The sequence below is a fragment of the Erythrolamprus reginae genome, chromosome Z (assembly GCF_031021105.1).
Source record: "Erythrolamprus reginae isolate rEryReg1 chromosome Z, rEryReg1.hap1, whole genome shotgun sequence".
Lineage (NCBI taxonomy): Eukaryota > Metazoa > Chordata > Lepidosauria > Squamata > Dipsadidae > Erythrolamprus > Erythrolamprus reginae.
Window position 1 is genome coordinate 118,063,726 of NC_091963.1, and position 56,150 is coordinate 118,119,875.

A 56,150-nucleotide genomic window follows, 5' to 3' on the forward strand; every position below is an offset into this window, starting at 1 on the left:
CCCGTCAACTAAACAATGTTGTTTGGCGGGACCCAGGGGAAGAGCCTTCTCTGTGGCGGCCCCGGTCCTTTGGAACCAACTCCTCCCAGAGATTAGAATTGCCCCCACCCTCCTCGCCTTTCGTAAACTTCTTAAAACCCACCTCTGCTGTCAGGCATGGGGGAACTAAGATATTCTTTCCCCCTAGGCCTTTACAATTTACGCATGGTATGTCTGTATGTATGTTTGGTTTTTATAATAAGGTTTTTTTTAGTTATTTTAGTATTGGATTGGATTGTTACATGCTGTTTTTATCATTGTTAGCCGCTCCGAGTCTACGGAAAGGGGTGGCATACAAATCCAATAAATGAATGAATGAATGAATGAATGAATGAATGCAAGAGACAGGGAAATGTATCAGTTGGGAGGCACAATAATTGCCACATACTCAGATCATCTGGCCAATATCATTGCCAAAACAGAAGAAAGTGATGTAATCAAACAGTAGTTTGTTATATCAGCTTCATTTCCATCTGGTTTGGATACATGAGATAAACATCTTAAGACTCCCACAAAGAAGTCTTTCATCTTCATATATGCATGTTTCATGGGAAATAATATTAACTTTTTCAAAATTACTTCCATTTTGTAATTAAAATTTTCATTTTGGTGGGAAGGTCAACTCCTAGTTTTGACAAAGATACACAGTGCCCCCTAAAGGATCTGATAAACCAATTCATGCTATGAGGTGTGAATAGATGAACGTTAGCTTTTGTGTCCCTTTTCTGTCTAAAGGGAAATCAGATTGTGTTTTACAATTGCATGAAGTCTTTTGAAAGTGGCTTTAGTCTTTAGATGACTTTTGATTTGCTGGTTGGATCCAGAGCATTTTCTTGATTGGGCAAAGTAACAGATACTCTAGAGACCGGCTTTTGTCCTCACTCACCAGTCACCACCCTTTTGTAAAATCAATGTTCAGGAGAAACTCCTGTGTAAACAAAAAGGGCCATTGATTTTATAGTATTCTTTTAGGTAATAGTTATTTTCTCTCTATTTGTTTCCTCCCCCCCCCCCCCCAAAAAAAATCCTTTTTATACCCAAAGATCTGCCTTCATGCACTTTACAAGGGAATGTCATACTAAAATATTTCCTATGCTACTCCATTTCTTTCAGAATAGCTACAAGGTTTGTCCAGTTTTGTATTTCTCAGTTATTTAGAATGGTAGATCAAAAACATCAGACCTGGGCTCAGGGAGTTAGTTCTGGTAGAAGAACTTAATAATTGAGTAATTGGAATGATTAATCAATATTACTCCAATTGTAGAATGCTTTCTGCTAAAGTACACTTGGAATGTTTTCTGCCAGATTTTAAGATTCTCTCTCTCCGATTTGATAAGAGGTGGTGATTTCTGTAAGGTTTTTGGTGGACTGCAAATCCTGATAAAGAGAGCGGTACAGGTAGTTCTTAATTTACATTCATTTTGTGACCATTCAAAATTACAATAGTACTGAAAAAAGTGAGCTACGATTGTTTTTCACACTTACGACCACTGGAGCATCCCCATGGTCATGTGATCAAAATTCAGCTACTTAGCAACTGGCATATATTTATTATGTTTCAGTGTCAGAGGATCATATGATTTACCTTTTATGATGTTCTGACAAGCAAAGTCAATGGTGAACCCATATTCACTTAACAGTGTTACTAACAACTGCAATGACTTACTTAACATCTGTGGCAAGAAGGTCATACAATGGGGCAAAACTGACTTAAGAACTGTCTTGCTTAGCAATGGAAATTTTGGGCTCAATTGTGGTTGTAAATTGAGGAGTACCTGCATATCCCTGATATAGATAATAACACAATTGCATTTCCCACTTTTATTTTAAAGCACTTAGAAAAGACTGACAATGCAAGAATCACCTCCCCCCACCTGATTTCCTCCATATGCAAACTGCAAAATCCACAACTTTCAATTAGATTGGAGAAAGTGACTTGGAAATAGCAAGCTTAGGTAAATCAACCTTTTAAGAGATGGAAAGATTTAGTACATTCTAGTAGTTTAATACATAGTACATTCTGCATTATGTACATTATGAGTAGTTTAGAAAATAGTTTCCATCAGTCCTAGCCATCAGGACTGATCCTCAAAATATTTGTATTACAGAAGTTGCTAACTCTGCTCCAAGTATCTTTTGGAATAGAAGTATGAAATATACTCTTATAGCTAAGTAACTCCAACTATACTTCACCAGAAGAGCCCTTCACTCCTCCACTCAAAACAGAATACTCTACGAAACTAAACTCACTATCCTGGGTCTAGCTTAGAACTACGACGCCTAAAACATGATCTAAGTATTGCCCACAAGATCAGATGCTGCAACGTTCTACCTGTCAATGACTACTTCAGCTTCAATCGCAACAACATAAGAGCACACAACAGATTCAAACTTATTAACCACTCCAAACTTGACTGTAAAAAATATGACTTCAGCAATCAAGTTGTCGAAGCGTGGAACTCATTACCTGACTCAGTAGTGTCAACCCCTAATCCCCAACATTTTCCCCTTAGACTATCCACAATTGACTTCTCCAGGTTCCTAAGAGGTCAGTAAGGGGCATGCATAAGTGCACTAGTGTGCCTTCCATCCCCTGTCCCATTGTCTCTCCTTTATCTCCTTTATCTTTTCTTCCTTTCATATATCTTTTCTCCTATCCTTTTCTTTATATATATTACTACTTGTCTATTCTCTTCAATGTGTATTGTGTATTGGACAAAATAAATAAATAATAAATAATAAATAATAGCTGATCCACAGAAACAGCAATTGCAAAAATAGTCTCATAATTTTGGAGACATTTTAAGAGGAAAAATCTCTTTGTTGTCGTCCCCCCCCCCCCGCCCCCAGTCTCTCTCCCCACATCTGCAAAGAAAATTTGGTAAAAAGTACTTTGGGGCCTTAAAAAAAGAAAAAGCCACAACAGACAGAGACAAAAGCCACAGGTCTGAACGCTTCCTTAACGTCAGAAACCTTTAAGGCCCTCTTTCCCTTGTTCGCCGGACGCTTTATCTAATACACATCCGGGGGAGGGATACCTTTCTTTGGAGCCCTTCCGGGCTCATAGATTTCCGGCTTCCGGTTTTGGGGGGAAGAAAATTCCCAGGAGGGGCGAGCAGTCGTTTTCTTGAGCGTTTCTTAAACGGAAAGAAGAGCGGCAGAGAGAGAGAGAAAATTACGGTATAAGTGCCTAGAGAGGCCAGGAATGGTTGTTAAGGTGCCCAATCTTTCATCTGGCTCCTTTTGAGGTATTTTGATCTGCAACCCCAACCAGGCATCTGCCAAAAGTTTCACTTGCTGGCTGTCCTCCATTCGGTACAGCAGGTCGCTTTGGACTGCGGAAAAGGGAAGGCTGCTGTCGCTGTTCCTGTTGGCACCCGCAGCCGGAAGGTCCTCCCGAAAAAGAGTCAGAAAGAGAGGCTGGTGGTGGTCAAAGTGTGGCTTGTGAGTTGTTTGGCATCCTCTGCCTGACTAATTTGTGTCTTAGTGTCTTATATAACTTTTAAAGCTTTAAAGATCTTTAATCCGTAATATATACTTAGCCTATGTTAACCTATTTAATCATCCTATATATATGCTCTATTCCCTTTTTCTTTATTTTGTTTATTTTAATTGTTTGGGCTTATAAGCCACCCAACTCCCAAAGGACTCTCGGTGGCTCACCACCAAATACACATAAGAACATAAGAAGAGCCATGCTGAATCAGGCCAAAGCCCATCAAGGCCAACATTCTGTGTCACAGAATGACCCACCAATTGTACACGGGGATCTTGAGCCGAAAGAGAAGGCAAAACCCTCCCTTTCCCTTGAACCCCCAACAAATGGTACCCAAGGGAATCCTGCCTGTCTCAACCAACATAGGGAATCCTGCCTGTCTCAACCAACATAGAGGCAGCACTTGAACATCTGTTTCAATAACCACAGATACACTTGGCAGGTTTGAGGTCTACACATAAAATACAACAAAAAACTCACCTAAAACAATTCAAAACAATGTAAAACCAACAATTAGAAAACCATGCATGTCCTTAATGGACGGATCCCGATGGTATGCCATCTGATCAATGATCCCAAGCCTGCTGGAAAAGCCAGGTCTTTAAGGCTTTTCAAAAGGCCAGTAGGGTGGGGGTAGTCTGGATGTCAGGAGGTAGCTGGTTCCAAAGAGTCGGAGCAGCCACATTAATTCTCCATTTCTAACCATAAGGTTTATTTTAATCTGTTTCCCATGTAAAAGTATCAGTTTCTTTGTATCTGCCTTTGTATTTCATTAGCGAGTGTTAATTTGTAATATCTTCTTGTCAGAAAAGAGTTGGCTTTTCCCTGGATTGTCCATCTACATCAACATGACGCGGCATGGCAAGAATTGTACAGCGGGAGCTGTCTACACCTACCATGAAAAGAAAAAAGACACAGGTAAGGAGGCCACAGAGTAAAGTGTATATGCAGTGCTTCCTTAGTTGAGCGTTTGCCTGTCATTGCAATAATACAATTGCATGTGGAAATGCAAAGCAATTTTTCTTAGCCTGTTTCAGCTATGTGTGTTGAACAGCAATTTTCATTCTGTGCTGCTAGCATATCAATTGGCATGCTGGCTAGAGCTGGCAGGAAATCATATTGAGGTAAAGCAATCCACAGTGCCAGAGATTATGTGAAGAGGATGTCTTAAGTAGGATAGGAGAAATATATTGGTAAAATAAGAATAGTTAAAACATTTTCTTTCCATTTATTCAGTGGAAAGAAAAGGTTTTCATGAAGTCCCTAGATCTTGTTAACTGACATCCTCAAGGTGTAGTTTATATTGCTTTTATAGAAAAAAATTCAGAGGATTATCATAAGGTTTGGGAGTAATTTTCCCCCACTCCTCTGCTTGCTCAGACATAATATAGTGAAATAATGAAGGCCAGAACTGGAAGGCAGTTACCTTTGAGCTGTTTATGAGTAGCTGGTTATTGGAACACTTTCTAGGTTAGTTCAGAGTTTTGGTCACACCCCTAAAGTGTGATTAATATGCTTTAGTATTTAATTGAAACTCAGACTTAAACTAATTTACACTACAAGTTTTGGAACAACCTGAGCCTTCTTGGTAAACTCTATCACTCTATCAAACTTTATATTTTTCCAGTTCTAAGCAGCAATCCAGAGCAGCCATTTGAACAGATTTTTTTCAATACTGTTCTCTTCCCTCTGTTTTTTTCAGCTGCCTCTGGTTATGGGACACAGAACATCCGTTTGAGCAAAGATGCTGTCAAGGACTTTGACTGTTGTTGTCTCTCCCTGCAGCCTTGCAAAGACCCCGTTGTAACGTAATTATCAGTTGGGATCCATTCCAAAATATTTCAAAATCTTACGCTGAAGTTCTGCCCTGTTTGTCAACGTTGTCAAGAATGTAATCTCTAAAGACAAAAGATAATTGCCCGCCCAGTATCATTAATTTATTTGTTCCTTTGCTAGATGTGCCTGTTGATTAAAAAAAAAACCATGTAGAAGCCTTTTTAGTATGTAAGTACAGATAAAGTGATTGCACCTTTTCCCACTTGACAGTATTTTATTGTTTGCATGATACATTTAAAGCTGGCCCAAGCCTTGTTTTGAAAAGAAATTTGAGAGTGAAATAGATGCACTTTGCCTTTTAAATCATCCCAGGTATTAAAAAAAAAATACTACATTTTTATTTTTTACAAGGACAGGGGAGAGGGAAGAACCCACAAGAACCGACTTTTTCTCTTTTATGCCCTTCCTGCAAAATCTTAATTCTTTTGGTGCCATCCTTCTTCCTTTGTTTGGAAAATAATTACCTTCTGTTTCATGGAGGAATTGAGGTTAAAATTGAGGTTTCATCTCTCTCCTCCTTGACCCTGAAACTTGTGTTTCCTGAGCCACTTTTTTGAAGCCCATAAAGCTTCCTCTAATTGTAATGGCATGGTTTCTTGACAGTTTGTCACACAAGCTGAAACGTACCTCTAATATAGGCTTAGCATAATTAATTTTTTTTTAAAGAACCTGCCAACTTCCTGCCCCAAACTCAGAAAAACAAACTGTAGCCCTAACCATTTGCTTCTTCTCTGTTACTGTCTCAAAAGGTTTAAGGGTCATTCTGGACATTAAAAAAACATGCCCCATCTTGCCATTCAGTTACATATGTTATGACTTTTCAGATTTATCCTAGAATACAGGAGCCGATAACTGAATATGATTATGCTCTGAAATTCTCACTATAGTCAATAGGCATGGGGGCTTGAGTTATGGTGAGTTTACAAGTGATACTTATTGCTCCTCCTTTCCAGCCCTGATGGATACCTCTATGAAAAAGAAGCTATCCTGGAGTATATCCTACATCAGAAAAAGGAAATTGCCCGGCAAATGAAGGTATGCCAATACACAGAGCTACAAGAATGTGTTATAAAGAATTAAAATTGTCAATTTTAATAGATATATTGGAAGACAGTGCCTAAAAATGCTAGCAAATGAAAGAAGATGCAGAAAAGAAGTGAATCTTTTGTGAACATAAAATATCTATGCTATATAACATGAAAATTAATCCAGTAAACATGACTTAGCTAAGTGAGTTTGGTATGGTTTCTTTACTGGGTCTTCTGCATTTTTATAAGGACTTAAGATGATTCTTTATCTTTATAACAATTCACATTAATTATTTTAGTCTCCTTTTCATAGGCCTGATATTCAGTAGCATTTATCCAGATCAAAAGCCTTTATCCTCTGATTCACTGTAGGCTCCATTTGAAGCAGAAAGATGTCCAAAACCTCTGACAATCATTGTCTAATGGCCAGGAGGGGCTGATACCATCTGACCAATGAGGCTGCAACAGTCTGTTCAAAACTGTAGTGTAGGGTCTTCTGCCCAAGCACGGGGTTGGACTAGAAGACCTCAAAGGTCCCTTCCAACTCTGTTATTATTATTATTAAGAAAGGATATGGAAGTAGGTGTAGAAACAAGAAAGATTTTTAGTGGTCGTTCAGTTTTGATCTATAAACATCTCTGAGATATTTCTTCCAAAATAAATATATAAACATTTAAAACAATACATTTAGGATTTGACTGAAAACTGCAGATGAACTCCATAGCTGTGGCCATATTTGGTCCCTCTTGCTTTGGTCTCCCAGGCTAGAAAGCAGGAGTTCAAATTCCACCTTAGCCATGGAAACCAGCTCAATGATTTGGGCCAATAGCTCTCTCAGCCCATTTCTCCTCAGATGTGGTTGTTGTGGGGAAAAAATGATTAAAGTGTTCTGGATATTCTTGCTGCCTTGAGCTATTTATAAAAACAATACATGTGAGATACAAATACAGTGCTACCTCTACTTACGAACTTAATTTGTTCCGTGACCAGGTTCTTAAGTAGAAAAGTTTTTAAGAAGAAGCAATTTTTCCCATAGGAATCAATGTAAAAACAAATAATGCATGCAATTGGGGAGGGAGGGCGGAGGCCCTGTTTCCCCCTTGGAGATTCCGAGAGAGGCCCCACGGAGGCTTCTCCCCACCTTTTCTGGCCCTGTTTCCTCCCAGGAGATTCCTAGAGAGGCATCACAGAGGCTTCTCCACACCTTTTCTGGTCTGTTTCCTCCCAGGAGATTCAAAGAGAGGCCCCACAGAGGCTTCTCCCCGCCTTTTCCGGCCCTGTTTCCTCCCAGGAGATTCCTAGAGAGGCCCCACAGAGGCTTCTCCCTGCCTTTTCCGGTTACAGTTTTGGAGGCTCGGGTTTGTAAGTGGAAAAGGGTTCTTGAGAAGAGGCAAAAAAATCTTGAATACCGGTTTCTTATCTAGAAAAGTTCGTAAGTAGAGACATTCTTAGGTAGAAGTACCACTGTACATAAAATTCCTAGAAATGGAAGATAAATTTATGGAAGAGGGAGTTTCTTTAGTAAAAGTTGATACGGACCTTATTGGCCATCGATTCCTGACTTAAAAAGAGATTTAACTGTTAAAAGAGACATATCCTGTCTTTTGGTCAGTCTTGGATTTAGAGTATCAAAAATAAAAAGGAATTTGTATATTCGGTTGGTATATCTTCAAATCCCATTCTGGAAGCTATTCAAGGGAAAAAGAATGGCTCTTCTTTTTCCCTTTTCAGGTGATAATTCTTTCGCAAGACTACATCTCTACTAGAAGCCAAATTTTGGTTTATGTTTATGTCTCAGTTACTTGTCTGGGTATCTAGTATCTTAACTCCTTGGTAGCACTGTTATAAGGTTGTGATACTGGGATCCATCAAATGTATTTTACTCTGGTAGTGCCGCTGTTGGTTGGGCATTCCACATCTGCATCTAGTTTCTTCATCTAATTGCCATCAAGTTTTTCATTTTTTGCTCAAACTCTTCTCATTTAATTATAAAGCCAGCAGCATTTTTTAAAACTTTACTTTTGCTTTTAATGAGCACAGTTATCCCCACTGCATGTTTGCCCTACATCTCTTATATAGAACAGGAGCATTTGATTTTACAGTTGGCATGCTGAAAAGTAGAGCAGCAGTGACTGGTCCCTTAGTGAATGCCTCTTCTTTGGCATCTGCAGGCCTACGAAAAACAGAAGAATGAAAAGAAGGCAGAAATGGCAGAGTTGAGCAAGGCTGCCAAAGAGTCCCAGGTCAAGAGTTTCCTTGACAAAGAGCTGAGCATTGTGAGCAAACCCCTCAATCCCTTTGATCGTCAGTCAGGTAAATCAGGAATGCAAGCAATATCTAAGCAACTGGTGATGGAAGAGGGAAATATTATATTTGTCTTCTGTGTACAGGTATTACAAGAATGGATTCTTTCTACTGCCGTGCCTGGTCTGGTGTAAATGTAAAAGATGCTGCCAGACTTGATAAGAATTGCTCCCTTTCCCCCCATTCGGATGGTGCTTGCCTTGCAGAAGCAGACTGTTCATGAAGCTATTCATTTTTCTCTTGCCTTTTGGCAATGTCTGTAACTCATGGTGCATTGGCTTGAGCAACCTTAGAAAGCAGGGTTGTGGGGCATGGGGAGTACAGTCTCTTCTTACAAGGGTTGAATAAAAAATGAGGCTACAGATAAGCCTTGAGAGGGGCCATGTGTGTGTATGTGTGTGCAACATTTAATTGCAACAGTCAACAAATGATTAAGTGAGTTTGAAAGAAGAAGAGGGGTGAGTCGTCCTCTCCCCCAATTCGGACTGGATCACCTGAACCAGCAGTGACCTGCTGGTGATGTCATGATGGCGTCACAGATCTGGTTTGGTCGGTGCTGATCCATGGGTGTCCCCATCTATTTTTTGTTTCCCCCCCCTGAATTTTTTACTGTTTGGAAATTTTTTCCTCTGCTACTGCTTAAAAAAGAGCCCTCCTGCCCATCCCCAGGTTTATACATACCTTTATTCCTTTGCCCAAAGCACAGCTGATCAGCTCCTCAGCTGTGTTTCGGGCTGATTATAGCTACTGAGCATGTGCACGTCGCGATGTGAACCTATCCCTGAAGCACTAGCAGGATATTTGCTGCAACATGACGAATCTGGGCCTCACATCTTGTGAGCCACTCAGGAGGTTGTGAAGTTAAAGAGATAAATGTGGAGCTCTTTCATGACAGCTTTAAGAAGCTTATCCGTTGTTGGAAGAAATGTGTTTCAGATGTAAATTATGTGGAGAACTAAATACAAGTAGTAAAAGGGATGATTTCAAGGACTATTTTCTGGGTTTTTAAAATTAAAACATTATTGTCCCATATACAATAACTCTGTTCTTCTTTGCCTTGTAGGAGATCCTCAAGCTGGGTCCAGCAGTGGAGAAAAGGCCAAACAGCTACCAAGTTTTTGGATCCCTTCGCTGACGCCTGAAGCCAAGACCAAAGTTGTTCCAAAACCAGTGAGCTATTTTTGTCATTCTCAAGACCTTTCCGTTTGACTACATTACAAAGCTAAACCCGCTTAACTGCCATAATTTCTATAAAGAACAACAAAAACTCTTAAGGTTGAATTAATATGGTTCTTATTTTGTCATTCTTTTTCAAAATTCTCCTAATGCAGGGATGTCAAACTTGATTTCACTGAGGGCTGCATCAGGGCTGTGTTTGACCTCAGCAAGGGCTAGGGTGAGCATGACCAGCTCAATGGCACTCGGGGGAAACTGCGGCAGCCCCAGTGCTCTGCCAAAGAAAACAGGCTCCCGAGCTGTTTGTGATACCTTCCTCCCCCTGGCAGAGGCACCATGACGGACCAGATCTAAGCACCCCACAGGCCAGATCCAGCCTCCCTCCAGGTCTTGAGTTTGACACTCCTGTCCTAATACCTCCTGTTAGGATATGTACATCTTGCAGTTTGTGCACACCACAAAACAGAACCAGCTTAATTGCCATGTCTATAAAGAACCTTTAAATCTTGGGTTAATGTGGTGCTGTATTCACAAAGTTTTTGTGGAACTAAAAAAGTTAAGTTTTTTTAGTTTCAGAGTTCTAAGCAGGAAAACTCCTACATTTTATTTCATGCATTTACTTAATAGCTCTATTGGATCTAGAATTTTTCCTCCCCAGATCATAAGCCCTTCTGTTAGTCTTGTTTTTCCTTATTCATGGATGTTGGTTGAAAAGTATCAAAGGTTTATGCTGCCTTTTCCAAACTGGTGCAGTCCAGATCTGTTGAACCATAAATCCCATAACTAGTCGTAATAGTTGCTCACCTCTAATATTTTAAAATTTCCCCCCATGTTTAAATGATCTGGTTATATGAAGGAACTATTTTTAAAATATTTAATTTCCTTATTTGATGATTAAATATTATCTATTGGTTGGGGAAAATAATGTCAGGTTGCCTGGAAGATACTATTAAAATGTATTTATAATGTATGGTGTACAGTGATCCCTCGAGTTTCGCGATCTCGATCTTAGCGAAACGCTATATCGCGATTTAAAAAAAAAAATTAATTAAAAAAAAAACCATTTCCGGGTTTGGCTTCGGGAGTCAGCTGGGAAGCGGCGCGACTGTTTTAAAAGGTCGCAGCCGGCCTGGGGGGCTTCCCAGCACCCCCCCGAACCCCCAACCTGGGTCTTCCCGGCCGCCCACGCAAAGGGGAAACCCCGGCTCCTCGCTGATGCCCGCCGCTCGCCCGCCCGCCAGCAAGAGGGAAGACCCAGGGAAGGTTCCTTCGGCTGCCCAGCAGCTGATCTGCTCGGTAGCGCAGCAGCAGCGAGGAGCCGAATCGGGGTTTCCCCTTTGCGTGGGCGGCGGGGAACGCAAACTCCACCATCTACGCATGCGCGGCCATAGAAAAAAGGGCGCGCATGCGCAGATGGTGTTTTTACTTCCGCAACCCTACATCGCGAAAAATCGATTATCGCGAGGGGTCTTGGAACGGAACCCTCGCGATAATAGAGGGATCACTGTATTATTATTATTTTAAAAATGCATTTTCTGAGCCGCTCAGAATTGAACACCTGGGGTGAGGTGTGAGTTAGCCCTGCATTCTAACCTCTCTGTCACCATGGCTTAAAAACAGGTTTAGAATACAGGTTTCTATATTCCAATCTAACCTATGTGTGTGGTGGTGCATATCTTTGGGTAGTGTTTCACTCCTGGTGACTGCCTGGAGAAATCTCTGCAGTTTTCTTAGCGGGATTTCAGAAATGGTTTACCACTGCCTCCTTTTCAAGGATGAGAGTGTGGCCCAGCTTGACATTGTGCCTAAGATAGGACTAGAAACCCCAGCCACCACTTTCTAGGGTCATTTTATCTAATCCCAGTTTATCTTATTCATGTCATTTCTTCTAGGACAAGTGCGTGTACTGCCCCATGAGTAGGAAACCACTGAAGCTGAAAGACTTGATCCCAGTGCACTTCACCCCTGTAGATGCTAATGTGGATCGCGTTGGGCTAATCAACCGGCAGGACCGCTATGTGTGTGCTGTCACACGAGATATGCTTGGAAACTCTGTCCCTTGTGCTGTGCTCCGTCCATCGTGAGTAATGAGAGGGGGCTTTTCTGAGAGGGAAGGTTGCATACGAGATGGAATCTCTAATTGGATCCAAGCATGGGAATCTGTCTGACAAGGTTCTTTCTTTTTCCCTCCCAAGAGGCTCAGTTGTGACTCTGGAATGTGTCGAAAAACTTATCAAGAAGGATATGGTTGATCCAATGAATGGAGAGAAGTTGACTGACAGAGACATCATAGTTTTACAACGGGTGAGATTGCACATTAATGCACATGTCCTGTGGCTTCCAGAATAGGCAATTTTAATAGTACAATTCCAATACATTTGAAGGGTGGAAAGAGAGTTGGTCTGAAATCAATCTTAGCATCTTTGTGCTGAAGTTTTATTGAAGTTCCTCGATAAGATGGCTTTCCTTTAGCCTTCTAAGCCAGGGGTCCCCAACCTTGGCAACTTTTAAGACTTGTAGACTTCAACTCCCAGAATTCCTCATCCAGCTTTGAAGTTGGTGTTGAAGTCCACAAATCTTAATGTTGCCACGGTTGGGGATCCCTATTCTAAGCAAGGGCTACTTTCTTTAAAAAAAAAAAAAAAAGAAAAAGATAACCATCATGTATCTCTCCAGCTATGCTTTGAAATAATTTCTGTATTGTGCGATATATTGGAAACATTCTACTGCTTCAAAGATCTGTACAGATACGAATAGAAATAATTTATCTGGGATTATATGGATTGTGAATGTTACCCTTGGGCACCTACAGACGTTTGTGGTTTAGCATGTTGTAGAAAACTATTAGCATATTTTATAAAGCATTTCATGTACACTATGATATGGCAGGTTTTAAAATAGCAAGTCTCACAATCTCATTAGTTTTTTTGTTAACCCAGGTTTAGAGCAAAGTATGATATGAAAATTAGAGAATAGGGAACTACATACTGACTCCAAATGCTTCTGAATATTTGCAGAGAATTTCCTCCTCTCAGGGCAATCACATGCCCCAAGATTAGCTGTCAATCAAAGCAGTTTGGGCTTCAGTTGTAATGTTGCCCAGGCCAAGCACTGAGCAGAACTTAAACTCCGTTACCATCAAGGACAGGATAAGGGTGGGCCTTCATTTCATCATGCCAGTCCTCTTTCCTTACGAGTTTTCTCTTTTTCCAGGGTGGCACAGGATTTGCAGGGTCAGGCGTGGAGCTGGAAGCCAAGAAATCTCGGCCTGTGATGCAAGCTTAATATATTCGGACGGGGGAAAAAAGGATGATTCTCCATCTGATGCTGGCTGGCATCTGCTAGCTAAAAAGAGCTAATATTGCATAGAAACCAAATAAATAAATAAAAATTGCATATAAAGAAACACAAAGTATCCTGTAATTTGAAAGCCAGACTTTCTTAAAAGTTTTTAACAGAAAGAACTGTTAATTTGGGAAATGTGTAATCAAGAGCTTCTTTTTAAGACTCATAATTTCATTGACAAGTTTTTCTATCTTGGAAAAGAAAATAGAGGGTGCAATTCATATAAGCAAAGATCATCTAAATTGATACCATTAAAAAAAGTGACATACTCTTCTATTGGATCAACTTTTTTTGCCCTAAAATTTTGCTGCTTCTATTGTCTAATCTATGGCACAATATCTTGATAGGTTGGGAAATGGTTTTATTAGTAATCCAAAATTTTACAAGTTAAGAGGTCACAATTCTTGGCGGCTCCCCAGATAATCAGCTGTATTTTTATACTCTTTGGCGCTTTGAATGCTTTGTTTCATCAATTCCATGACTTCATCCCGGGAAAGCCTGTTATCCTGGAGAAGGAAGGGGTACAGAGAGAGAACTACAAGCCTAGATAAGCAGTATTTATCCAAGGTATTGGCTATCACTAAGATGCTTAAAAATACATTCAACCTGCATTCAACTTTTTTTTACCTACAAAAACGGACATAGGAGGTAATTTTGAACCCAAGTGGTCATTTCATTATTCCCAACAGATCCCAGACAAGTGTTTGAAAAGAGCCATGTTTTATCTTCTTAAAAGAAGGGAAGCCTTTGAGAGTGCTAATCTTTGGTTTCCCTTAGATGGAGTGTGGATTGCAAGGGAAGAACTGAGGTGCATTAAGAACATTACAGAAGAGATTAAATGCACTGATGAAAGAAAGTGTAGGTGTATTTAATCTCCTTCTCAAACGTCTCTGGAACATGGAGATCTTTATAACGTGACAAGGGGCCTCAGTGCTTTGGGGGAGATAGAGGCTGCAGAAGAACAGGAATGGCTCCTAGGGAAAACCGCCCAAGTATGTCAGCTATACTACTTTTTGAAGAAAGTTTAAGCAGACCCTTTCAACAATAAATAGTCAGCAATTCCTTCTGGAGTGCGTTTCTCCCACTCCCACATAAGGGAGAACCCGCTGTTGTATGTGCCCTACCCAGGCCAATTACAGTTCATCATGCTTCTTTGTCAAATCTTCACCATAGTTGGTAGCCTGGCTCCCCACAAACATGTTCCAATTGTCCAAAATCTCTTGCTTGGTTATTTTATCATCCTGCGATGTGGGGGGAGGGAGGGGGGAGGAAGCGAAGCAGTGAGAGAAGAGAAATAGAAAGGCAAGGAGAGAAGGGCACAATTAAAACCCAATTACATCCCAATCATTTATTTTTTTAAACATTCTTATATTTATGCTATTAGTAAATTATACATAAAACCTTAGTTTAAGAGCCACTCGTGTTAATTTTTTAGTGGGAAAGAACACCGTTTTAAAATATGAATGCTTCCAGTCTCTTAGAACATGTGATGACAGATCATTAGAGGAGGCAGTTAGTTTAAATATTATGCTTTTTTTCTCATTTAGAAGGCTAAAGTTGTTAGTGGCACTACGGAGACTACTGTGTTTTACCCCCCCATCCGGAACGACTTAAAAAGAAAAAAGATCTGCAACAGTAAATTCCCAGTTTCTCACTTTCTATTCCATTTCAAAACATAAAGCTATACCACTGGAGCCAAGTAGTGGGAGATGCGTATCTTAGGAATTGGCAGTGTATGACATGAAGCTACCCACAGGTCACAATTAGGAACAAAATATCCATGGGATCTGGACACTGTACATGTTACACCTTTTATGTGACAGAGTGTTTTGCTTTAATTCCTAAAAGAAGTCTGCTTTCTTTTAAGAGATTCAGCATAACAAAACATGCCTTGGAAACTCAGCTTTCTATTCTTGTGGACACCAGAGAAAGTTTTTCAGTAAAGGACAGACATTATTTTTTTCCTTAGTGTATGGTTAATCCTTAAGACTAATGTTCTCATTAATGACCAATATTTTAAAGAGGTTTCCCTGAGGATGAAATTTGGGTCTTGAGCTGAAAATACATTTGGTGTCCTAGAAGCTGGATGTGTTCTTAGCCTTGTGCCGCTTAATTAAGATGAGACAGTCAAGGGCAAGCTTTCAAGTATTCATTTGAGATTGTGTTAAAATTGCATTTGTGGATAGATTTCAGTTGCATTGAGAGATGCAACTAGCATCAGAATCACTGAGACTGAGATATAGGCTGCATATAAATTTAATAAAAAGATAGATGAACAAATGAATAAATAACGAACAGCTTCAAGAATTAAATTTTAGGACGACTATGCTAGTACTGGTCAGATCTTGCCCAATGTTAGCAGGCAAACCTACAATGAAAGCCTGATGAGCTGCTATATGCTTTTGTTTCCTTCCCTTTGTAGGTTAAATAAAATAACTTATGCCAAGATTTGACCTAGTTGCACCATGTCTCCGAAAGTAGAGTACAAGCCCAATTTTCTGAATCAGATAAAGCGAGGAAAAAGTAAGGAAAGAATGGACTCTTAAATTCTATTTTCCCAAAAATAGTTTTCTTTCATAATTTAAAAAAAATGACATTTCTTCATGAATTTGCATTGGACTCAGTAATCCCAATTGCAAGCAAACTAGGACAGAAGTCTTTAAGGAATGCGTTGATACCCAGCATGATTTGAGGGAGGATCAAAACCTACTTCCATATCCAGGTCAAGAGATCTGGAGCTAAAATTGCCCTAAAGTAAACTCTTCAGTTTAATTCTTGGAGACTCAAGAATTTGAGACTTAGATGCCCAACTTAGGTATTTTAAAAAATTCTAGTGGGTCACACACCATCCACATATCTCAACTCCTATATTAACCTGAGCATTGCATTGTATTTCCCATGCATGGATTATTCTTACCAGATCTTTGTCCGACTGTACAAGAAGATGCTTGGATTCTACTTCAGCATGATCATAGTCTGGGGGCAGGATCCAGTGCCCAATTTCCTCCCGATCCATCTTTCCATCTTTGTTGAGATCTCGGTGTTCCAGGAATTGTTGACGTTCATTTGTCACCCAGCTAGGTTCTGCCTCCCCAGTTTCCGGGGAGTATATGTCACCTGATCAGTTAGGAATAAGTGAGATACCAAAAATCTGTTAACCCGCCCCTCCTGCTGCTGGACCTATACAACCTTTCTTCTAATCAAGGCAAGTCAATGAAGGAATAGGATAGGAGAGATATTGAGTCTCGGTATTTCCTCCATCTGGGCTCAAAAAAACCTTAATAGCTTTGCCCCAAACCACCCTACTTCTTAACAGGCAGTACAGTGTTCCCTCACTTTTCGCGGGGGATGCGTTCTGAGACCGCCCGCGAAAGTCGAATTTCCGCGAAGTAGAGATGCGGAAGTAAATACACTATTTTTGGCTATGAACAGTATCACAAGCCTTCCCTTAACACTTTAAACCCCTAAATTGCGATTTCCCATTCCCTTAGCAACCATTTAGATTATTACTCACCATGTTTATTTATTAAAGTTTATTAAAAAAAATATTTATTAAAGGTGGACGAATGTTTGGTGATGACATATGACATCATCGGGCAGAAAATACCGTGGTATAGGGGGAAAAACCGCAAAGTATTTTTTAATTAATATTTTTGAAAAACCGTGGTATAGACTTTTCGTGAAGTTTGAACCCGCGAAAATAAAGGGAACACTGTAATACATTACTATTCAGGCAGAATTCTTAATTCTTACCAAGATATTCATCAACTTCTACGAAGCCATCACCATTCTTATCTATGTCCTCCAGGGTTTCCTGAAAAATCAGAAAGGTAACTCTTAATGGTACAGTTAGATCTTTCCATAGAGAATTGTGCCAAAAAGATACCAAAACCTCAAGAAATAGTGCCTGTAGTAAAAGGCATTTTTAGTTCCTAGATGCTTGGTAGTATATTTTTGTTGCAGAACAAGGAAAATCATGGGAAATGTGAGCAAGTCATAATTTCTTTCTAAGTTTGGGCCATGGTTACTCAAAAGAGGACCTACACTCTAATAAAGAATTGTTCTACAGGGTCTCAGATGGGATTTTCCCCATATTTATCTAGATTGAGTATGATCCCTTCTACATTCTACAAAGCAGCCACTCTAACACAAAATTACAGCTGTATCCATGTGTACCATGATCTTGGAAGAAATTGGGAAGAACTTATCTAAGATTAAAGTCAACTTTGTACCTGGGAGAGAGGAGATGCTGAATGAAACTGAATACTGGACTCTAGCATTAAGGAGAAAAAACTCATAAACAGACAGAATATTACAGGCTTTGGATATTTTCCCCTTTTAAAAAAACACAAACTGATTTTAAATCAGCATCTCACTTCAGTTCCTGAATAGCAGTAGCCACATTTCATTCTTGCTTATCATATTGCAAGCATATAGAAAACCATTGCTATCTTTTACCATATAAAAATGAGCTCTGGATTCTTCAGGAGGATTCTAAAATAGGATGCTAGAATAGTGCTACATCTTAATCTGATAATTACAAAATCCTTTAGAAAGAGATCCTTCACATCATTTGAAATATTTTGTAAAGACAAAATCTAACATTTCACAAGAGAGGTAAGGTACAATTAAAAAGTGGGGAAGAGAGAAAGAATATACTTTAAGTAGAAACTGCAAAGCAGGAATAAAAGGTTTAAAAAAATAAAAATTGAACAGCTCTGGGGCTGGGGCTCCATTCTTTTATGAATCACCCTAGTGACAGCTATCTTCTAAGATAGATGTAATAAACTTGTTTTATATGTATGTATACCATCCATCACAGAAAACAGGATTTCTTAATGGCAAAGTGTTTTAAGAAAGGCTGCCCCAAATATATGTCACTAGCTAGGAAGATCAAAACAGTGCTCTTCTGCAGCATGCAATCAGATTATTCTGATTCAGATAATTCTTGGTCTTTGATCTTTGTTTTAACTGGATAAACTCCAGCCCTGCCTTTGCTGGATGGGGAATTCTGGGAGTTGAAGTCCACAACTCTAAAACCCAAAAAAGTTTGGAGATTCCTGGTCTATGTGCTATTTGAAAGTCCTGGTATAATTATCTACCTAATATTTTTGAGAGGTTTTGAAGCAAAGCTGCTCTGATCCCTTGCTACTTACTAGTCGGGTTGACAAGAATCCAGACTAGTGTTTCTCAAACATAATAATTTGAAGATTTAAAGATTTCAATTCCTAGAATTCTCCAACCAGCTTGCTGACTAGGAAACTTTGGGAACTGAAGTCTACACATCTTCTAGTTTCTATGATTGAGAAAAAACCTCACCTGATTAAGCATTGTTTTTAATATGGTATTTGGATTTATATGTTAAATTGAAGATTAATCCATAATACTAGCAGAGGTAGACACTGAATGTATGAAAAAAATAAGATAAAGCATCTCACAAGATCTATGCATGCTCACATTGTAGGTATTTTTAATTCTTTAAAGATACATGCATTACTTTTATATAAAAAATATTTTTGCCCACCTGATACTGTATAAAAGCGTTAAAAGCTGTAATTTGTTTTGGTTTTGGCTTAGCTTGTGGAGAGTTCAAAAATTATGGTTTATGATTGAGACTTCATGTGAATGAGAACACTGGTCAAACTATTAAAATCAGCTAGGGCAAAACAGAGAATGGGGATCCAGATATAAATTCAGTAAGCAACCATTTAATGTTACTTTTCTTCCATGTATAGGTTCTCTGTTTTCAATAGTTTTTTCCAGTTTCCCCTCATTGTTAAGGGTAAATAACCCATGAATGTTAGTATTTGCACTTGTATTGATTTTTATAATCATTGTTTTTTGGGGGTTTTTGCAGCCATATAAATATGATAAATAAAGAAATTGAGATGATTCTATCGGAATTTGAAAATCCAATTATATGCAAACACAGAGAATGAAACCATAGAATGGTTGCTTGGAAACAAATTTGGGTAAGAAGTAGAAATGTCCCTTGACTGGACAGGGTTCACATAATGTGCTCTATGACATAGTATCGTGAACTCTTATTGTTCATTAAGCCGCAATGATTAGATTCATATAGCCAGATAAACCAGAGTAATTTTGCACTGATTAGTATTAGCATGCCCAGCCTCACCATCACTATAACGTCCTTCATGTGGTCAAACTCTTCAGGATGAAGGAAGGCTGTGAATTCTTCTTTCGTCACACTCATGTCTCCATTTTTGTCAGCAGCTTTGAATCGCCGCTCATCCCTGGCCAACATCCTCCGATATGAATTCTTGTCCTCAAGGTCACCAAACTCTTCTCCTGAAGAAAGGAGGGGCATGAGCATCAGTGAAACCATCCCCCAGGTAAACCTGAGCACATAATTAACACTTATTTTCCTACAGGTTTGGTTGAGCATAATCGCTCACAGACAAAAGATGATACCCAAAATTCCAAAGTTCATCAGAATGAGCCTATAATTCTGAGTGATAATCAAACCTCTCTCCGTATTAAGTGCAGTGGGTGAGGTTTTTGTAATGAACCATGTGGTCATTAGGAAATTAAAATATGTGTTGCAAATGCTGATTTTTGGGTCCTTTCTGGAATAACTGCTCTAATAGAGGAAACTATTTTTTAAAGCAATTATTGATGCGATATAGCATTAATAATGCGAGAAGACAAATTTTATCAATTACAGTGTTCCCTCGATTTTCGCGGGGGATGCGTTCCGAGAATGCCCGCGAAAATCGAATTTCCGCGAAGTAGAGATGCGGAAGTAAACACACCATTTTTGGCTATGAATAGTATCACAAGCCATCTCTTAACACTTTAAACCCCTAAATTACCATTTCCCATTCCCTTAACAACCATTTACTCATCATTATTACTGGTACTCACCGTTGAATAAGACACTTAGTGATCCTGGTATTTATAAACATAATTATTTATTAACAATAATTTTTTTTTTTTGCAAAAATTATTAGTTTGGCGATGACGTATGATGTCATCGGGCAGGAAAAACCGTGGTATAGAGAAAAACCCGCGAAGTATTTTTTAATTAATATTTTTTGAAAAACCATAGTATAGGCTATTCGCGAAGTTCGAACCCGCGAAAATCGAGGGAACACTGTACTCTTATTAACCTAACTTCTCAAGATACTGTCTATCTTTTCAATCTGCTTTTTTTCAGGCTAGGTGAGCACAGTACTTCCTGGCCTCCTCTGTTCATTAAGCAGAGGAGGTACTGTACAGTACCTGCTTAATGTTTCTTCTCTCTCCCCTCCCACATAAACATATGATTATCCCAACTCTTTTTCTCCCACCTTCATAGTGCCCATAAGTAGTCTTTTTGAACTCATTCCAAGTGATTTGGCCATCGTTATCCTTGTCATAGTCCTTCCAGTTCTTGTTCACACTCTCGTAGATATAGCGGTTCTGAGTGTGCTTGATCCAATCCTTCAATTCAGGCTGAGTCACGAAACCATCGCCATCTCGGTCAATTCGGTCCACAATCTTCCTACAAAAATAAGCATGAAAACTCAGTTGTGGCTTGCAAAAACTCCCTGGACTGCCCAACTCTAATCTGATATTTTACAATATACATTGATATGCCCAGGGCTGTTCCGCTTTTTGTTTGATTTGTTTGGATTGTGTGATTGTTTCTTAATAAGTGTTTTAAATATTGTTTTTAGTATTGGATTTGCATTTTGTATTGTCTGTTGCGAGCCGCTCCGAGTCCTCGGAGAGGGGGGGCATACAAATCTAATAAATTATTATTAAATTATTATTATTATAAAGAATCTCATGAACCACCTGTAACACATTTATGGAACACATTGGGCAGGGAAGCTAGGTTTTCTGAGAAAGTGAAGGGCTTATACTTCTCAAGGACACCACTGGGAGAGAATGATCTACAGCACATTTTTAGGGCCATTATTAAGATCCAATAGACCCGTGATGGTGAACCTATGGCACGCATGCCACAGGTGGCACGTGGAGCCATATTTGAAGGCATGCGAGCTGTTGCCCTATGTCAGCTCCATGCGGATGTATGCACTTGCCAGCTGATTTTTGACCTTCTGGGGGGTGGAGGAAAACATTTTCATCCTCTCCAGGCTTCAGGAGAGCATGTGGATGTCACAAAATGGACCCAATGTCCCAAATGAAAGTTCAGAAATGAACTTCCAGTGTAGGCCCATTGGGCCTGTTTTTTGCCATCCACAGACTCTGGAAGCTTTCCCGAAGCCAGGAGAGGGCAAAAAATGGGCCTACCAGAAGTCCCAAGCCATGCACGGGTGCGAGGGGGCAGTACAGGGGAATGTGATTGCATACATAGGGGAGAGGAAATTGTATTATGAGGGTGGGCTCTTTTGTCACCCGAGCAAAAAAAGGGTCACCATCACTGCAATAGACCAAGGGAGTCAAAGACCAGTTTAGAGCCCTATCTTAATTATGTATGTGCTTGATTTAACATGTATTTAAAAAAATTGAAAATCACAGGCATGTTTCCTTAGTAAAGATGATGAATTTAGATGAGAAAGCCAATTTCCTTGAAGTAATAGGAGAATCAGGATCTCTCACCCTCTCACTAGAAATCGTTATGAAAAGATCACTATGAAATATGCCTTATTTCTCAATATCACTTAGGCCAGGGGTCCCCAAACCCCAGTCCGTGGACCCAGCACTGGCATGCCATTAACCAAGCTGGGCAAACAAGCGAAGCCCCATCCATAGGATGCAGGAAGCATGCGAAACCATGGGCCCACTGGTCTGTGGAAAAAAACTCTTTCCATAGAACTGGTCCCTGGTCCCCAAAGGATTGGGGTCTACTGCTCTAGGCAACCACCTTTTTATAAAGGGTGACTTGAGGCAGAAAGTAGAAAGCTGGAAATTGAACATCTTACAAGGGCTGAGAAATATCACTTTGGAGAAAGGATTGTCAAATGGCTGGATGGAACTATTTTTAAAAGATTCTGGATTCATAGCACTCTTTCTTTGCATATGTCCAAGAGAAGAGCTTCCCGAAGAAAAAAAGGCTATATGATGAGACTTGTTTGTTAATCACATTATTATTTTGGTTGAGTTTTCTTTTGGTTAAAATGGGCTAAATGGGTATAAAGCTTAGGTGACAGGGAATTCATAAACTATCTGTTTCAAATATGCTTGTAACCAGTTTGACCCACCCTTAACCCAATTTACATACAACAAGCCATCATATTTACAATCCCCTCCTAGAGAAACAACTTATAATTCTTATATTTAATCTGCCACCATTCACAGTTGGTTTCACCAGCCAGTGGCAAGAACTAAACCAATCAGTAAAACATATTTCTTGATATCTTTAGCTCTGCAAATTAGGCAATTTGTTTATTTGTTCATTGGTGTGATGTTCAGTTAACTGACTCTAAGTAAAAACTGATTTCTGCAATCTGCTTATGCTCAAAACCACTGAACAGATTTACAGTACAGTGTTCCCTCGATTTTCGCTGGGGATGCGTTCTGAGACTGCCCGCGAAAGTCGAATTTCCGCGAAGTAGAGATGCGGAAGTAAATACACTATTTTTGGCTATGAACAGTATCACAAGCCTTCCCTTAACACTTTAAATCCCTAAATTACAATTTCCCATTCCCTTAGCAACCATTTAGATCATTACTAACCATGTTTATTAAAGTTTATTAAAATTTTTTTTATTAAAGTTGGATGAAAGTTTGGCGATGACATATGACATCATCGGGCGGGAAAAACCATGGTATAGGGGAAAAACCCGCAAAGTATTTTTTAATTAATATTTTTGAAAAACCGTGGTATAGACTTTTCGCGAAGTTCGAACCCGCGAAAATCGAGGGAACACTGTATATATTGTTGTTGTTATTGGGGGTTTTTTTGACAAAAATTTATAGTTTGTCTATGAGTTGTAGGGAAAGGCAAATCCCTACATTCCATCCTTTTGGTCTTCTAAAAAACCTGCACCCCACAGGACTAAACATTTGATCTTCCTCCCCCAGTTTTGGAATGCAAAATTCTTTGTTCAGTTTCACCAATGCTAAATCTTTACCCCAGTCTCTCTTTGCTCTCTTCAGGAGTTAGTTGGTCAAATGTCTTGGCATCTTCTTTGCCTAAGAAGGCTTCATGATCGTAATGGAAATCTTGGTTGTCATCGTGTGGGTGATCACTGAGGTCGTGGCCATGATGGACACGATCCTTCTTGTCAGGGGGTGGCTTGGCCTGGGCCCAGACGAGGCATACGGTCAACAGGTAATAGTAGCAAAGCGTGTTCTGCCAAGCCATTGTATACCTCTTGGAAAAATAAAAATGATGAATAAGAAAAACACACGTTAATGCATACGTTATATACATATCCTGATACATCAGGGTTTGGAAATTTTGTTCCTTGTATCCATCCAACTTTACTGTTTCCTGCTTCCTAAAAATATGACATTCATTCTCTTATGGCTGTCCAGAGTTTGGAGATTACCACCATCTCTCCAATTTCCTTCAAATCCTTCGTCTAAGGCAAGGGTCCCCAAACTTTTTACACAGGGGGCCAGTTCACTGTCCCTTGGACTGTTGGAGGGCCGGACTATAAAAAAAAACTATGAACAAATCCCTATGCACACTGCACATACTTTGTTTTAAAGTAAAAAACAAAATGGGAACGTACTATTTAGAGGGGGGAGAAGATCTGAAATTCATATATGTTTATGTTTTGTTTTTAATTTTCTTTTGTTAAAATCTGATTGGCTATACAAGGTTTTTTTGGCTTATGAAAAATGTACAAAGAAAGAAGGAAGCACTTTGGCATAATGGTTAATATGTTAGAAATATAATTGGTGTTGCACTTTTGAAGGAACATTAAGGAGGGAATTTAATTAAAAGAAAATGAATGTAACTGGATGACAAAATTAGAAAAAAAAACCTTTTGCAACTTTTTTGATGATTGATATTAGTTACTAACAAAATACCACATTTTATTCATGGAAAATTAGATGGTACACTGTGTTGTTTGAATGTATGTTGAGAAAAAAGTTTAAAAAAATTACACCCCCCCCAAACAGTCCTTCCTTCCTCTGTCCCTCCATTCCATTCATTCATTCTTCCTTTCTTCCTTCCTTATTCCCTCCATTTCTCCTTCTTTCTTTCCTTCCTTCCCTCCTTCATTCCTCTCCACTTCTCCTTCCCTCCCTCTCTTTCCCTTTTCTTTCTTTCTCTTTTTTCCCTGTGCTCTTGTCACTCACTGGCGGGCCGGATAAATGGCCTCAGTGGGCCACATGTGGCCCGCGGGCCGTAGTTTGGGGACCACTGCTCTAAGGCTACCCCTGTAGCATTCTGTGGATTACACTCCATTGAAGTCATATCAAAACTGGCACCCTTTAGATGTTTTAGGTAATAATAATATTTACTATGATTTGAAATTATGAATCTCTAAGACATAGAGAACTGGTCTGCTATTACTCAGTCCATATCACCATGCTCTGCTTATTATTTTTTTGCCTAACCCTCCTTCCCCCATCTTCTTTTTTTTTAAAAAAATCACATTTTACATTATAAGATCCTTGGAGTTGGGCTTGTTCTTTTGTGCCTGGTAAAGTTCTACAAATTCTAATGATGCTACTAACATTGGTAATGTTGTTCTTCTCTTTGCTAAGATACCAAAGCCCAATATCTTGCTTCCATATTTCTATTTGCTTTATTCCCCCTTTCTAACAATTGCATATTTATGCTTATGTTTTATCTAATAATCAATGCACCTTTCTGTAAAACGGCTAAGATTGGCCCAGTTATCAAATTAACTCCATGTCTGAGCAAGAGATTAGATGCAGAATCTCCCACTCTCATAAAATCCAGCAACGTGTTACTTGTTTTCTGCACTGATTTTAGATTTGAAACAATGCCTTTCAGTCATAATGAATATAGAATTGAGATCAGATGCCAATCACCTGGTTTTATCCTGAGGCCTCTCTCCACACCAAAGACCATCAAGTCCCCATTCCCAGCTATATTCTCTACTTAGTCGTTCTACTTTCTTTCATCCTAGTGCATTCATCCAGACACAAAGCTCTATCATTCTCAAAGACTCTGCTGGAGGTATGGGATCAGTAATAAGGGCTTCACCTTCCAAGGGGGGAAAACATCAGCAGATCACAGCAGCAGAAGCAAATTAGGCCAGTTCTCAGTTTGCTGCCCAGAATACAGAACGTTTCAATTCCTGAAGTAGCTCAATGTATACTGTTCCCGCTCTGTCCAGAACAAAGCCATTGAAGAACAAAGTGACACAGAAAGGGAACACAGCTTTTACAAAAAAGGACACTGCTATTGCCAAATTCCTTGGACTGTGGCAGATCCTGTACCGAATGAAACCCAACAAAGCCTCCAGCCCCTGCACAAAGCCAGATTAATAAGTAATTCCACTACAATAAAAATTGAAAAAAAATCAACTAGGCATTTTGAAGAGTGCCAACAGAAGATAATTTGTATAGCCAAGACTGAAATATGGAGTTCTTGGTGTTCTCTGAGTTTATGTTTCAGTACCCAATTAAGATAACATCACTGCGTTTTTCGTTTCGGCTGGGTACTTATACTGATGGTATCACCTATTTGGGTAATGAAATGTCTGCATGCAAACAATCAAGATCTGAGATTAAGAATTCTACCTCTTAAAGAATAGCAAATCTATTATGGTGAAAACCTTTCTGCTCAGTCATAGCAAGTGGCATAGCTTAATTGGTGGCTAATTTTAAAAAGGTTAGGCAGGGCCATGCTTGGTTAACCTGTTGGAACTTTTGATAAAGAAAGACCAGAATTTCTAGCTAGAGGCATAGACAAGACCTCAGGGTTCTTTTAAAAAAAAAAAATTATGGAAGAAACAATGTCAGTTCACTTTCATTGTTGCCTATCCCTGCCCCCAAAATGCGTCTTCATTTACTAACCTTTTCATTAGAAAGCTGTAGAGGCAAAGGGGTTGAGAAGAAACAGTAGCGACAGTGATAATGACCCAATTAACACTGGGTATTCACTACCCACCCAACCATTGTTTTGTGAATGATCAGTGTAATTCAGATAATTGTTATTCAGGCACTTTCTGCATTTGCATTTTCTGCATTACATTTTCCTTTAATCCCTTTCTTCAACACCCCACTCAGAATAATATTGTTACACTGATAGTAGAAACCAGAGGCTTTGCCATATAGATACATTTACTGACTTTATACTGGATTGTGGTGAAACAATATAATATAGCTACTTGCAGAGGAGGAATGCATATATAATAGTAATAATAATAATAATAATAATAATAATAATAATTTATTAGATTTGTATGCCGCCCCTCTCCGAGGACTTGGAGCGGCTCTGTCCCTTCTTCTCATATGATGCCAAGACAAATTAAGTAGTTCAAGCTTTAAGATGGAACCACAGGAATCTCTGCTCCAGGGATTCCACAATCTGTGGAATTCAACGCTACTTTATCTCTATAATTGCTTTTGGTAGAAAATACATATTTCAATCAAGGAGCAAAGGAAAAAAAAGAGATGATAACCCATATCAGAAAATATCTTGGAGGAAATCTAACTACAGGTCCATAGGTAGTAGTAAAAAATAGATGATACAAATTAAATTTAAAAAACGGGGCAAGATGGAGAACTCTGGTATGAATAACTAACTTTCTCAGTCAGAGGTGGCAAAGAGGGTTTTAGCGTCCCCTGGGAGTTTTGCCCCTAAAATCCCACACGTGGCCACACGTTGCTCCGTTTGCTAGAGCCACCAGACTGTCTCCTCCCAATTGTAAACCACAAACACTCTTGCTCCAATAGCCTCTAGCAAAGCGCCAGATACTTCCAACACCCCCTTGGATGCTTCGATCTTCTCTGTGGCTCCCGGACAATCGGGTCCTCTCACCCACCCGTATTTCATTCATAAGTCAAATCAAGAGCATCCCAACCTGGTCCCAATTCCAATGCTGCCCGTCCTTAACAAAGGAAAAAAAGATTGCCTTTCCCCGATGCCCGCCAAAGACCTGATCTCTGTTCTGCCCATCCAACAACCCCTTTGCATTGGTCATCCCTAGGCCAGACATCGATTCTTCCTGCCCGCCTCCCCAAGTCTTTTACCTCCTCCGCAAAGAAGATGCAGCGTCCAGGCACCCCAATCTCCGAATGGTTCTCATCTCTTCGCTCCGCTGATGTCTCCCCGGGGCACGCCCCTCATCTCTGCAATATCCAATCCGGGGCCGCGGTGGGATGATGGGCGTGGCCGAGCGCTCGGGGGACTGGTTCGCCTGCGCCACGTTGACACAAAATTCCCTACTTCCCTGCTTCCCACGTTTTCCCGCAGCGCCTTGAAGGCGAGGCTAGAGGGGCGGGGTTTTTTGGGGATGGGTGGGGTGGGGGGTCTTCCCTGTTCCCCTCTTCGCATCGGCCAACTACAGAACGACACCTCTCTCTGGCGTGCATCAATAGCCTACCGCCACCCTTTTTTTTTTGGCACTCATACCAAAATTAAATGAAACGCACTATTAAAACCCACGTGGCTTCCCAGGATTGGGAACAGGGAAAGTGGGTAGCGGACCCCGATACTGTGTGAAGTATTTATCAATTTTGATTCGGGATCTTAAGACACGGGAATTTATTTATTTCTTTATTTTGTCAAGTACATAATGGTAGTATACAAAGATATAACAATGTTTATAAACATGATACTCGTAAGAGAGAAACTTTAGAACGGGACGGTAGGCACGCTGGTGCACTTATGCACGCCCATCTTTCCAATTTCGGTGTGTTTAATCCAAAGGTGCTTTCCCCCTCCAAGAGGCTCGAGTAATGTTGCAATTTAAAGGAAAGGAGATGGGAACATCGTTCTCTCATATTCACACTCAAGTAAGCTTAAGGGATTCAGGAGAGGTCGAGTCGCTGAATTTATTTTTCGTGTTTTTGATGAGTTTTAATCTCATCTTGCCATTCTGCCTCTGTCTCTCTCTCAATCTCTCTCCTGTCCATCTATCCATCCATCTATCTGTAAATCATGGCTAAATTATCTACCAGTGAGCTGGTATCTTATCTTTATCTTATCTTTAGCAATTGGGAGGACTTTGATTTCTAGAGTTATAACAGCAAAAATAAAATTTATCTTTATCACTGTACTGTTTCCTGCTAGTGAGTTGAAATACTTGTTCAATTTTCTCCCTTAGATGTCCATGTGTGATATGCTTGATCCAAAAACACATTGTTTGAAACTTATTTCTCAATTATTGCTCCATCTGAGGCAACAAAAAGGTCCTGGGTCAGCTTACCCTGGTATAATCCAAAATATGGGAGTGAAATTCAGTGCTGAGAGAATAAGTCCATGCTGGATTTAAGAAAAGACGATTTAGAAGCTGTCCAACAGACCATCATGCCCTGAAAATAGAATTTTTCCTCCCAGCCTGCCTTCATTTCGTTCAGCCTGTGAGTGAAACAGTGATTTATTTATATGCTATTAAAACCTGTTTAACTTTCAATTGGACAAAATATTTCTTAAGTTTATTTGCTGCCTATCTTGCCATATGGAAGCAATTTTTGAATCAATGTACAGAAAGTTCTGAACTTACAATCACAATTAAGCCTAAAATTTCTGTTGCTAAGTGAATTTGCTGCATTTTAAGACTTACCTTGCCACAGTTGTTAGGTGAATCGTTGCGGTTGTTAAGTTAGTAACATGGCTGTTAAGTGAATATGGCTTATCCATTGGTTTTGCTTGTCAGAACCTTGCAAAAGGCGTTCACATGAACCTGGGACACTGCAGTCATCATAAACATGTTAGTTGTCAAGAGACTGAATTTGGACCGCATGACAATGGGAATGGTATAATGGACATAAGTCATTTCTTCGTTGCCATTGTAACTTTGAACAGCCACTAAATAAACTGTTGTAAGTGAAGGACTACAGTAACTGTACCTTGAAAAGGCTAACTTACAGAATGTATCCAAAGTTCAGAACATAGAAACATAGAAGATTGACGGTCCATCTAGTCTGCCCTTATAATATTTCTTGTATTTTATCTTAGGATGGATATATGTTTATCCCAGTCATGTTTAAATTCAGTTACTGTGGATTTACCAACCACATCTGCTGGTAGTTTGTTCCAAAGATCTACTATTTCAGTAAAATAATATTTTTTCATGTTGCTTCTGATCTTTCCCCCAACTAATCTCAGATCAAACAGGAAAAAATTCAAATTTTTTCTACCGGTTCTGCATACCTGACCATACCCTTAGGATCCCATCATTGGGGGTGTCCCTCTGATTTTCCTGCCAATCAGCTTATAACTCTGTTGGGAGAATTGGCAGTAGATTTATGGTTGGGTATCACCACAACATAAGAAACTGTATTAAGGGGTCGTGGCATTAGTAAGGTTAAGAACCACTGTATTAGATAGAAGAATATAGAACAGAAATGTTTAGCATTTATATTTTATAGAATAAAGATATAGACGCAGTTTGAACTAGTGCTTAAGGCACTGGGCTAGAAACCAAAAAGCTGAATTCTAGTTCTAAAAGAAATAAATTCTGCCTTTCATTCCAGAATTGAAGGTGGCCTTCCATAGCTCTCGCCAATGTTTTGCTAAAACCATAACTCCATGAAGAAGGTTGGGGGAAGCTCACTGGTCTAAAGTCAACCAGAGAGCTTTCGTGATTGACAATGTGCTTGAACCTGGTACCACTACAATACTTGAGAAAGGCAGCCATTTTGTTCTTGCTTTTAGCAGCTTTTTTGATCAGCCTGCAAATTCTGTCAGATATTTGTCTCATACTAACTCTAGTTTTAGATGTCAACCCCTAACCCCCAACACTTCTCCCTTAGACTCTCCACGATTGACCTCTCCAGGTTCCTAAGAGGCCAGTAAGGGGCGTACATAAGTGCACTGGTGTGCCTTTCGTCCCCTGTCCAATCGTCTTTCCTTTCTTTCACCTATCTTATATATTCTCTCCCTTTCATATATCCTCTCCTCTAAGTTCACTTTCACCCTCATTTATATTACCACATGTCTATTTTTCTTCCTATGTATTTGTGTATTGGACAAATGAATAAATAAAAATAAATAAACATATTTGGAGAAGGCTAGACTCACAATGGAGGTGGAAAAACACATGTTTTCCTTTTTTTAGTATAGGTATATAAACCACATGGGGATTTTTTTGGGGGGAGGACTTAAATTAGAAGAATAAGATTAGAAATAAATTAATCCTAAATTGATATTTTGACAAATAACCCACAGATGCTTCTTCAAAATTGCACGCTATTTTGGACCTTTAAAAGAATAGATTCCACAGCTCAGGGTGTACATTAGCTTTGTTTGCAAAAGAGACATAATTGGGTCAAATATTTAGACCAGGGCTGTCAAACTCGCTCTCTGCAGGCCAGAATATATCAGGCGCTGTCCACGCCCACAACCGATTTAGTGAAGGGGGGAAAAGTCTTGGTACATTGTGACACCACCATGACGATGCAAGTGTGACACCCCGATTTAGATTAACTTTTGTTGCTACCTAGGGGCATTTCACTTTTTTGGCTTTGTGGTATAACATATTATGTGATCCTGATCATATAGTCAGTTTATAACTGTGCAAACTCCAAAAATGTCTTAATTAAGGAACTAACGTATATGCCTATGAATCTGGTCATACTAGGCAAGGTTCCGAAACTCTTGGTGTGTTTTGTGTCTACCTGCATGTGCAGCAAGGAGCAAATACAACTGGATTGTGAACAGAACACTCTGATTTTTGAAATATAATTTAAACTTTTTTGAATTAGAAATGAATTTCTGGAGGCTATGAATCTTTAACATTATTGCTTGCTTGTATGCCTTATCTTATGATTTCTTCACAAGCATTCTGTTACGTATGAACATACAATGTGACTATTTGCATAGCTGCTACTGATTGGCCAATCCAGTGGCGGGAGAAATAAACTCCTGTCAGTGGCTAGCAGGCTTCAGGGAAGCATTAAAAGCGGCTTCCCGGCAGCCTGCTTGCAATCTGTATTAGTTCTATCTAATAGACAATAAAGGCGCTGAACTGTGACTCACCTCTTCTATTATGGGTGAATCTAACATATTCAGCTTGGCTTTACAAATGCAGCAGTTCACCTTTTACTTGGCATTAACATACCACATACTATATTAATATCAACATACTAAAGCCCACTGCAACAATATTGCCAAAAAAGCTTCTAGAGTTGTTAACCTGATCCTACGCAGCTTCTGCTCAGGCAACCTCACACTACTCACAAGAGCCTACAAAACTTTTGCCAGACCCATCCTAGACTACTGCTCATCTGTCTGGAACCCATACCACATCTCAGACATCAGCACCCTTGAAAATGTCCAAAGATATTTCACCAGAAGAGCCCTTCACTCCTCCACTCGAAACAGAATACCCTACGAAAATAGACTAACAATCCTGGGCCTAGAAAGCCTAGAACTATGGCGCCTAAAACACGATTTGAGTATTTCCCACAAGATCATATGCTGCAACATCCTACTAGTCAATGACTACTTCAGCTTCAACCGCAACAACACAAGAGCACGCAACAGATTCAAACCTAATACGAACCGCTCCAAACTTGACTGTAAAAAATATGATTTCAACAATTGAGTTATCGAAGCATGGAACTCATTACCGGACTCAATTGTGTCAACCCCAAACCCCCAACATTTCTCCCTTAGACTCTCCACGATTGACCTCTCCAGGTTCCTAAGAGGCCAGTAAGGGGCGTACATAAGTGCACTGGTGTGCCTTTCGTCCCCTGTCCAATTGTCCTTCCTTTCTCTCACTTACATTTCAACATTCCCAAGATTCCATGCTTTCCTCAAGACGATAGAAGCACCATTGCATGGGTGTAACTTCCACCCCTTTTGTGTCCATGTATGACATCATGCCAGTGTGTTTTTTGAGATTTTCCTGTTGTCTACCCAAATAAGGACATGACTACTACTGTCTGCCGAGCAATAAAGGTACCACAATTAGCTGACTTCCCATAACCTGCTAGCATACAGTTCAAATCTGTTGTCTGTGTTTTCATTTCATTCTAGGGGGCATGGGGCACATTTGGTGACATCATTTGGTGTGTGGGGCTAAGGTTTTTTAATACTGGAGGTTAAAAGGCACTTAGAAATTAGGAGTGCAATCACAGAGGCCTTTATGCAGGCATCATGTTTAGCAATAAATTTTTGCCCTGTTTACATTTTCAAATACTTCAATGCCCTCTTTCCAAAATTAAGGTGCAGAAACAGAGGAAGAGGCCAGGGACCGCCTTCTGCTGCACAAATCCCAACGACCTGTTAGGTCCCACAGAGTGGGTCTTCTCCGGGTCCCGTCAACTAAACAATGCTGCTTGGTGGGACCCAGGGGAAGAGCCTTCTCTGTGGCGGCCCCGGCCCTCTGGAACCAACTCCCCCCAGAGATTAGAATTGCCCCCACCCTCCTTGCCTTTCGTAAGCTACTTAAAACCCACCTCTGCCACCAGGCATGGGGGAATTGAGATTCCCTTTCCCCCTAGGCCTTTACAATTTTATGCATGGTATGTCTGTACGTATGTATGTTTGGTTTTTTTATTATAATGGGGTTTAATTGTTTTTAGTATTGGATTATTGTTATACACTGTCTTATTATTGCTGTTAGCCGCCCCAAGTCTCCGGAGAGGGGCGGCATACAAATCCAATAAATAGATAGATAGATAGATAGATAGATAGATAGATAGATAGATAGATAGATAGATAGATTGATTCTAAATGAAACATTCCCTATGCCAAGATGTTTTTTTAAAAGCAATGGTATGATGGATAAGATTGATAGCATCAGACTTGATCTCTAAGGTCTTTTGGTCCTATTCTTACTCTATTTTTTAAAAAAATTGGCCAATGCCTCTGAGCCTTTTGAGAAGTTGGAAGACTTAAATTTGAGCCAAAAACCTCAAATAATGACCATCTTTGAGCTCGGTGCTAAAGCAGATTTTATAAATTGCAATGTTTAATGAAAATGTACGATCCAAACCATAACTTGATTCACCCAGTATGGTAGGCTAGGCAAAATAAGGTGAGTAAGTTAAGGTTCAGCATATTATTGGAAACCCAAGCTTCATATCACCTGAATCAATCCATAAGATTAAGCCATCATACCGTTTATTTTTGGGAGTATAGCATGTTTGTTTGTTTGTTTGTTTGTTTGTTTATTTTATTTGGACTTATATGCCATCCTACTTCCGAAAGACTCTGGTTATAGTATGTAACCACCATGTTAACCCAATTGTCCTGAGAATACTCTTGGATTTGCTAATACAGTACTGTACCTCTTTTCCTGTTAATCTCTGTAGTAACACTTTTTTCCCAGAAGAGGTCAGACTAACATTATCTTCTTAAACCTGTCTGTAGTTCATTCTGCCATATCCTAGCATTTAGTTCAGGGAAACACCAAGCTAGGTTCAGATAGCAATCTTTCCAACTATTTCTAAAAATGTAGGAGATTGAATTTGCGACAAGACTGAACTCTGAGATTTAGCCTGCACAAATACAGAGTATGGCTATATGACAGCAAAAAGTTGGGAGTTTATAGATTTTTTGCTGGTCTCAAGAAACTAAGCAAAACCCCAGAGTTGTAGAGTATTTGAGGGGTCATTTATTTTATTTATTTATTTATTCGATTTTTATGCCGCCCTTGTCCTTAGACTCAGGGCGGCTTACAACATGTTAGCAATAGCACTTTTTTTTTTTTAAACAGAGCTAGGCTATTGCCCCCACAATCCGGGTCTCCTCATTTTACCCACCTCGGAAGGATGGAAGGCTGAGTCAACCTTGAGCCGGTGATGAGATTTGAACCGCTGACCTTCAGATCTACAAGTCAGCTTCAGTGGCCTGCAGTACAGCACTCTACCTGCTGCGCCACCCCGGCTCTATATTTTTTGCACCTTGGTAAAGCGGATGGTACTTTGGGGGTTACTTTCCAAAGAGAGACATTTTTGAAAATGTCAGTAATCAATTGCTACCTTGTGCTAAGCATGAAAAATCAAAATGTATTTTCCTTGGGAAGGATGAGTGAAAATGCATTGTGATCAATTCACAGGAAATTGACTCTTTCATATGACTTCAGTCTTCATAGATAAAAAGGATTCCCTCCACCAGCCAACCTTCAAATAAGCAGGGATTGGATCAACATCAGACAGACAATCAAGCAGAAAATAATATTTACATCAAGGAGCTTCCAAGGAGAAAACCCACACCTCCATCAACGCTGGTGGGCAAGCTACTGAATATTAACAGGCAGTGAACTGCATATACACTCACATTGATGACGTTACCTAATTGGGTAATGAAGCATCTGCAAGCAGACCGCCAAACTCCAAGAGTACCAAAAACTCTGTAGGGGGCTTGCTTACAAGCCATGCCAAGTACATGGGAAGCTTCATCCAAGCTTGAAGAGTGGAAACCTGACACATCACCCAGGATTGTTCTACTAATTACTAATTATTAGATTTGTATGCCGCCCCTCTCGAAGACTCGGGGCAGCTCACAACAGTAATAAAAACAATATAGTAGTGGAACAAATCTAATACAGTAATACCTCTAGATACGAGTTTAATTCGTTCCAGACGGGAGCTTGTATGTCGAACAACTCGTATCTGGAACAAATGGCTTTAGATTTTGTTTTTCCCTTCCGAGATAACCAAAAGCAAGGATTCTTGCGCCACCTAGTGGACGCTCGGCTCGTATCCCGAATTTGAGCTCGGGTCTGGAACAGAAATTTCTCTCCCCTCGTGGCTCGTATCTTGGAATACTCGCATGTGGAGCAGCTCGTATCTAGAGGTACTACTGTATTAAAAAAAAACCAGCCACACAAGATTGCAATGTGGTCCTTTCAGGAATTTTGGATTTTAGAACTCGTTTTGTCCATTGCGTCCCACTTTTCTTTCTCTGATGGTAGTTCTGCCTAAAAACGTGATGATGTTCCAAAGCTATCTGGGCAACATTTGCTAATTCCACAAGATTTCAAACTGTACAGGTAGTCCTTGGTTAACAACCATTTGTTTAGAGACCTTTCAAAGTTACAACAATGCTGAAAAAAGTTTCGGAGTATAAGACGCACTAGAGTATAAGACACAACTTAGTTTTTGGGGACGAAAATAGGGAAAAATATCTGCTTACCAGATATTCATCTGACTAGCATCCTTAGGCTGGGCCACTTCAGCGCATTATTTTATTCCCTGGCTAGGGCTTTAAAAAAAACCTTATTCAGAGACAGTAACAATGAAAGAGCTTGCAAACTAGTAGGAGCTGGGAAAATCATCAACATGTTTAGGGCTGGAAAGAAACATTCAGAGCAAGTAGAAAAAAAACATTCGGAACAAGCAATGAAAAAAACTTGCAAACACTTAGGGCTTGGAAAACATTATTTGCAGAGAGTAACAATGAAAGGGCTTGCAAGCGTGTAAGAGCTGAGAACATGGTTAGCACTTGGTTAGGGCTGGAAAGAAACATTTGGAGCAAGTTAGAGCAATGAAAAATACCCTGCAAAGACTTAGGGTTGGAAAACATTCTTTGCAAAGAGTAACTATGAAAGATTCTACAAGGTAAAAGCTGGGAAGATTGTTAGCATCTAGTTAGGGTTGGGGGGGAAAAGCTTCAAAAAAAGCTACATTCAGAGTATAAGATACACCTGAATTTTCAGCCTGTTTTAGGGAGGAAAAGGGTCCCTCTTATACTCTGAAAAATACCGTACTTACAACTAATCCTCGCACTTAACAACCATTGTAGCATCCCCATTATCATCTGATCAGAATTTGGGTGCTTGGCAATCAGCCTGTATTTACAAAGGTTGTTGAGTCCCAGATCATGTGATCACTTCTCTGAAATCTTAGCTGATTTCTGAGAAGCAAAATCAATGGGTAATCTGATTTGCTTAATAACTTAACTGCAGTGATCTGCTTAACAAACTTGGTGGGGGGATTGTTATAAAATTGGGCACCACTAACTTAACAATTGTTTTGCTTTGCAACAGAAATTCTGATCTCAATTGGGGTTGTATATTGAGGACTAAGAAAATATTATTGTACTGTTTGCATCTCAGCCAGAACAGGTATCCTGCTAATTCTACCCCTTACTAGTAATCTGACGTCACCTCTGTTATGATGGGTGAAAATTAGAACAGCTTCTGTAGCTATATCATGTAGCTCTTAACTTTGGGAAGGGAGGTGAGAAAGCATCTTGAATAGTGAAACAGCTAAGGATGACTTGAGCCAGTGTGACCTGTGGGTTAAAACAAGCTAAAGGAAATGTCATTGGTGACAAACAATTTCCCCAAGGTTCAGTGGAAATGGGAAAAGGACCCAATATATTGGGAAAACCCAGCCAGGCTACTCAGTATATGGTTCAAGGTGTTTTCCAAATCCAGACAATTGGGCATGCTATCTTGTCAGCCAAATATTCTATATTCCTGTCTCTGCTGGCTTCTCTACCTACTTCAGCTTGCATCTCTCTCCATCTGTACCGTGTTTCCCCGAAAATAAGACACTGTTCTTATATTAATTTTTGCTCCAAAAGTTGTGCTCTCTCTTATTTTCGGGGGGGGGGGGGGGTGCCTTACATTTCTCAAAAAAGACGACAATGTGAAAAATAAATTCCAATCACTTTTTGTATGTAAAGAAATGCAAACTGGAGCTAAGGAAGAAATTGAAATTTATTGCAAATAATTTAACCCCCTAAATGGTGGTGGGGTTTTATTGGTGTTGGGCACTTTTTCTTTAAGTATTTTTTTGTTTTTTGTAATAAAATTTATATATATATATATATATATATATATATGTATATAAAGTCAACAAAAAAGATAAGCCAAAAAAACATATTTCTCAAAAAAGACAAATTCACAGGCAGAAAAGCTGACACCCCCAAAGAAAGTGTACCGTATGGTACACTGATTACGGTACGGTACCTGTCAGTATGGCACACACACACACAAACGACGGCACTTATATGGTACAACAGTATACTCCCGCTATTGCAGCTTCCGGCCACCAGAGGAACTACAGTCTACGCACTGTAGTGGAGACTGTAATGGTGGTGAGACAGCAGCAGACTGTGTCTGCTGTACTGGATGGTACAAAGCGATGGAAGGGGACAGCAGGGGACGCCACATTATTACGGTACCGCTATGAACAGCTTTGAATGGTACCGTATGTTTTTCCACCGTACCGTATGTAAACCTGACTACGCCTTATTTTCGGGGGGTGCCTTATATTAGCAAATTCTGCAAAACCTCTGACATGCCTTACTTTCAGGGTATGTCTTATTTTCGGGGAAACAGGGTAGCATATCACCCAGACCTGTCTTATCTCCTAATCAGTCTAGTTTCTTATCTTAGTTTAAACATCTTCCCTACTCCCAGCCTCTCTTTTCCACCTGGCCCTGGAGCCTTATTCCATCCCCACGAAGAATCAAATATACCATCTGGCAGCTCTTGGCAAGCTTTACCAACGGCCCTTAGAAGTGGCTGTTGAGATTCATCCTAAGCAACGAAAATAGAGTTTATGTTCCACTGAATGTGTTTATCAAAACAACGCTATAGAGCAGTGCACAGCAAAACAACTAGACACAAGAACAGTTTTTCCCGAACGCCATCACTCTGCTAAACAAATAACTGTGGGTCTGAGAGAGGTCCTATAAGCAGGTGATTCTGCAAATTACCTGGTCCTATGCCATGTTCAGGGATATTCTTTTCTTAGCTGTACAGTATTTGTTATAATTTATTATTTTATTTATTTATTTTTACTTATTTATTTTGTCCAATACACAATGAGGGTTTTAGTGGGTATAGATCTATATACACATAGTAAATACATGATGAAGGTTATAGAGGAGATACTCATAGTAAAATATATTTAAGAAATAATAGAAAAGAAGATATAGTAATAGAACATATCAATGAAAGAATAGAAGAAGAGATATAGGAATAGAGGAAAGATATAGGAAATATAGGAGAGCAATAGGACAGGGGACGGAAGGCACTCTAGTGCACTTGTACTCGCCCCTTACTGACCTCATAGGAATCTGGATAAGTCAACCATAGATAATTTAAGGGTAAAGTGTTGGGGGTTTGGGGATGACACTATGGAGTCCGGTAATGAGTTCCATGCTTCGACAACTCGGTTACTGAAGTCATATTTTTTACAGTCAAGTTTGGAGCGGTTAATATTAAGTTTAAATCTGTTGTGTGCTCTTGTGTTGTTGTGGTTGAAGCTGAAGTAGTCGCCGACAGGCAGGACGTTGCAGCATATGATCTTGTGGGCAATACTTAGATCTTGTTTAAGGCGTCTTAGTTCTAAACTTTCTAGGCCCAGGATTGAAAGTCTAGTCTCGTAAGGCAGTGTTTTTCAACCAGTGTGCCGTGGCACACTAGTGTGCCGCGAGACATGGTCAGGTGTGCCGCGAAGAAGGAAGCTCAGGTTCCGGTCTCGCAACTTTTTGCTGAGAGAGTGAGAGTGAGAAAGAGAGAGAGAAAGAAAGAGAGAGAGAAAGAGCAAGAGAGAGAGAAAGAGAGAGAGAGAGAGAGAGAGAGAGAAAGCAAGAGAGAAAGAAAAGAGAGAAAGAGAGAGAAAGCAAGAGTGAGAGAGCAAGAAGGCAAGAGAGAGAGAGAGAAAGAAAGCAAGAGAGAGAGAGAAAGAAAGCAAGAGAGAGAGAGAGAAAGAAAGCAAGAGAGAGAGAGAAAGAAAGCAAGAGAGAGAGAGAGAAATGAGCAGAAAGGGGAGGAAAAAAGAGAAATGAGAAAAAAATGATTGAGCCAGAGAATGAGAGGAAAGAGAGAGAAACAAAAGAGAGAGGGAAGTGACTCTTGATTTAAAGCATATGATAAAAAGCACCCAAAGAATAAGAGAGAGAAAAACCAAGCCCTCACCTGTTTTTGGAAATGGTTCAAGAGTGTGTATACACACACACACACAGACACAAGGGTGGGGAGGAGACAGGAGTGGAAAAAGAGAGGAGAGTGACTTAAGGTGTCATTTTGTGTCATTTTGGTTGGTGGTGTGTCCCAGGATTTTGTAAATGTAAAAAATGTGCCGCGGCTCAAAAAAGGTTGAAAATCACTGTCGTAAGGTATTCTATTGTTGTCCTCTTCCCACTCCCACCCTCTGTTCAGTCTCCAACACTGCTTTGGTTCTCTTAACGCTCTCTACATGGGGCTCCCTTTGAAAAGTGTTCGGAAACTTCAGATTGTGCAAAATGCAGCTGCGAGAGCAATTATGGGCTTCTCTAAGTATGCCCATATTACTCCAACACTCTGCAGTCTGCATTGATTCCCGATCAGTTTCCGGTCACAATTCAAAATGTTGGTTATGACCTATAACGCCCTTCATGGCACCGGACCAGAATATCTTCGGGACCGCCTTCTGCCGCACGAATCCCAGCGACCGGTTAGGTCCCACAGAGTCGGCCTTCTTCGGGTCCTGTCGATTAAATGTCGTCTGGCGGGACCCAGAGGAAGAGCCTTCTCTGTGGTGGCTCCGGCCCTCTGGAACCAGCTCCCCCCTGAGATTAGGATTGCCCCCACCCTCCCTGCCTTTCGAAAACTCCTTAAAACCCACCTCTGCCGTCAGGCATGGGGGGAACTAAAACATCTCTCCCTTGCCCATGTTGTTTTGCCGTTTGATTGATTGTGTGCTTGGTTTTTTTATATATATTGGGATTGTTTTATGAATTTCTTAACTTAAAATTGTAATTGGATTGGTGGGCATTGGATTTTGTCACTATGTACTGTTTTTACTATTGTTGTGAGCCGCCCCGAGTCTGCGGAGAGGGGCGGCATATAAATCCAATAAATCTAATCTATCTAATCTTTATGTATTCACTTCCTGGCTGTCGCAGCCATCTTGTCTAGTTGTGCTTCGGCTCTATCCAGCTATTCCTGGGCCATGATAACACTGGCTGCTGTTGAAATTCCATTTTCCCCCCCGCTGGCCCCAGGGGATGCAGTTGAGAATCTTATGTGCCTTGCCCTACACACTATTTCCTCCCCCTCTATTTCTGACCCAGCTTTGACAAGCTTTTGCTGAAGACGGGGTAAAGTCGGGGCTATGAAAAGGAGTACTTTAATGTTTCAATTAACAAAATCACGATTCTGTCAGAAGCAAGAAATAATCTGAAGCGATGGAGCTGAGTTGTGTGTGGGGTTAAGAGAGAGAGGAGACGGGGCCAGTGCAAACGAAGGAAGGACAAGGGTTGAGGTAGGGGAAATGCCAGGGGCCCCTTTCTATGGGGTGTAGTGCAGTGCTTCTGTGTTACAACGGGGAGTATATTTTACAAGTGTCGGAAGGAGGTTTTACTTCCAATGCATAACTAAATTAGAGAGGGGAGTGTTGCGTTCTCTGTGGGTCTTGATATTTTTGGATCTGCCAAGGTTTGCTTTTGCTCTTAAAATGTGGGGCAGGGTCCATTGCTAAAACCTCTTCAGCTATGTAGCCCTACAGGCATCGCCCCGCTTGTCATGTCACCTTCTTCCCTCCCTATCATGTCTTGCTGGACGTAGATAGATGAAGCCTGACATTCCCTGGCTCCCCCCAAGCCCCCTTCCACATGAGTCAATCTGCTTTGCATTTTTAATTGATGGCTGTGGCAGCAACAGAAATATGTACTTAGCCTCTGCCTCTTGAAGTCATGCTGGATACTCTTAGCTCTCCACAAAGATGTCACCCACTTAAGGTACAGACCACTGCCTCTCCGAGACTTTCTAAGGACTCCTATTTTCCAGTCTCTACACTTTTAACATGGCAATTTTTGCCAGAATATCTATCAGTAGACACTTAGTTGAATAGCAGAATAACAGATTTGGAAGGGGCCTTAGAGGTCTTCTAATCCAGGAAAAATAATACAGTGTTTTGTTTTCTTCTTTTGCAAATGAATGGCTGATTACTCATAAATATCCGTATTTAGAGAGAACGAAATCAGTTGCAGTGGAAATTTCTTTTTTTTTTTAAATAAATTTTATTTTAAAAACAGTGAAAACAGAACATTGTATTTTCTATTTGTGGGTACAACTGTGAGATGTCTGTTATATGACAATACAACAAATATCCTTCCCTTCCCCATCCCCAACTGTATCTTCTACAGTTTATATTTTGTAAGTTCACGGTCATTAGTATCAGCGTAGTAATACATATACCTGTAATATTGATGATAATAATAATAATAATAATAATAATAATAATAATAAAAGTAAAAAGAATCTATCAACAAATAAATAAGCCGCCCCGAGTCTGCGGAGAGGGGCGGCATACAAATCCCATAAATAATAATAATAATAATAATAATAATAATAATAATAATAATAAATAAAGTATTATTAACCTATATTTGCATTTTATTTATGTTTTCTTTTGCTTTTTATTTTGACATTATGTACAGCTATACTTTTTTCAGTTTTCAGCCCCGTTATAAATATCTTTCCATGTGTCTTAATCTCGTATTTGTTTATTGTTTTTAAGTTTTTGTGTTAGTGTGTCATATTCTGCACAATCGAGTATTTTTTTAATCATGTCTCTTTCCGTTGGTATATCTTCTTTCTTCCGATTTTGTGCTATAGTAATCCTGACTGCCGTAATTAAGTGTTGTATTAAATAATAATCTTCAGTGGGAATTTCTATTGCCTTTAGACTTTACAGTTTTTGCAGAGTTATCTAATCAGCCATTTATTGTCTGTTTGAGCCCAGTTTGATTTGCCTTCCCTTTCTTTCTTTCTTTCTTTCTTTCTTTCTTTCTTTCTTTCTTTCTTTCTTTCTTTCTTTCTTTCTTTCAATACACTCACCAGTCTATGGCTCCTATCTCCAGTACTGCAAAAATTTAGAGGATCTCTAGATGGCAGCAGATATGCAAATAATTACAGTACAGTATATCTTTGCTGCTCTCTAGTGATGAACTGATTACTATTATTTTTTTGCAACCCAGATCAAGGAGCCTTATATAGGCCTTCCAAACAGGGCTAATATCTCTCATGTGAATTTACAAGAACTAAAATGAACTAAATGAGGACAAATAATAAGATGTTCCATTCACCTATTCAGCAACTTAATAGAAGGCTTCACAGAAAGCTCCAGGGTATAAATGCATCATTATTTTGATATACTATCTTATAACAAGTTCAGTAGATTAGGAGACTCTACTTGCTATCTGTCCCACTACTCCTTGTGTAAAAATATCCCCCATCAGGCTAATTGCTTGTAATCTATTCACAACCTACTGTATTTCCCTCAGGCTGAGTTGCCCTATATCAAGTAGCTCCATTTTAATTGCTTCTGATCAAGGTCAACTCTTCATTGTTTACCCTAAATCGCTTAGGCACCACGATGCCCATTCTCAGCTTTATGGTGGGAGAGTATGACTTGGAGAATGGAAATCCCAAAGGAGATGCAATAAAAAATGGTTCCATTTATGACATTTGAAAGGGAGGCTGGGAAAGTCTACATGCCAGGCATTGGAAATCAATAATCTGAGTTGCTGTGGTAAGAATCCTGAATTTAGCTGTTCTGAGCAGAATTATAGATGAAGACTCCCTGGCGTTTTAAGAAGATCTTGGAATCTTTGGGTCCTCTGGTTAAAAGTTGAGAGATCTGGTAACGCTTAAGGACAAGAGCTAAGCGGCAAAGATGGGAAAGGCTGGAAGAAGATGGGAAAGAAAGATAGGAAGATGGGAAGGGCTAGAAAAGGAATACAGGTTTCTCTTTCTCTCCTGTCCCTGCAGCCATTTGCACAAGGTACATCTCATGCTTTTCTGTGGCATCTGTCCCATTTCCCCCCTCCCTTCCTTTCCCCATACCCTCCAGCCCTGACAGGCTCCTTCTCCATGATTTCTCCAAGCAACAACACAGGGGCTGTATGACTGGGGACATCTCTCCCTGCTCTACCCCCTCCCACCCTTGATCCATTGGAGGGAATTAAGTTCAAATCTGACACGACAACTTAGCACAAATGTCACAGCGGTATTGCATTCCCCCCCAGCGCATCCCAGACTCCCCCCCCATCTCAGTTTCCAGAAATGATATTTATTCTTCAACAACGCCCGCCCCAAAGTCACTCATAGCACAGAGCAAGAGTGAGTGGGTATGAGCAGCAGGCACGCAAGGGGCAACGGTTCCATTGTGGGGAGCCCATTTTGGGTGAGCACAAGAAAACCCGAGGGGACGATAGAACCTCCAAAAAGCTGCTGCAAAAAAAGGATGTGTGTTTGAATGGGATTGTTGAATAAAAAGGTAAGATGCTGAAGAGTGGAAGTGTTAATGGTATTGGATTGTGAAGGTAGCATGAGAGCAGGGATCTAACTGGGCATCCTTGAGTGAAGGTGCAAGAGAAAGCACTTCTTGGGGCATAAGACTGTGGGCATTGCTTAGAGAAAGGGAGTTGGAAGTCAGCTATCCAAAGAAGGTTGGCAAAAGCAAAGCGATTCACAAACTGGGAAAAGGGAGAAAGGAACTCCAATGTAGAGAACATCAAGAAGTGCCACCAAGGAAGCAAAATTAAAACTGGGCAGCAAGCAAGCCAAGCGAAGGATTGAAAAAGTTATGCGGCACAAGACTACTTGATTTAGAGTAAACTGGTAGGTACACAGCTTGGGACCTAGAAAAACATAAAGTGCAGGTTTGGAAATCCTTTGTTTTAGAACTGTATGCACAAAAGTTTTGAATGAATAATTAGATTACAATTAGATTAGATTTTGGATTTATGTATATGTTTTTTCTCAACACCCCCCACCCTCAATTTTCCTTATTGGCTTCTCTTCCCTCCTCCCTCCATGTTAGGTTTTGGTTAATATATAAGGACTCAATCTTGACATATTCATATAAATAGCCTCACTTGCATTTGACATTGGTTTCTCTGAGAATATTCTTTTTTGTACTCCTCCTCCCTTCCCTGGATAACACAATATTTTCAATCATTGCAGATGGATCAAACCTACTTCACACGTAACTAACTTACCCAATTACTGGTTTAACATCACTTTTAGTCAAGTACTGTCCTGCTCTGTTCAGTTGCAAATTTCAATATCAGAGGATTCCAGGTAATTATAATTAAAATAATTCTGCTAATGTGTATGATATACGAAGCGACGCAAGTGAGGTGAGGGTTGTTTTTTTTAGCTCTTAAGAGACAGTTGCATCCTCAGATTTTGTGAAATTTGGTATTCCTCAGTTGTATATATGCCCGCATAAAGACTACTAGATTATGGAGTAAAATGTGGCTTCAATTAAAATAAATGATTGTGGAGAATAGAATTCACCCCAGCCAGTGAAAAGAAAGATCCATTCGTGGAAAATTTGTTTAGGGTAAATATTACCATCTATATGTTCTTTGGAACAAGTATATACTGTATATATATATGTTTTCATGTTACATAACTTCAAATGCCACCGTTTGTTAAAAATACTTGTTATAGTATGATTTCTGAATCTTTACTTCTGCTCCTTTGCTGCTTTTCTTTTCAATTCCTAAGTTATGATTTCCCTGCCAAATTTACTCCTCCCAAATGCGAAAGGTTTCTCATCCCTAAATTCCTGGGCAGAAACAGGGAAGGCAGCCATTTTGGGTTGAGGTGTTTATTGGATTTAAAGTGATGTGGCATCTTCTCTCTCTGGTATTCAGTCTTGTGCTTGACTTAGTTTGTGTGTATGTGGGATGGCTGAATTAAAAATGAATTATGGGGCTATCAGGTTGAAGAAAGCATGAAAACACGGAGTGTTATGTTATTCTTGTGAAGTGTGACTGCTGAGATTTGTGGAGGATTCCTGGTGCTGGCAGATTGAAAGGATAACATTAAAACAAAAGATTTGTTTTAAACATTGTCATGATTGGAACACGATGTGCCTTTTCAGTATGATTTTATCTATTTTCCCCAATAAGATGTCAACTAAAAGAGTTAAACTACAAAATGCATAATTTTTGCCTACATTTCAATCCGCACTGTACCTCTGAAAAAGCCTTATCAGGTAATTTATACATTCTTATAGGAAAAGGTGCATGATATACATCCAAAAATGTGGCATGGTGCATTGACACGTTTCAGGGTAATGTTGATTGTGTTTGTAAATAATAATACTCTACATTTATCAAAGAGACGCAGAGGTGCTACATGTACTTTGTGCTTGTAAGTAATGGCATTGTACATTTATGAGAGAGGGAGGGAAAGAGTTAGTTGTTCCATATATGTTTATATAACATCTGGTACTGTTTGTGATGGTGCTGTGTAGATAAACATAAATATTTTAATATCCATTATATTGTATTAAAGAAACATGTAGCATTAAAGACTGTATAGTCTGGAGGACAGAAGGAAAAGGGGGGACATGATCGAAACATTTAGATATGTTAAAGGGTTAAATAAGGTTCAGGAGGGAAGTGTTTTTAATAGGAAAGTTAACACAAGAATAAGGGGACACAATCTGAGGTTAGTTGGGGGAAAGATCAAAAGTAACATGAGAAAATATTATTTTACTGAAGGAATAGTAGATCCTTGGAACAAACTTCCAGCAGACGTGGTTGGTAAATCCACAGTAACTGAATTTAAACATGCCTGGGATAAACATATATCCATCCTAAGATAAAATACAGGAAATAATATAAGGGCAGACTAGATGGACCATGAGGTCTTTTTCTGCCGTCAATCTTCTATGTTTCTATGACAATATAGCCCCTCCCTGGTACAAAGCTGAAGGGATCAGATCTGGTGGTCTAGAGCAGAGGTCCCCAACCGCCGGTCCGCGGACCGGGACCGGGCCGTTGGGGTTTTCCAGCCGGTCCGCGGCGCCACTGCCCTCCCGGCAGAGGACATTATGCAGGACAGGGTGGGGCGTCGGGCAGGGCAGGGAGAATCAGGAGGCTCCTTTGGCGGCTGGGGGCTGCCTGGCTTTGTGATTTTGGCTGGGGGGGAGTTAGGAAGGTCCTACTTCTCCCCCCCCAGCCAAAAACTCAAAGCCTATCTGCTGAATACGGGCGATGAGCGGGACAGAGCGGCGCGGAAGCCTCTTGCAGCAGCTGCCACGGCCACCGGCTTCGGCGCCGCTCGTTCCGCTCATCGCCCGTATCCAGCAGATAGGCTTTGAATTTTTGGCTGGGGGGGGAGAAGTAGGACCTTCCTAACTCCCCCCCCCAGCCAAAATCACAAAGCCAGGCAGCCCCCAGCCGCCAAAGGAGCCTCCTGATTCTCCCCGCCCTGTGGAGAAGTGTGGAGGGCTGCGTCACTAAGCTCCACCCCTCCATAACCCCACCCCCATTTGACCAAAGCCCCCCCCCCCCCACCGGGCCGTGGAAAACTGATCTAGCTTAAAGCCGGTCCCTGGTGCAAAAAAGGTTGGGGACCTCTGGTCTAGAGGTTAATTCTCTGCCTTAGAGGCTCCAAGATCAAATTCCAGTAAGGGTATGGCTAGCTGATGAGGCCAGAACAAGGCCAAAATAACGCTATCCTAGTCTCCCTTTCAGCAAAATCATGTGATACACACACACACACACACACATTTTCCTTTCACCTAATTAATTACACCAGATCAAGGCTGCTTTTTTGCCATAACATAACTTTCATTCAGCCACAAACCTTTTTTTCTACCTTCCTTCTTCTGTCCTTTCTTACTTCCCTCCTCCCCCTCTCCTTCCTTCCCTCCTTCCCTTTCCCTCTCCCCTACTCCTCCCCCTTTCCCTCTCTCCTACCCTTATTTCCCTTCCCCTTCCTCTCCTCCTCCTTTTCTTCTTTTCTCCTCTCCCTTTCTTTTCCCCCTCATCCCATCCCTTCTACTCTTTCCCCTTTCTATTGTTGTGTTTACTTATTCTAGCAGATCATGGGATCTTTTTGCTATTTATTTAAAATCCATTTCTTTTCTCATTTTAAATATTCGTACATATCCACATAAATATATATTTGTCTAATAATATTTTTTTCTATTTTCCCCTTCCCCACTCTTTTATTGGTGCATCGTCTGAGTTTCCATTTCACTTTTTTTCTTCCTCTCCTTTATTCATATTCTTTTTCTAATCATTCGTAAAATCGTTCCCGTGTCTTGTAATACATCGATTCCTCTTCATCTAGCATAAAAGACAATATGTCAGATGGTTTATTCATTCTAAAGTGTTCATTCAGGAATATATTTGATCCAGACTTCTTTGGAAAGTGCTTCAGCCTCAGAATATACTCAGACTTTTTAATGCTTCAGTGAGAGCTTTGTTTGCGTGCAAGATCTCAAATATGTAAAAATGATTCGTTTTGTGGCCTTTTTGTGCCTTGAAAAGGGGTCAAAGAAAGGTCAGGAGGCTTTTTACGCACATCAAAAATGAGTCTGTTCATAGATAGATCATTCTGCTAAGTACACAGACAATGGACAGAGGAGACTGAAAAGGATAATTCCAAATTTGGTCTGAAAGTTTATGATAGAAATCTATTTCTAAATTTAAACAGGTTGGCCTATTTGGGTAGGAAATTGATTGACAGGCCCATCTCTGCTTGAAATGCTTGAATACTGAGCCTGGCATGGAACTAAGGCTGAATAGGCATTGGCCTTAGGTGCCAAAATTTAGGGGACATCAATTCTTTCCCTCCTTCCATATTATCCTAAAAATGCACATCTTTGCTTTAAGCAATGTGGCGTGGGGTATCACAAATCTTGGCGACATAGCAAATTAAACAAATATGGGAACAATAAATATTTCTGGGGAGCTACTTATTTTTCCCTCCCCTCCTGTCCATCCCATGTATAAATATCAAACAAAACAGCAGAGTTGCAAAACTTATGTTGTACTATAAGACTATTGGATATTCATGCTTTCTCTCTGCTGTTTCTTCAATTAACATTTCCCAACCTGTGTCCTTCAGACACATTGTTTTTGTGTTCAAATTATTCCCAGTTACATTATTTGATCAAGCTGGTTTTAAATTACAGCAATTTATTTATTTTTATTAATTTATATTTATTATTATTTTTCAAATAACACAAGTAATCAACAAGAGAGAGTGTTTGGCCCAAAATCACCCAGTTTTCATTCTTAAAATGGGATTAGAACTCATGGACTCACTGGTTTCTAACTTGTTGCTTTAATTCAAGCCCAGGTAGAGTTTCCTGATTTGGAAATATTAATTGGTTAGACTTTGTAATATGTGCTATTGGGTGAAGCAGTGAGTGGTGTTTTTTCTTGTGCAGAGGTGATAAGTACAGTGGTACCTCAAGATACGAACCCCTCGTCTTACGAACAACTCGTGATACGAACCCGGGGTTCAGAAAAATTTTGCCTCTTCTTACGAACTTTTTTCGAGTTACGAACCGGCGTTCGGAGACTGCTGGGAAGCCGCGCGGCTGTTTTAAAAGGTGACAGCCGGGCGGCGGGGCTTCCCAGAAGCCTCCCGAACGCCGGTTTGTAACTCGAACAAAGTTCGTAAGAACAGGCAAAATTTTGCTGAACCCCGGGTTCGGTTCGGGAGGTTGCTGGGAAGCCCCCCAGGCCGGCTGTGACCTTTTAAAACACCCGCGCCACTTCGCAGCTGTCTCCCGAAGCCGAACGCGGAAGTTCGGATTTAGCGTTCGGCTTCAGGAGACAGCTGGGAAGCGGCGCGGGTGTTTTAAAAGGTCGCAGCCGGCCTGGGGGGCTTGCCAGCACCCCCCCAAACCTGGAACCCGGGTTTGGGGGGGTGCTGGGAAGCCCCCCAGGCCGGCTGTCACCTTTTAAAACAGCCGCGCGGCTTCCCAGCAGTCGGCGAAAGTCGTTTTTTTGAGGGGTTTTTTTTGGTTGCACGGATTAATTGACTTTACATTGTTTCCTATGGGAAACAATGTTTCGTCTTACGAACCTTTCGTCTTACGAACCTCCTCCTTGCACCAATTAAGTTCGTATCATGAGGTATTACTGTATCTTCATGGAATATTCTCATCCCATTATTGGAGACCACAGCAAATTTTGTTGAAGAAATTAAGAAATCTTGTTAGGGCACAGTCATACAGCCAGTTTAATATGCTACCTTACAATCCTTGAGACAGAATTAAAATAATGCTGGCACAATTTGCTCTGTCCCAACAATACATCTCTATTCTCATTTAAGACTGGTGAGGGTGCTGCGTTAGCAGTTTCAATGCAAGGGAGAACATCTTCAAGGATATTGTTAAGGTAAAGTTGCCCAGATCCACTTGCAATTAACTCTAATTGGGAAAGACCAGATCATTGACTTAGTCACAATATTGTCCTTAGCTGGGCAGTTTTATTCCTTTAAAACCTGAGAAAATGGGCAGGTCATTGGGTTATCTGTAATTTAGGTTCATGTCCCTCCTGGCTAGTTACGGTAAATCTTCCTAAGAAGTGACATACAGTGTTTCCTTGATTTTCGTGGGTTCAAACTTCACGAATAACCTATACCACGGTTTTTCTAAAAATATTAATTAAAAAATACTTCATGGTTTTTTTTCCCATACCATGGTTTTTCCCGCCCAATGACGTCATACACCATCGCCAAACTAATAATTTTTGCAAACAAATAACAAAAAAAATAATTATTGTTAATAAATAATTATGTTTAGAAATATCAGGATCACTAAGTGTCTTATTCAATGGTGAGTACCAGTAACAAGGGTGAGTAAATGGTTGTTAAGGGAATGGGAAATGGTAATTTAGGGGTTTAAAGTGTTAAGGGAAGGCTTGTGATACTGTCCATAGCCAAAAATGGTGTATTTACTTCCACATCTCTACTTCGTGGAACTTCGACTTTCGCGGGCAGTCTCGGAACACATCCCCCGCGGAAATCGAGGGAACACAGTATAGATAATCCTCAACTTGCAAGTAAAATTGGGAACAGAATTTCCACTGCTAAGCAAGATGGTTGTTAAGTGAGTTTCTTAAGTGAGTTTTACTTAACTTACAGAATAACTATGGGGAGTGAAAGGCTACCAAATTTTTTACTACCACATTGTGGGCGTGGCTTATTCAGGACACCCTGCATTTTCTTTCAATATCTTTCATGCAAATGGGGTCGTCTGAGGTGGAGCTCCATTATTGCTTACCCCACTGTGTACCCCACCCCCATCCGGGTAGCAGCCACCCTTGTGCTACGGAACCGTCTTCTGCCACATGAATCCCAGCGACCAGTTAGGTCCCACAGAGTTGGCCTTCTCCAAGTCCCATCAACTAGACCATGCCGGTTGGCGGGGCCTAGGGGAAGAGCCTTCTCTGTGGGGGCCCCGGCCCTCTGGAATCAACTCCCCCCAGAGATCCATATTGCTCCCACCCTCCTTGCCTTCCGCAAGAGTCTCAAGACTCACTTATGTCGCCAAGCCTGGGGTCATTGGATTCTTGCCCCCTGGCCGATGAATGGACTGAGAGAAACTGATTGAATGGGAATGGCTGGTTTTTAAGGTTTTTAATTTTAGATTATATATTTAATTAATTGGACCTGAAATGTTATGTATTGTTTTATTATATGTTGTGAGCCGCCCTGGGTCCTCAGAGCGGGGCAGCATAAAAGTCCAATTAATAAATACAGTAAATAAATAATAATAAACTTGAAAACGCATTTTTGTCAACAGGCCTGTGGTCACTGAGAATTTTTAAACAGCTACCCTGGCCTATGAAGGAAGAATATTAGAATGAATGTGGATGTTTGTTCTGAAAAATGTAGGGGATTTTAGAATATTATTTGAACTAGACTTCTGTATGTTTTTAGCAGTAATTTTTAGCATATTTTAATATTAGATTTCTTCATTTTAGTATTTGTTTATTGTGAGCTGCCCTGAGTTTTATAACTCTTTTTGCCATGGATGTTGAGCGAATAATTGCAGTAAATCACGCAGCATTATATGCATCTGACTTTCACTATTTGCAAGAAACCATTTTGGGAAGAATGCAAATGGCAATCACATGATCCTGAGATTCTGCAATCATTGTAAATAAGTGCCAGTTGCAAGCAATCATCTGACCATGGGGATGTTGTATGTAAGTGCAAGGACCAGTCTTACATCCCTTTTTTTTAGTACTATTGTAATGTTGAACAGTTGCTAAATGAATAGCTGTAAGTTGAGGACTACCCATTGCCCTTAAAGATCTCCAGGAAGTTACAGCTGGTCCAGAATGTGAGTAATTATAGGAGTAATAAAAATATGTCCTTGAAGGATGACTAGCAAGGCATCTTCTAATTACAACCAAAGGGGTTGGTGGATGGGCTCTTAGTCCACAATTTTCTCAAAAACCAAGACAGGATAACACTCAGGTTCTGTTGTTCAGTATCATTAGTGCCTCTGAAACCCGGGAGGTATCACACAATCTTCCCAACTAATTGTTTCATTCATTAGACATGAATTTGCTAATCTGCTTTTCAAGCCACTTAATTTATTGGCCATCAGAATGTTTTCTGGGTTCTTCAAATCTACGAGGGTTATCCAGAAAGTAAGATTACAAGGCATGTACCTCTCGCCGGGAAATGTTCAGGGGGAAGCTGATACTGCTATCATGAAGCCAGTGGAAGAGAATGAGCAGTGTCAGTGGGCAGTAGATCATCGAGTGGCATTGTAGTGAAGGTTAGAGATGAGCATCCTCATTCCGTTTCCCTCCAAGTGCGAAGTGTGTGCTGTAATGTGCTACCTGAATGCTAAGGGCATGAATGTTGCTGCGATGGTACCCAAGATGCTTACTGAAGCTCACAAAATCGACAGAGTCAGTGCCGCCTGAGAAATCTTTTGACCATTTCGAGATTGAAGGCAAGGCTTTTCTCAACTGTGTAGTGATAGGAGATGAAACTTGGGCTTATCACCACACTCCAGAGAGCAAACGGCAATCCATGCAGGGGCGCCATACCCATTCTCCTTCAGCCAAAAAATTCAAAACTCACCAATCGGCGAGAAAAATCTTGAGCACCCATTGCGCACAAATCTTGGGCACCCATTGCATCAATGTTCATGTCCTTAGCATTCAGGTAGCATATTACAGTGCACGGTTTGCACTTGGAGTGAAACGGCCTGAGTGCTGGGCCACGGACATTGAGCTCCCAATCTCTGTTTTTGGCGGAGGCGGCCTCCTGCAACTATCTGCTGGGGGAAAATGAATGGGGATTGGGAGCACATTTTCCCTGGCAGAGGTATTGCTGGCTGCTTCCAGGGCAGCCCCACGGGTGAGATCTAAGGACCTTATGGGCTGGATGCGACCCACGGGCCTTAAGTTTGACTGGTTTAAATGAACATCAGCTGAATAGATTTGACAAAAAAAACATGGTTTGAAAGATTAATGGTGTATTAAAGTTTGTTGTATAAAAATCAAAACCAGAAGCACACACAGATGACTGATTCAGCTAGATTCAATAACTTCTTTATAAACATAGTAACAGATGAATTTACAATACCATTCGTTTCAGCAGAGCAGCCAAGCACAGAGAATATAGAGTGGGCTGAGCCAACCTTAAGCTTAAGTTTTTCAGTTTTGATTTTCTGCACAGAGTCATATGTGTTTAACTCCCATTGGGTGACTTAGTTGCTATGCTTATTCATTAGCTGATTTTGTTACCCTTGGCTCACCCAGTTCATGAATATCTTAATATGGTGTTTAATTTCAAACTAGGTTGCTAGATATATATGGTGATATTCTAAAATATTGTGAAATAACAATGGTTAGATGCAGACTATGGACAAAAAGTGAAATTATTAATATAAAAATTTTATTATCTGGGGAGGGAGAGTAAAATCCAGAGATTGGGAGTCTCAATTCTGTATCTTAGATTCCTTATAGTCCCCCAAAGCAGAATATCATTTGGTAGGTTTATGAAGTGATTATTCAAACTATACCAAGCAGTTATGGCTTGTAAAAAGCTTTTTTGGGAGAGCAATTTTAATGAAACAGCCAATTAGTGGTACATTTGGCAAATCACAATTAAGTAACAAATAGCTTTAAATGATGTTTTGAATATGCATCTTATTCTTTGGAATGATGTTTTACAAGGATGCTGTTCAGGGGTGGGTTCTAATTTACCTTGCCACTGGTTCGTTTTCTCATATGCTGCATGGGTGCATGTGCATTGCACACTGTGTGGGCGCATGTGCACTGTGCATGCTTTGTGCAGTGCCAAAAACCAAGCTTCTGCGCATGTGCAGAAGCAAAAAACTTCTGCGCATGCACAAAAGCCAAAAACAATATGGCGGCTCCTATGGCGGCACCATTAAAGCCAGTTCTGGTGAATGGCCAACTGGCGATTGCTCCCAATTCAACTAGCAAGTGAGGGGCGGAATCAGCCCAAACCAGGAGCAACCCATCTCTGCTGCTTTTGTATACAAGGCTAAGTGTAACAAACCTGGACTCCAAAATTTGGTTAATCATTAGTTGGAAGAAAAGCGTTTCTGAAAATGCTAACTTCTTCACTGCTTATATCTAATGGTCATGTGGATTTTTTGCATCCATTTATACAGTATGCCAGTAAGAGGAGGCATTGTTTGATACCAAAGACATTTTAGTAACAGTTTTGTAATTAAAGATCTTACATGATTTTTGTAGTAATATAGTATAATGAAATTTGAATTACTTGTCATGGTGCTGCACGGTGCTGTTTTCCATGTCAAAAACTCTGTTTGAGATGTTTGGAAGTAGAGCATATTTCATAATAGGCTTCTCATTTTCTTACAAGACTAGTGATCTCACTGCTGTGCTAAAATTGAAGGTCCCGTATTCATGTATGTTCCTCTTTTTGTTAATCTGATTTCTTTTCTCCCTTTTTAAAAAGATGTGATTTAAATTATTTGCATATCCATTTGACAGAGATGCTATTTCTCTGCTTTGCTGAATTGCCTTTTCACAATTACATGCGGCAAAATTCCAGTATATTTCTCGTAACTATGTTAAAATGACTAACTTACAATATTATTTAAGATTTTTTTTTAAAGTTAAGAGCAACTAAAAAGAGAGCTCCTACTAATTAAGAGCACGGATCTTCAAATGGCTCTCATCTACTTTTTTCCAGTTGATCAAAATAATGTGAAATAAAAACTTAAACCTATTTTCCCAATTGTCACCTTAATCAAGTGCTGCATGCCATCCCCAAATCAATCTCTTGTAAGATGGGTGGCTATATAAATATAATAAATTAAAAAATAAAATATTGGTTTGTAGCATAATAGTGGCTGGAAGATGAAGGAAGGAATTAATATACGGTGTAACCTTTGCTATTACACAATATGAAAACTGTTCCCTTCCGCAGGAAGTTATTTTCAGGAATTTATTATTGCTTCTTGAAAAATTGGACTATCAGAGAGCTTATTTTAATAAGCCTATGTTACGTACTGATGTATGGAGTATATATTTTCATAGCCACTGATGATTGACTACTCCAGCGGTGGCAGAAATAAACTGCTATTAATGGCTAGCAGGCTTCAGGGAAGCCCTTAAAAGTGGCTTCCCTGCAGCCTGCCAGCAGTCTGTGTTAGTTCTAGCTAATAGACAATAAAGGTGCTGAACTGTTCCTACGTCTCAACCCTTCATTTCCCCCTGAATCTAACAGTGATTATGAAGGTGGTTGAAGAAGACAACAGGACAAAAGCACTTTGTGGCATCTGCGGCCATCTTAGAAGCATGCTCCAATTTGCTCTGGCTAAACCAAAGGATGGTGAACCAAACTTCTCCAGCTCCAGCCTTCTTCAATCCAAAAACAGAACAATGGTGAATCTACATGTCTTGTTTCCTAATGCTCCTGTAGGCAAACAATTTCCATGATCTACTGGACAATGTATTGCAGGCCACAAATATACAAGATGGCACAGACACTGTGGTACCAGTAGACATTGAATCCATTTTGTAAACAACATTGCAAATGGCATTGAAAAAGCATTATGTACCCTTATACCCTCCAATGGTCAGCAGAAATTAGTTCTACCATCGGCACCAACAAGAAGGCAAATCAATATATGATTTTTGTGACTAAACTCCAGGAACTCACATCCAAGTGTGAATTTGTAAACCCAAAGGAGATGATGAAAGACAGGATCATCTTAGGTATGAGGGCCTTCATCCTTCAAAAAAACTACTAATTCAGAGGTGAACCACATTCAAAGATGTGGTCAATGAAGCAAGAGCTGCCAAATCGTCAGACATCTCTGCAGGCAATATCCAGAGAATCAGTGGACTCCATCACACCCATTGGCAGACCGACTGGACAAAGTCCAGTCCCAGAGATCCCATAGGACAAACAGGACTACGATGACGATGATACCATGTGCACTGCATCCAACAAGAAAGGAGGTGAACTCCAGAGACTTTAATCATATGGGCAGCAGCCCACCCCTGAGCCCACCCCATTTCCCTCCAGATCACCCATGCGACCAGGGAGACAAGACCAGAATCTAGCTGGTGGGGCAGGTCAAGGCAGGTGAAGGGATGACTACAATTATCAAGAGACCAAAGGTCTCTACCACATAGTTGGTCATTCCAATGCCAGGCAAGGGGGGAAATTCTACATAACTGTAGCCTGGAGGGACTTCCATGCGATATAGGGATAGACACTGGCTCTGCCTTCACCATTACGGCCTGGGGAATCCTGAAGCAGCTGATACCCACTATCACAAGGCAACAGCTGTAACCATAAAATATATGGCGAAACAAAGGAAAGCTGCCACTAACAGTTGTAGATGACCATAGACCAACTCTGCTGGGAGTGGAATGGCTCAAGCTTCTTGGCATCAGCCTCATTGGTCTGATGCCTAGTCCTCCCAAGAACCCCTCAAATTGGGTGGCTGTAAATTGTGCCCTGTTGTCTGACACTAACACATCTGGCAATCCATGGGTGGCAAAGAGCTTCTGGAGTGTTTGAATGAGTGAGTTGCCAGTGGTTGACCTAATTTACATAATCTCCAGCCATTTGGAGTATGTGTTTGCCCGGAATATGGTCATCCACAAGTTCAGGGAGTGGGCAATGGCTGAGGGGCATCAGCATGCCCCATTAATTTTC

General features: G+C 40.3%; 2 protein-coding genes across 3 annotated transcripts; one reads left to right on the forward strand and one right to left on the reverse strand.

Annotated features, from left to right (window-relative positions):
- The first annotated feature begins 3,040 nt into the window (after positions 1-3,040).
- Positions 3,041-13,285, forward strand: NOSIP (nitric oxide synthase interacting protein). Its single transcript, XM_070729290.1, has 9 exons — positions 3,041-3,483; positions 4,343-4,453; positions 5,238-5,343; positions 6,325-6,406; positions 8,571-8,712; positions 9,767-9,873; positions 11,772-11,959; positions 12,075-12,183; positions 13,093-13,285. The coding sequence occupies exons 2-9, from the start codon at positions 4,384-4,386 to the stop codon at positions 13,162-13,164; spliced, it is 876 nt and encodes a 291-aa protein (XP_070585391.1). The 5' UTR covers positions 3,041-3,483; positions 4,343-4,383; the 3' UTR covers positions 13,165-13,285.
- A 283-nt stretch (positions 13,286-13,568) lies between these two features.
- RCN3 (reticulocalbin 3) lies at positions 13,569-27,421 on the reverse strand. Of its 2 annotated transcripts, none has more exons than XM_070729289.1 (7): positions 27,319-27,421; positions 23,268-23,509; positions 20,535-20,728; positions 19,361-19,533; positions 16,978-17,038; positions 16,142-16,341; positions 13,569-14,465 (listed from the first exon to the last, which is right to left on the reverse strand). In XM_070729289.1, exons 2-7 carry the CDS (start codon positions 23,498-23,500, stop codon positions 14,358-14,360), a joined length of 969 nt encoding a protein of 322 aa, XP_070585390.1. In that variant the 5' UTR covers positions 23,501-23,509; positions 27,319-27,421; the 3' UTR covers positions 13,569-14,357. The 2 variants fall into 2 exon arrangements, with proteins under 2 accessions (XP_070585390.1, XP_070585389.1); XM_070729288.1 differs by having other exon boundaries at positions 13,569-13,730; positions 27,319-27,393.
- Positions 27,422-56,150: the final 28,729 nt, after the last annotated feature.

Bases quoted from the DNA above. Each gene is read 5' to 3' on its own strand.
- NOSIP (XM_070729290.1), top strand. From the start codon at position 4,384: ATGACGCGGCATGGCAAGAATTGTACAGCGGGAGCTGTCTACACCTAC. The intron at 5,344-6,324 runs GTAATTATCAGT...CCTCCTTTCCAG, and splicing joins TGCAAAGACCCCGTTGTAAC to CCCTGATGGATACCTCTATG. The intron at 8,713-9,766 runs GTAAATCAGGAA...TTTGCCTTGTAG, and splicing joins TCCCTTTGATCGTCAGTCAG to GAGATCCTCAAGCTGGGTCC.
- RCN3 (XM_070729288.1), bottom strand. From the start codon at position 23,500: ATGGCTTGGCAGAACACGCTTTGCTACTATTACCTGTTGACCGTATGC. The intron at 19,534-20,534 runs GTGGGAGAAAAA...TCCTTTCTTCAG, and splicing joins TACTTATGGGCACTATGAAG to GAGAAGAGTTTGGTGACCTT. The intron at 16,342-16,977 runs GTAAGAATTAAG...CTAACTGATCAG, and splicing joins AGAAGTTGATGAATATCTTG to GTGACATATACTCCCCGGAA.